The sequence below is a fragment of the Eleutherodactylus coqui genome, chromosome 3, assembly GCF_035609145.1.
Source record: "Eleutherodactylus coqui strain aEleCoq1 chromosome 3, aEleCoq1.hap1, whole genome shotgun sequence".
In the NCBI taxonomy this organism is placed as follows: domain Eukaryota; kingdom Metazoa; phylum Chordata; class Amphibia; order Anura; family Eleutherodactylidae; genus Eleutherodactylus; species Eleutherodactylus coqui.
Window position 1 is genome coordinate 207,465,297 of NC_089839.1, and position 71,307 is coordinate 207,536,603.

The 71,307-nt window shown below is 46.3% G+C and overlaps 4 protein-coding genes across 8 annotated transcripts in view; 3 read left to right on the plus strand and 1 right to left on the minus strand.

Moving 5' to 3' along the window:
- The first annotated feature begins 8,180 nt into the window (after positions 1-8,180).
- PARP3 (poly(ADP-ribose) polymerase family member 3) lies at positions 8,181-32,415 on the plus strand. The gene is made up of 11 exons (XM_066596914.1): positions 8,181-8,318; positions 12,021-12,252; positions 12,430-12,564; positions 13,399-13,599; positions 13,879-14,005; positions 15,673-15,896; positions 17,584-17,742; positions 18,624-18,710; positions 18,862-19,039; positions 21,256-21,402; positions 30,792-32,415. The coding sequence occupies exons 2-11, from the start codon at positions 12,028-12,030 to the stop codon at positions 30,959-30,961; spliced, it is 1,653 nt and encodes a 550-aa protein (XP_066453011.1). The 5' UTR covers positions 8,181-8,318; positions 12,021-12,027; the 3' UTR covers positions 30,962-32,415.
- A 2,164-nt stretch (positions 32,416-34,579) lies between these two features.
- Positions 34,580-45,141, minus strand: ABHD14B (abhydrolase domain containing 14B). 2 transcript variants are annotated; one of them, XM_066596917.1, is made up of 4 exons: positions 45,070-45,141; positions 42,482-42,701; positions 38,268-38,509; positions 34,580-34,891 (listed from the first exon to the last, which is right to left on the minus strand). In XM_066596917.1, exons 2-4 carry the CDS (start codon positions 42,687-42,689, stop codon positions 34,709-34,711), a joined length of 633 nt encoding a protein of 210 aa, XP_066453014.1. In that variant the 5' UTR covers positions 42,690-42,701; positions 45,070-45,141; the 3' UTR covers positions 34,580-34,708. The 2 variants fall into 2 exon arrangements, with proteins under 2 accessions (XP_066453014.1, XP_066453015.1); XM_066596918.1 differs by lacking the exon at positions 45,070-45,141 and adding an exon at positions 44,476-44,494.
- Positions 45,142-46,403: 1,262 nt separating this feature from the next.
- Positions 46,404-53,301, plus strand: ABHD14A (abhydrolase domain containing 14A). Its single transcript, XM_066596916.1, has 4 exons — positions 46,404-46,832; positions 47,581-47,696; positions 51,143-51,378; positions 51,562-53,301. Exons 1-4 carry the CDS (start codon positions 46,591-46,593, stop codon positions 51,739-51,741), a joined length of 774 nt encoding a protein of 257 aa, XP_066453013.1. The 5' UTR covers positions 46,404-46,590; the 3' UTR covers positions 51,742-53,301.
- A 10,181-nt stretch (positions 53,302-63,482) lies between these two features.
- ACY1 (aminoacylase 1) overlaps positions 63,483-71,307 on the plus strand; it is a 12,591-nt gene continuing 4,766 nt past the window's right edge. Inside the window, exons 1-10 of one of the 4 annotated variants that reach the window (XM_066596920.1) lie at positions 63,483-63,573; positions 64,099-64,183; positions 65,457-65,521; positions 65,830-65,934; positions 66,025-66,119; positions 66,365-66,441; positions 68,117-68,206; positions 68,332-68,388; positions 70,682-70,755; positions 70,838-70,887. In XM_066596920.1, the coding sequence (XP_066453017.1) occupies positions 64,099-64,183; positions 65,457-65,521; positions 65,830-65,934; positions 66,025-66,119; positions 66,365-66,441; positions 68,117-68,206; positions 68,332-68,388; positions 70,682-70,755; positions 70,838-70,887 (698 nt within the window). In that variant the 5' untranslated portion in view covers positions 63,483-63,573. Of the gene's footprint in view, positions 63,651-64,098; positions 64,184-65,456; positions 65,522-65,829; positions 65,935-66,024; positions 66,120-66,364; positions 66,442-68,116; positions 68,207-68,331; positions 68,389-70,681; positions 70,756-70,837; positions 70,888-71,307 lie in introns of all 4 variants that reach the window. The other 3 variants (XM_066596919.1, XM_066596921.1, XM_066596922.1) reach the window with 3 other exon arrangements.

The window sequence follows — 71,307 nt, forward strand, 5'->3', positions numbered from 1 at the left end:
ATGGCAGAGATGTGTCATGTTATATTGCATATCTATATATGTAGCCCGGGCGTCGAGCCTACATTATTATCCCGCAAAAGGTATTTTGGCAGCAATGTGTTGCCATTGGAATTGGTGATTATTGTGCTTCAAGAATGAAAACTGTATATGATGTTAACGGTTCGTAAAGTCAATGAAAGTTTATTGAACACCAAAAAGTAACAGAATCATAACGGAATGGAATCAGGCTGAAAGCGATTTAGAAGGAAAAAAAGAAAAAACAAACAAACATTGAATTCAATGGGTGAAAAAACAGAAATGCTTTAATTCAGATTGAACTCCATTGTTCTGCTCCAAAGACAGAACAGACAGGAGGAATGCAACTGGAAATCACGAAGGCCTCATTCACACGGGAGCACGCAGGTTTTGGTCCATGAATGTGTAGCAATTACACAGACTGAAACACTGCATATGATTTGGCTCTGCTTGCGCTTTTTAAAATTTTTGCACGTGTGTCAACAGCGGTTTTTATGCACGCACGAAAAATTTAAAAAATGCAAGCCGGTCCATTGATTTCCTGAACTGCGTATTTATGCAATCCCGTTGACTTCAGTGGGCTGTTTCAGTCCAAATTAGGACATGCGGCTTTTTTCACGCATGTAAAGAACACAGGTCTGGACACCCCAATGCAAATCCATAGGGATTCAGTACTGCATATTATGCGCATAATACAGAGTGTATATAAGCCGCTGTGAGTGAGCCCTCATGCTTATGTGAATGAGCCCTAAGGCTGGGTTCACACGGGGCGGATTTGCCGCTGTTTTGCTGCAGTTTTTCTGTTACGGTTTTACCACATAAGAACTGCTTCTGCGACAATTCCGCTTCAAATGTTATTTTTGTCTTGCGTATTTTCCACGCTTTTTTGGCACGGAAAATCCGCAAGTGTTTTTTTCCGTAGCGCTTTTTTACTTTTGCAGAGTATTTTGGTGTGGATTTTGCTGCGTCCTTAGAGGTGTATGGACCAAAAAGCGCTGCGTAAAAATAATTGACATGCTGCGTCTTGAAAAACCACGCCGCAGATGCATTTCCACACTGTGGAAAAAATCCGTCCTGTGAGAACAGCTTTTTGCCCAAACACATTTGCACTGAATACGCAGCGGTTTTGCCACAGTGCAGATATGCAACGGCAAACTGCAGCAAATCCGACCCGTGTGAACCCAGGCTTAGAATACTACCATTAGCATCACGGTATTAGGGTGCGGTCAGACGAGCACATAAACGGCGCGTTTTTGCGACCAAATGTATATACGTGACCATCTGAGGCAATGGTTTCGAATGTATTCGTTCACATGGGCGATTTTACGGCGCGTAAAAACGGCAACCCGAAAAAAAACCCGGAACATATGCGACCGAAATACGCGCCAACGCATATTCGATGGCCGAAAAGACCGTTTGAAAAGTAGGAACAAACGAAAATACGCTTTCTAGCTCTGGTCGGGATCGGTGAAAAACGTTCTCTCGGGCGATTATACGTTGCGCTCGTGCGAACGTAAATACGCCTACGCTCGTCTGCCCGCACCCTTAGTGTATCTTGACACCACCAGGTAGTACTGGTGGAGTCAAGACTGACTGCCTGGTGACACCCCTTTAAGGTGATTGGCTGCAGAAGAAGGCTCGGCAGTAGGTCCTGGCAGGTAAGTATTATTATCCATTAGTCCTCTAGTTGTTTTTTTGCTCCTGCATATTATTTACTTGCGCTGTAATCCCTGTTGCTGCTCTCCCTGGCTGGTAAAACATCTCCCCGCAGCTGTTTCTTTTGTTTTCTTTCCCCAGCCCTGTAATCACTGATTCTGCTGTTACTTACCCGGGCCTGGGTTCCCTGCTGCAGCTGCTTATCTCACCAGTCGGCCTGCTGCAGCTGTTAGGTCTCCAGCGGTGTGTTCCCAGCCACTGCTGCTTCTCATGAACGGTCTGCCTCTCTGTTGTGTCCTGTGCGGCGCTCATGTCTGTGGACTGCCCACATGACATCTTCCATCCCGGCTCACTTTGTTGGCTCCCCGGCCCTTAAATCGGCTTGCCGCTTCTGCTGCTTTGTCCACGGACATTCGCAGCTGCCACCTCCCATCAGCAGTGAGGCTGTCCATTCTCTCCCCTGTGCTGCGGCAGGGGAACAACATCAACGGCACTGCAAGAGGTATTCATGGCTCCTCTAGATATTGATTGTTGCCAGCCATGGCTGGTTAGGGTTAGGGATGACTTTCCTTTTAGCATAACATCATTTGTTCTAAATACTTCCATGTTACAACGTGAAAGTATGTACAACTAACTATGTAAAGCTACAAGGAAAATAATCCGTAACCCTAACCAGCTACGGCTTGAAAACAATCCATATACAGTGTCCTGCTAGGACCTTTCTGACATCAACCAATAGGACGCTAGGGGTGTGACAGGGGCGTTCCTCCTGTCAACCCTCTAGCTTCCTGGTGGCGTCAAGATACACTAATACCAAGCATCACTCTGTTGACTACATAGTACTCCTGATGTTTGCTACAATGTATCAGTGCAGGTATGTTTCCTTCTGGACTGTTTTGCTCATAGAAGATTGTACAGACTGAACACAATTGTAACAACCCCTCAGCTGCTGGAGCAGGACTTTGGTCAGAGGTGGTTGTCCGTCACTGGCTACAAACAAGGATGCCCCCGTTCACTGACAGCAAGCAGAGATCTTCAGAACAGTTGGGAATTGAAACGCAGAGGGAGGAATTTATCAAGGTATTTGCAGTAACATTATAGTGTAAAAAAAAGTTGCAGATTTAGTTTTTTTTAGGTTTTACTCTACACTCAGCAAATTTCCAAATGTGGGTGGGGCTTAGAGGGGTGTGGCTTCTGCAGGCTGCAATATTAGACCATAAATTGGGTGTAAATTATTGTGCAAATCTGGCTTGGGATTTTTGGCGCATGGATGGCTGTAAAATGTGCCAAATTTATTAAGACATGTGCTTCTCAACACTTTCTGTGCACCTTGAGCTGTTTTTATATTTGTGGGTGCGCGTTTCTTGTACCGATATTGCACCATTAACCCTGCGATTTCAGTGCGTGAAAAACGCATATCACATGGCACGTGTTTAAGCTCGTTTTTTCACACGCATAAAGATCACATGCTGTTTCAATAGGAAAAATGTAAGTCTCTTCAGACTTGCACGTACACATGAGTGCGAGGTGATTTTTAACTCGCCTATATGAAATAACTAGCTGATATACCTGGCTTCGCCCGAGTTAATTTGGTACTGGTGTTTATCTGGTGTTCACATGGAAAATCTAATGAAGTCGTGTTTACTTTAGAGATACTGAGGAAAAACATATGTTCACCATTTTGCATAGTTCTCTGCGTTACCCAGGAAACACCACGTGGAGGCAACCATGCGACGTTTCCTGTATATAAAATGACATCAGGAAGTGAGAGAATTAGATTCCGTACATAAAATTTGGACACTAATTCTTTTGCGCTTAGAATTGAATAATCGAGTAGGGACCCATTAACTTTTCATATTTATGACACAATCAATGCTTGTGCCAAATTTCATGTTTCTATGACATTGGGAAGTGAGAGATTTAGATTACGTACGTTAAATTTGGCCGCTAATTCTTTTGCGCATAGAATTGAATAATGGAGTTGAGACCCATTAGCTTTTCCTATTTATGACATAATCAATGCTCGTGCCAAATTTCCCGTTTCTATGACACCGGAAAGTGAGAAAATTACATTCTGCACGTAAAATTTGGACGCTAATTCTTTTGCGCATAGAATTGAATAATGGAGTTGGGACCCATTAGCTTTTCCTATTTATGACATAATCAATGCTCGTGCCAAATTTCCCGTTTCTATGACACCGGAAAGTGAGAAAATTACATTCTGCACGTAAAATTTGGACGCTAATTCTTTTGCGCATAGAATTGAATAATGGAGTTGGGACCCATTAGCTTTTCCTATTTATGACATAATGAATGCTCATGCCAAATTTCCCGTTTCTATGACACCGGAAAGTGAGAAAATTACATTCTGCACGTAAAATTTGGACGCTAATTCTTTTGCGCATAGAATTGAATAATGGAGTTGGGACCCATTAGCTTTTCCTATTTATGACATAATCAATGCTCGTGCCAAATTTCCCGTTTCTATGACACCGGAAAGTGAGAAAATTACATTCTGCACGTAAAATTTGGACGCTAATTCTTTTGCGCATAGAATTGAATAATGGAGTTGGGACCCATTAGCTTTTCCTATTTATGACATAATCAATGCTCATGCCAAATTTCCCGTTTCTATAACACCGGAAAGGGGAAAAAATTACATTCCGCACGTAAAATTTCGACACCAATTCTTTTGCGCTAGAATTGAATAATTGAGTTGGGATCTATGAACTTTTCCTATTTATGACCTAATCAATGCTCGTGCCAAATTTCACGTTTCTATGACACCGGAAAGTGAGAAAATTAGATTCCGTACGTAAAATTTGGACGCTAATTCTTTTGCGCATAGAATTGAATAATGGAGTTGGGACCCATTAGCTTTTACTATTTATGACATAATCAATGCTCGTGCCAAATTTCCTGTTTCTATGACACTGGACAGTGAAGAAATTACATTCTGCACGTAAAATTTGGACGCTAATTCTTTTGCGCATAGAATTGAATAATCGAGTTGGGACCCATTAGCTTTTCCTATTTATGACATAATCAATGCTCATGCCTAATTTCGAGTTTCTATGACACCGGGAAGTGAGAGAATTAGATTCCGTACGTAAAATTTGGACGCCAAGTCTTTTGCGCTAGAATTGAATAATCGAGTTGGGACCCAATTACTTTTCCTATTTTGGAGATAATCTATGCTTGTGCCAAAATTCATATTTCTACGACATCGGGAAGTTGGAGAACTTTTGTCGAGTCAGTCAGTCAGTGAGTGAGTCAGTCAGTGAATGAGTCAGTGAGGGCTTTCGTCTTTATATATATATATATATATATATATATATATATATATATATATAGATGAGCTTTTTGCAAAAAGCTCAGAAAAATAGAAAAGTTGTGGAATGTTCTATCTCGCATCATCTCTAAGAGAAAAATCACACGCGCAAATAAACTCATTTAAAATGATAGGTTTTATTTTAGTGTGAGTTGCGTACGTCTTGCAAATCACAAAACTCACACGGGAAAGTCGGCCATGTAAGTTTAGCCAACGCATTTGGTACCTGTGAATGCAAGGCGTTTTATATAAAAACGCCTCCCGTCACTTCAGTACAGTTGTAGTCCTCCAGCGTGGCTTTTAGCCGAGCCAGACAATCGGCAAGTGTTTGCCATTGTTTTTCGGGGAAACCTCGCATCACACGCTGTGCGATGTGTTTTCCTGCCCCATTGAAGACAATGGGCAAGGCATTCCAAGGAACGCCCCCCAAAAAAGGACATGCTCCTTCAAAAGAATGGGGTTCATATTTGTGCATCTTGCGATTTTCTTGGCTGTGTGAAAGTGGTCTAAGGTCATTCTGACACACATCACTGTTAAAATGCCACGGAATAAGAATGCATTTTCAAATCGCGTTTGACAGCGGTTTTTAACGCATGACAACTGGTAATAGAAGCAAAAGCCAAAAATGGCAACAGCACGCAAAATAAATTTACTATCAGAGGTATACATACCTATAATCAATACTCTAACCACATTAAATAATACAAGGTTCCTGGTATATCATTTGATCTAATTACATTGGCCCATCTACCAGCGTCCAGGTGACCAAGCTCTCAGATGGGTCCTAACACTTATACCAGGTGGTAAATCTCAACCTGGGATAGCTGAGTACCTACCTCTCAGAATGCTCCTCTCTTGGGACTAAGCCTACAAATAAAACCAGGGAAGGTAGGATACCATTTGTATGCTCCAGTAGGAGGGCCAGAAAGTAAATGGGCGGCAGGTGTGCACGACCAGGTGAAGGCAGCCAAAACTTCACAATATTTGTACAAAAAAAGATAAAACAGGTCAGCACTACCCAATGGAAATATATCTCAATAGAAATCTATAGGTGCACCTTAGACCATGGCTGCAACATATAGTAGAAGCAAAATTGAGATATATTTTAGAGATGAGCGAGCGTACTCGCTAAGGGTGGATTCACACGAACGTATATCGGCTCGGTTATCACGGCGAGCCTATATACGGCGTCCTCATGTGCAGGGGGGGAGGATGGAAGAGCCACGAGCAGGAACTGAGCTCCCGCCCCCTCTCTGCCTCCTCTCCACCCCTCTGCACTTATTTGCAATGAAAGGAGGCGGGATGGGGTGGGGCTAAGTTCCACAAATTAGCCCCACCCCCGTCCTGCCTCTCCCCGTTGCAAATAGTGCAGAGGGGCGGAGAGGAGGCAGAGAGGGGGCGGGAGCTCAGTTCCTGCTCCTGGCTCTTTCATCCTCCCTTCCCTGCACATGAGGATGTATATCGGATCGGATCCGTGAGGGGAGGTGAAATTACTTAAATAAGGACACCAGCGATGTCCGCTGACGGAATCCTTATCCGCGGACCTTTCCCCAGTTTTGGCGCATGCGCCCGTCGTGAAAATGGCGGACGCAAGCGCAGAAGATGGGGAGGGCAAGAGGAAATTTGAAGTCTCCTTGCTCCTGGCTACTAAAGGTAGCCAAGAGCTTGGAGATGTCACGGGGGGCCGCGGTGAGCGGATAATGGATATTGGCCATGGATAATGGCGATCACGTAAAAGTAAAGACAGTTAAAGTTTGACGCTCCGTTCAGTTTGGGCCCCGTTGTGCATCCAGACAGAAGATTAGGGCCACAATGGGTATGTTTCTGAACACGGGACAAATGGGGGTATACATTTTGGGGTGAAAGTCTTTATTCCTATGTATGCTGTACAAAAAAAAAAACAATTTTTAAAATGACATAATTGCCAAAAAAACAAAAAATGGGATCATTTGTGGGGGTCCTCCGCGTTTTGGCCGCTCAAGGGCTCTACAAGTGAGCAATGGGGCCTAAAACGCCTTCAAGCAAAATGTCTGATCTGAAAGCCACCAGCTGCTCCTTTTTGGTTTTGGCCCCGTTGTACATACGGACAGAAGAGTAGGGCCACAATGGGTATGTTTCTGAAACGGGGGGATCTATTTTGAGGTGCACATCCTCATTTTTATGTGCACTATAGAAAAAATTCCTGTGTTTAAAATGACGTATTTGCAAAAATATGAAATTTTATTTTTTCTACTCTAAATTGCATTAATTCCTGAAAAGAAACTGTGGGGTCAAAATACTCCTGACCCCCTCAGTGAATACACTAAGGGGTGTAGTTTTTAAAATGGGGTCATTTGTGGGGGTATCTATAATTTTGACACCTATGAGCCTTTGCAATCTTGGCTTGGTGCCGGAAAATAAAGTGTTCCTCAAAATGTTGATAAGTAATGTTAAACTTGTACGTCTCCTAAATGGTTAAAAAAAACGAAAGTTTTTCAAACGTGCGTCCAGAATAAAGTAAACTGATGGAAATATATATCTTAGCAAAAATTTGTACAGTATGTGTGCACATATTTGAGATATTACAGCTGAAAATGTGAAAAAATGAGCATTTTTAAAATTTTTTCCCAATGTTGGCACTTTTAATAAATATACACAAATTCTATGGGTCCATTTTTACTACCTAAATGAAGTACAATATGTGGTGAAAAAACAATGTCAGAATCACTTGGATATGCAAAACCTTTACTGAGTTATGCTATGTTAAGTGACACATGTCAGATTTCCAAAATTTGGCTCCGTCACTAAGGCGCAAACAGGCTTCGTCACTAAGGGGTTAAAATGACTCTATTATAGGACTTGCAGTGTCCGGTGTGTCATGCAGCACAGGGGTAAGGTGTCCGTGTACTGTGCAATGCGAGTTGCGCCTGAGATTCTCGGATGCAAGTTATTATCACCCGTATAAACCCGGCCTCAGGGTATATTAAGACCTACAGAGAAGACTCCTGTCTTAGTAAACCAGGGCCGATGTCTGACAGAAGCCTTCAGTATACGGCGCGCCGCTACATTTACATAAAACCATGAAGCCTCTTTAAGGTCTCCGTATTGACCCTTCATGTGCTGGGGTCTCCTCACATTGTAGGTTTTGCAGGCTCTGTAACTTTAATGTCACATTGATGTAACTGTTGTGCGTCTTCCAGTAGGTGGAGAGCAGCTGTGGGACGGATGACAGCGCAGGAGAGGGGAGGAGGAGTGCTGAGAGCAGGCTCAGACTTGCCCAGCTCATTGCAGTTGTGAGCCGCAGGCCCTGCAGCTGAGACAGCTCACCTAGCAGCAGGTAAGTGGACTTCTAGCGACAGTTAGTCGCACACCTCTCATCTGCCGGATCTCTAAGCTACACATCAGACTGGTTAGAAAAGTTTGAGGTTTCCAAGTCCCAACCTACCCGATCAGCTCTGTGGCCAGGGATGCAGTAGGATAGACATGCTGCTTATGATGACAAGAGAGGTCATCATGGGACTTGTAGTTCTCCACTAGTTATGATATCAGTCTGTAAGACTATCCAGGGGCTGATGTCCTCCCTTTACTCCCCAAAGACCGGTGGTTGGGGGCGATCCCCATCATGCAAGGGGTCAGCCCTTTCGTGCACATGGGCTGAGGTCTCCCTTTACTTCCCCCGAACCCCCAGAGCAGTGGTTGTGGGGATCCCTCATCACTTGAGGGGGTGGTCCTTTTGTGCATATGGGATGAGGTCCTCACTTTAACTCCCCCTGAGCTGTGGTTGTGGGGGCCCCTCATAACACTAAAGGTCACCTTCTCTGTGCACGTGGGGTCCACCCTTTACTCTCCTTGGAGTCCTCAGAGCTGTAGGTATTCCTAATTAAACAAAGGGTCGGCCTCTTTGCATATAAGCTGAGGTCCTCCCTATACTCACCCCAGAGTAGTGGTTGTGGGGATCCCGCGTTCCTCGAGGGGTTTGTGCATATGGGCTGTGGTCCCTTTACTTTCCCGGGAGCGGTGGTTGTGGGGGGTCTTCCAAGATGCGAGACATCAGTTCCTTTCTGCAAATGGGCTGAGGTCCTCCCTTTACTGTCCCCAGAATAGTGGTTGTGGGAATCCCGCGTTCCTCGAGGGGTTTATGCATATGGACTGAGGTCCCTTTACTCCCCCAGAGCAGTGGTTGTGGGGGTCTCCCATCATGCAAGGGATTGGCTCCTACATGCACATGGGCTGAGGTCCGCCCTTTACCCCCCTGAGCTGTGGTTGTAGGGGTCCCCCATCATGTGAGACATCCGTTCCTTTGTGCTGTCCTCTCTTTACTGCCCCCAAAGCAGTGGTTGTGGGGGTCTCCCATGACTCAGAGGGGTTAGTTACTTTATGCAAATGATCCGCAGTCCTCTCTTTACCCTCCCTGAGCTATGATTCTGGGGGATATCACATGAGTTATTGGCCCCTTCGTGCACACAGGCCGAGGTCCTCCGTTTACTTCCCCAGAGCCCCCAGAGCTGTGGTTCCCTCATCATGTGAGGAGTCGGCCCCTTTGTGCACGTGGTCTGAGGTTGTGTGGGGATTTTGAGATTTGCATTCCATTCCGATGACTCGCTGAAGAGTCTCTTATAGATGATATTCCAGTCACTTCTGCTATCCCCTAATATAATACATTTACATGAGTTGTACTAGCAGTGAAGCGTGGCGGTAATTATAGTGTAGCGCCCACCACATCCATGCAGGTGCGACCAGCAGAATGTGGGCGTCACTGGGGAATCCCTATTAATACAGGAAGCGCCTGCAGGCTATAGCATTGTATACACATGACACATCGACAGGTTATGTAACCTAGGCTGACCCCCGCCTTCATCGTTACCACCCTGGGGATATACATAGCTCTGCCTACTATGGTGTCATCACTGTGCGGATAAAGGTGTGTTGGTTGGTCATGTGACAGGTGCGTTGTGAGGCTGTGCTGCCAGCTATCACTGTAGTGGTGGGTGTGCCAGGTCTGGTTTCCTGTAGCAAGTGGTGGAGGGGAGGAGATCACCTGCAGCATTACCAACAGATCACATGACCAGCGAGAGAACGGGTTCCCAGTAGTGGCTCTGGTTATTGGGGCTTATGTTATGACCCCTAGATTGCACATACTTGGGGGCTCCTGGTGCAGTCACTGTTGTCACAAGAAGTGACGTCCTATCTAGTAGATGCCCCCTGACTGCCATTATTGTCATCTCCCTTTTTTGAGTTTCCTCGAAACAGCAACATGACTACCTGCTGTCAGTTAGAAGCCCATCGTGTATACTATGACATTCAGCACAATACACACCTGGAGTATAACTCCCATCATTGTGCAGATTTCTCACAGGCTGGAATACTTGCCATCAGTCGTGATTAGATATCTGTGCAGATTGGGAGCTCATGTGGCCAAACATGCTGGCAAGCATACACTGTGTGTTAGTTAGCAGATGTCATGTCCCAAATCTTCATCATTTGCCATTTTTACTTATTTTGTAGTTTGGTTTTTGTGGAAATAATCTATTGCAGCCTGAAAACCATCATCAAGAAGGTGATCTGCTGTTGATAGACCTCATACACTGACATGGGACAGGAACTAATATGGTGTAGGACCCCCTCTAGCCTGGAAAAGTGCAACAACTAGACATGGCTCCAATTCTACAAGTGGAGGGAAGATGTCTGAAGGGATGTGGAGCCGTCTGGATACCCCCACAGCTCCAGGGTATTTGTAGGTGCAGGACCTTGGGGGTAAACAGACCTCCCCATCACATCCCATAAGTACTAGATCGGGGTCAGGTTGGGTGAACATGCAGGTCACACCGTTCATAGGAACTCTCCAGGATGCTCCTCCAACCAATACTGGACAACCTGAGCCTGATGATACATTGTCCTGCTGGAATATGCCATCATTGTGGGGAACATGAAGACCACCAAGGGCTGCAAATGCTCACCAAGCAGTGAAACGTAGTGGGCATCGGTCAATGATGTGTTTAGGAGGACCAGTTGATCCTAAAACCACCCCCCACACCAGTATGGAGCCCCCACCAGCCTGCACAGTGCCTGGTTGACAACTGAAGTCCATGGCTTCATGGGGTTTGCGCCACACACGAACCCTACCAGCTGCATAAAAAACAATTGGTACCGTGATTCATCGGGCTGCACTACATGTTGCCAGTCTTCTAGGGTCCAGTGAGCCAGCTCACAACCCAGAGAAGGTGCTGTGTCCTGTGTCATGGTAATAAGAAGCACTCTGGAGGGTCTTCTGCTTCTAGATGTCATGGAAGGTAAAGAACGCTGCGCTGACCTGTAGAATATACATGTGGGGTCTCCTGCACTGAATGTTGATGTGATTTCTGCCTGAGTTGCTTGTCTGTTTGTATGGACAATTCTAGCCAGACGCCACCAATCGCGATCATTAAGCACCCCTGGGTGGTAATGCCATCTATGATGTGTTCCCGGTACACACGTGACACTGTGGAGCAAGGAATGAGTAAATACCCGCACAACTTCGACAATGGAATGTCCTGTCTGTCTGGCGCCCACTATCACACCTCACCCGATAATTATAATTCACATTGGCTTACCATGAGCATGCTGACCAGTGTTCAACCTCGCTCACAACTATACAGATGTGGGCGCTCCACTTCATCATCATGTACATGCTGCTATACCGGGACTGTGGTGCGTCAGTGTATCATTCCTAGGCCCCTGCAGCTCTGATTTAACAAACCTTAACTATTTAGTCTTTCACCCCATTTACAGCAGGACACCACTGCTCAGAGCATTAAATACAGGCACCAAATAAGAACCATTGGTCAGTCAACAGCAGCTTACTGATGGTTTCCAAGTAGTAACAGATTGCTTTTCTTTAACACTGCATACAAACTGTAAAAAAGTGATGATGATGATATATTACCAAGATGCTGATGACATACTTGCTGACTAAAGATGATGATGCTACTTAAAGGGGAAACTAAACTTTAAATGTGATTACAAGTTATAATCAGTGTAATCTATCAGGCTTTTCTTATAGCCACAGAATGGCTCCAAAGAGAAGAGCCGCAGCAGCAGCTCCAGCCAAAGGCTCCAGCAAAGGAAAGAAAGCCAAGGTGAAGGAAGAGATTAAGGAGGAGGAGAAGGAAGAGGCCATTCAGGCTCCAGACCGTTTCCAGAGCGCTGCCCAGGCTCTTAAGGCTGCAACGAAGAAGAAGGCAAAAGCAAAAATAGACGGGGCCTGCTCATTTAGTGGACAGGACAATGTGGAGGTGGGTAATGGGTGGCTGCATGTGACGGTGTATTATCTGTAGTGTCGGTCTAAGGAGGTGACAGTTGGAGTGCTATTCTGGGTACAGTTGAGTGAGTGATGCAGGTACATATATTGGGATACAGGAAATGGACCCCAACATTTTTCTGCCGCCATCTTATTGTCTTCATGTTTTCAGGTCTACGAGGATTATGACTGTATGCTAAACCAGACGAATATTGGAAACAACAACAACAAGTTCTACATCATCCAACTCCTACACAGCACTGACAAGAAGAAAACGTTCTACTGCTGGAACCGTTGGGGCCGGGTGGTAAGAAAACATCACATTCCATCTCTCCACAATGCAGCATCACTTCTGGAGCTGTAATTACAATTCTGCTGCTTTCCTGTTAGCTCTCAGGCTGCAGATCACAGCTTTCCCTTGTGGTGCAATGTCTGTAAAGGGATAGCAAAATTGTACTTGCGCTGTCTTCAGTTACAGAATGTCTTCTCTTCTAGTTACATCCAGAGCTGAATTTACAATTCTTGTTTTCTGTTAGCTCTCAGGCTTTCGACTCTTGTTGTTCACTGTCTGTAAAGAGCTGAACATTTTTGCTTATTCTGTCTTGAGTTACATAATCTCTTCTCCTTGCTTTCCTGTTAACTCTCAGACGGAAGATCTTCACATATCGCAGATTTTGCTTCTCCTTCAGTGTCTGTAAAGATCCAAAAAACATTTCTTTTCTTATGTTGTCTTCAGTTATATATTGTTTTATCCAGAGCTGCAATTACAATTTTGCTGGTTTCCTGTTAGCTCTCAGGATGCAGATCTTCACAGCTCGCTGCTTTCCTCTACAGTACAGTGTCTGTAAAGAGCTAGAAGACTTTCCTTACTTATACCATCTTGAGTTTCGTAATGTCTTCTCAAGTTACACCCATAGCTGCATTAACAATTCTACTGTTTTTCTGTTAGCTCTCAGTCTGCATGTTTTCACATATTACAGCGTCTGTACAGAGCTGAAAAACTTTCCTTTACGTATAATGTCTTCACTTACATAATGACTTCTCCCCAGAGCTGCATTTACAATTCTGCTGCTTTCCTGTTAGCTTTCAGGCTTGCTGCTTTCATCTACCTTTTTTTTTCTTCTAACTTTGTGTCCTGCAGGGAGAAGCTGGTCAGTCCAAGTTAACCAATTTCTCAGATGTGAACGCTGCTAAGAAAGATTACGAGAAGAAGTTTAAGGATAAAACAAAGAACAACTGGTCAGACAGAGAGAACTTCACTCCACATCCAGGAAAGTACACATTGATTGAGGTGGAGCGTGATGACGAGAATGAAGAAGAAACCGGTGAGGCCATGGTCAAGGTGAGTGATGAAACAAAACCCAATAGTTTTCAATGGTCGTCTGAAAGGACAGCTCGAACCACAGGTTTAAAGTCCCGGTTTGGGTGCAAATTGCAGAGCTCTCCACCCCTAAATTCTAACTTCTCCATAGATGCATCTTCTGAGATCTCTCCTTCCTCCTCAGGTATTGCCTTGATATAGGCATTGAAAGGGTCGTGGAGGGGTCCTGGAGCCCTTTTCTTTAGAAGCCAATGATCAGATCATGAATATTCATGAGCGCTTCCTCTTTATCCTCCACAGGTGGATGCCGTAGATGGAGTATGTAAAAAGGTCTTGCCCTGCACTCTGGACAAACCCACCCAAAACCTGGTGTCTCTGATATTCAGCACTGACATGTTTAAGGACGCTATGCAGACCATGAACCTAGGTATTTATAAATGACTGGAGAAGGGGTCATAAAGGACATGTTCTAGTGTAAGCATGTAAGAAGTGGTTGAGAGTTAGTTTCCCCTTTTAAACAAATGATCACATTGCTAGAACAAATTGCATTACAGTACGGTGGTATAAAACACTTGATGGTTACAGTGCACATTACATACACGGCACATCTACATAATGGCAACGTTCCAGGGCCAACAGGCAAATTTCCACAGTATCGTATGCAGTGCATGAGTTGTACTCCTACTTCTCATTCTTCCACACCAATCTCCGTTAGAGCTGCTGCAACCATTTTACCAACATGTCTCTCTGCAGGTATAGCATCTTTCACAGACTTCTCTGAGGTTCCCTGTTTGTCAGATTACATCCTTGGGGACGGCTACATGCCTCCAATCTACTTCTTTCCTGTCATCCGTATAGAAGAGCTTTACCTGCCGTGTGGCTTCAGCCATACGCTGACTCACTACCTACTAACAGCTCAGTATATAAGGTGTCTACAACAACGGTGACCTCTAGTGACCACACTTCATATTGCAGCATTAACACATACATTGAATTACATGAACTATGACTGCATTAGGAATGTGATCGGTAAAACGGTACCACATGATAGTTACATCACAGTCTGTTCTCTAATATGTTGACTTCTCCCCTGTGCAGCAGAAGACTAAGTTTGGGTAAATGTAGTGACTTGAAGGCCATTGACCGCGGGCAGATTGTTGGTGCCCAGAGGTGTGGTGCCACTATTTTTTTGAAAGTCGCACTTGTTGACTGTTCCTGAACGCCAGTATCCAAAATATATAACTGCAGTATACAAAAATTGGTTGAACCATAGATATACGTCCAACAGAAGATTACACAGTGGCAGACCATGTGTGGTTGATCTTAGAGGCGAGCGTCAGTTTGCATGTCTGGTATCTTATGACTCCATGTCATCATCATCATCAACGTGTTGCGTGGGCCCAGGGAAGAAGTTAATGGATACATGGCATAAGGTCATCTGCAGCGATGACTCCTGTTTTCTGCTGAGCCATACAAATGGCCGTGTCCACATCTGTTGTAAGCAGCATGAGGCTGTATCCCATGGGTGTACTGTTGGGGTTCAGCAGGCCAGTGGTGGTGGGGTCATGGTCTAGGGAGCGTTTTAATGACAGGGCCTAGGACCGTTAGTCAACATACCACAATCCTTAAATGGTGAACAGTGCAGGGACCTGTTAGCTGACCATCTGCATCCATATCTCCAGGAAGTCTTCCCTGACCGCAGTGCCATCTTTCAACACAATAATGCTCCATGTCATGGAGCTCAGATCCCTGGGGAGTAAAATAGTATGTTAGGCTAAAAGAAGACAATGTCCATCTAGTTCAGCCTGTTTCCACCCCCGTTTTGATCTAGAGGAAGCAAGTCGAGTACGGAGGATGTTTACCACATTGTGGAATCTGTTCCCTAAAGTCTGAAAGCTGTGATGGCCCAAAAAGGTGGAGCAAATCAATATTGTGTAGGTGTTCCTAATGCAGTGATTGTTCAATGTATAGACCATTATTAAAGACTTAGGCAAGAAGTAACTTCAGTAAGGGGCAGTACAAGTAGTGCTGTAGAGGGTGTGACTGCCTTTATTGGTGATCTTCAGCTTCATATCAGATCCTTTTGTATTTCAGACATAAAGAAGATGCCATTAGGGAAGTTGAGTAAAGCACAAATAGCCAAGGGGTTTGACGCTTTAGAAGAACTTCAGGCTGCTCTGGATAGGAAGGCGAACAAGAAGGAGCTCAGCGAACTGTCCTCTCGGTTCTACACTATCATCCCCCACAACTTTGGACGCCAGATACCCCCCGTCATCGACACCCTAGATGTATTACAAGCCAAGAAGGACATGTTACTGGTACCGATCATCATTACTGTTCTGTGCTCGCTTACCCAGCACAATTTCCTCCTTATAAAATGAGCCCCAGTCTATTTCCCAACTTTTCAATTAGCAGATCCTTCAGTGCCAAGCTGATCTATGCTGTGGCCCTACTAGCTGAGGTCATACGTTAGAGACCATCGTCCCCCTCCTTTCACCTCCATATAATGTAATGGGCTGAATGGAAAGGGGTTATCCAAGGCCTTGACTCCACTTATATAAACTATAGTTGGAAAGTTTACAGACCCTTTCACTTTTATTTTACATGTTGTTAGGTTGAGGTCTTGTATTTCCCCATCATTATGCACTCAATACCCCAAAGTGATAAAGTGACAACAGAATTTTAGAAATCTTTGTACATTTAAAAAAAAATAAGCATTCATAGCCTTCAGTATGACCCTTGATATTTACCTCTGAAGATCTGGAGAAGGCTACGAAAACATTTCTGCTGCACTGAAAGTTCACAAGAACCCAACGGTCTCCGTAATTCTCACAGGGAAGAAGTTCAGGACAACCTGGACTCTTCCTGGAGCTCCAGGCCCACCAAACTAAGTAATCGGGAGAAAAGGGACTTAGTAAGAGAGGTGACCAAGAACCCAATAGTCACTCTGGCTCCAGAGATCCTATGAGTAGATGGGAGAAAATTCCAGAAGGTCAACCATCAAGGCAGCCTCCAACAATCTGGGCTTTATAGCACAGTGGCCAGAAAGAAGCCTATTTTCAATAAAATACACATTGAAGCCGCCTGAAGTTTACCAAAAAGCACCTCAAGGGCCCCCAGACTGCGAAAAACAAGATTCTCTGCTCTGATGACACCAAGATGGAACTTTTTGTCCTCCATTCTAAGCGTTGTGTCTGGAGGAAACCAGGCACCGCTCATCACCTGCCCAATACCATCCCTACAGTGAAGCCTGATGGTGGCAGCATCTTGCGGGGGACAGGGAGACCAATCAGGGCTGATGGAAAGCTGAGTGGAGCAAAGTACAGAGAATGAAAACCTGATCCAGAACCCAAGAAACCTCAGACTGGGCAGAAGGGTCACCTTCCAACAAGACAATGACGCCAAGTACACAGCCCAGACAACACAGGACAGGCTTAGGGATAACTCTGTGAATGTCCTTGAGTGGCCCAGCCAGAGCCCTGACTTAAACCCAGTCCAATACCTCTGGAGAGACCTGAAAATGGCCGTCCCCAGACAGCCCCCATCCATCCTGACTGAGAGCAGAAAATCCCCAAATCCAGGTGTGTAATTCTACCCAAGAAGACTGGAGGCTGGGGTCACTGCCAAAGGTGCTTCAACTAAGTACTGAATGCAGGGTGTGAATACTTATGTCAACACAAAAAAGTAGTTTCTCTTTTTTTTTTTTTAAAGATTTCTACCATTCTGTTGTCACTTTGTCATTACGGGGTACTGAGTGTAGGATGAGGGGGAAAAACTTTCAATTTTTAATTTGCACAGGGCCACACCATAACAATGTAAGAAAAGTGAAAGGGCATGAAGACTTTCCAAATGCAGTGTATTTTCTGACGTGTTGCTTGGTATTCCTGGCTCGACGAAGAGGAGAGGGGACATCCTGCTGATTTTATCATGCTCCTGTACTTCTGTATAACTGCGCAACCCCTCCAGTGCGGAGTGTAAGTGTTATGTTCTGGTTTCTTTCAACAGGTCCTTGCAGATATTGAACTAGCTCAGACCCTCAAAGCCGACAAACTTAAGCAGGAGCAAGAGGAAGAGCTGACTGATGTCCCACACCCCCTGGATGTAGATTATGAGCTCCTTAAGTGTCAACTCAACCTTCTGGACGCAAAGACTGACGAATACAAGGTAATCCTGAGACAACCCGGCTGGGTAACTGAGACACCCAAAAATGACTAATGGTAATTGTTCCTCTTGCACTGAATGTGACTGACAGTCAATCAGAAGAGATAGCTGCCATGTAAAGCATAAGGAAGGATGAAACTGCGCAAGAAAATGGGGAATATTTACTTAGAGCAGCGTTTCATGCGCCAATCTAAGTAAAGTATGCACTTGGATAAATGCGACAAATGTATTAACAGGTGTAAGCTTCTAATACATTTCTCACATCTGACAGCGCTTGCATACACCAACACAAAATCTATGCCTTTGCATAGAGCATCTGCTATAAATTAAAGTAAATCTGATGTCTTGCGCATAGTCCTGCCCCTTTTTATCCAGCTCCTCCCACTTTTAGAAAAAGAGCAAAAAGTTACAAATTATGACATGCGCTATAATTTGCAAATTTTTTTACCCCAGAAATATGTTGTAGCCACAATGTATATGCCCCAATGTATATAAATTGGGGTCTCTGATCAATGGTTTCCTAAAAGGAGGACCATTTAGACGGGACGGCAATCATCTAAATGACTGCATGAGCCTTGACGTCACTGCTAGGTTTTTAGCGCTCGTGCAGATCACTACTGGCTTCTCGCTCACTGAGGAGCATTTACACTCAGCGAGAAGTCAGCGATCCAGCGTTGGTTTTCATGCTGGTTGAAAGCGAGCGACCAACAAACTGTAAACAATAGCGCACGATGGTGTGTCTTTAGCCGCGATTATTATCACACAAATCCCGTTCTTTTAGATGAATTTTGCGCAATAATCATCCTGTGTAAATGGCCCTTTAATGTAAAGCAGTTGACTTTTCAAGTGTTTTATTTCGGGATCATCTTTAACGTGTATTGCAGGTAATTGACACATATGTGAAGAACACGGGTCCCACCTACCGTAAGCTGAAAATCCTGAATGTGTGGAAAGTGGACCGAGAAACTGAGGTCAGTGATGTCCTGATGCTACATAGCAGATGGCCTTTAGTTGGCGGTCACACATGGATATAATGTGTTAATGATGTACCCCACATTGCAGCATTTACCTGTTCCTCCTTGTAGTCAGATGTGCTGCATTGACCTTTATCTCCTGTCCCAGGAACTACGACTCAGCACCCATAAGGATATTGAGAACCGCCGCTTGTTGTGGCATGGAACCAATGTGGCTGTGGTGGCTGCAATTTTGAAAAGTGGTCTGCGCATAATGCCTCATTCAGGAGGACGTGTGGGCAGAGGGATATATTTCGCTTCTGAGAACAGCAAATCGGCTGGATATGGTAAGAGGACAGACAACAAGATTGTCACAACTGTAGATTATAACGACGATAATACTGCCTGCTATGTACAAGAATATAACTACTATAATACTGCCTACTATGTATGAGAATATAACTACTATAATACTGCCTCCTATGTACAAGAATATAACTACTATAATACTGCCTCCTATGTACAAAAATATAACTGCTATAATACTGCCTCCTATGTACAAAAATATAACTACTATAATACTGCCTCCTATGTACAATAATATAACTACTATAATACTGCCTCCTATGTACAATAATATAACTACTATAATACTGCCCCCTATATACAAGAATATAACTACTATAATACTGCCTACTATGTTTGAGAATATAACTACTATAATACTGCCTCCTATGTACAAAAATATAACTAGTATAATACTGCCTCCTATGTACAAGAATATAACTGCTATAATACTGCCCCCTATGTACAAGAATATAACTGCTATAATACTGCCCCCTATGTACAAGAATATAACTGCTATAATACTGCCCCCTATGTACAAGAATATAACTGCTATAATACTGCCCCCTATGTACAAGAATATAACTACTATAATACTACCCCCTATGTGCAAGAATATAACTACTATAATACTGCCCCCTATGTACAAGAATATAACTACTATAATACTGCCCCCTATATACAAGAATATAACTACTATAATACTGCCTACTATGTTTGAGAATATAACTACTATAATACTGCCTCCTATGTACAAAAATATAACTAGTATAATACTGCCTCCTATGTACAAGAATATAACTGCTATAATACTGCCCCCTATGTACAAGAATATAACTGCTATAATACTGCCCCCTATGTACAAGAATATAACTGCTATAATACTGCCCCCTATGTACAAGAATATAACTGCTATAATACTGCCCCCTATGTACAAGAATATAACTACTATAATACTACCCCCTATGTGCAAGAATATAACTACTATAATACTGCCCCCTATGTACAAGAATATAACTACTATAATACTGCCCCCTATGTACAAGAATATAACTACTATAATACTGCCTACTATGTTTGAGAATATAACTATTATAATACTGCCTCCTATGTACAAAAATATAACTAGTATAATACTGCCTCCTATGTACAAGAATATAACTACTATAATACTGCTCCTATGTACAAGAATATAACTACTATAATACTGCCTACTATGTTTGAGAATATAACTACTATAATACTGCCCCCTATGTACAAGAATATAACTACTATAATACTGCCCCCTATGTACAAGAATATAACTACTATAATACTGCCTCCTATGTACAAAAATATAACTAGTATAATACTGCCCCCTATGTACAAGAATATAACTACTATAATACTGCCTCCTATGTACAAAAATATAACTAGTATAATACTGCCTCCTATGTACAAGAATATAACTACTATAATACTGCCCCCTATGTACAAGAATATAATTACTATAATACTACCCCCTATGTGCAAGAATATAACTACTATAATACTGCTCCTATGTACAAGAATATAACTACTATAATACTGCCCCCTATGTACAAGAATATAACTACTATAATACTACCCCCTATGTGCAAGAATATAACTACTATAATACTGCCTCCTATGTACAAGAATATAACTACTATAATACTGCCCCCTATGTACAAGAATATAACTACTATAATACTGCCCCCTATGTACAAGAATATAACTGCTATAATACTGCCCCCTATGTACAAGAATATAACTACTATAATACTGCCCCCTATGTACAAGAATATAACTACTATAATCCTGCCCCCTATGTACAAGAATATAACTGCTATAATACTGCCCCCTATGTACAAGAATATAACTACTATAATACTGCCTACTATGTTTGAGAATATAACTACTATAATACTACCCCCAATGTACAAGAATATAACTACTATAATACTGCCCCCTATGTACAAGAATATAACTGCTATAATACTGCCCCCTATATACAAGAATATAACTGCTATAATACTGCCCCCTATGTACAAGACTATAACTACTGTAATATTGCCCCCTATGTACAAGAATATAACTACTGTAATACTGCCCCCTATGTACAAGAATATAACTACTGTAATACTGCCCCCTATGTACAAGGAGAAACATCTGTTTTATACCTACTCCCCTGTATAGATGTCTTTTTGTTTCCTTGCAGTTGGTTGCACCTCTAAGCAACAAGGAATCATGTTCTTAAATGAAGTGGCTTTGGGGAAAGAGCATCACATCGTACGTGACGATTGCTCTTTGAAAATGGCTCCGAAAGGCTGTGACAGCGTAGTGGCACGTGGACTTACTGAACCAGGTTAGGTGTGCACGTCATAAACCACACATTATTCACTAATACATCCAGATGGACAGTTTTAAATACAATTGCATAATTTTCCAACTGCCTGTATTATACTCCAGAGCTGCCCTCACTATTCTGCTGATGGAGTCACTGTGTACATACATTACTTATCCTGAGTTACATGCTGTATTATACTCCAGAGCTGCACTCACTATTCTGCTAGGGGAGTCACTGTGTATGTACATTAGTCATCCTGTATTATATTCCAGAGCTGCACTCGCTATTCTGCTAGGGGAGTCACGGTATACATACATTACTTATCCTGGGTTACATACTGTATTATACTCCAGAGCCGCACTCCCTATTCTGCTGGTGGAGTCACTGTGTACATACATTACTTATCCTGTACTGATCCTGAGTTACATCCTGTAGATCTTTTTATTATAAAAGTGAAAAACATAACAATAAACAGAACATAAATATCGCTCACTTGGCATAAACATAAAACCAAAACAAATGATCACTTATATTAACTGTACTTTGCCTTACTTCAGGACAAAGGAACAAAAGCAAAGGGTCCATCTGGTCCAAATAATATATACAGCACACTACACCAACCTGCACTCCAAAACTACACTCACTCATCCTCACCAATACATATATACTACATATAACAATAAACCCACATGTAAGAAAACATCCCTAGCTCACAGGATCCAGCCTGAAATCCCAAAAGAAGAAAGAAAATATGACTAATAACCGAAGCAATGATATAATAACAATAATGCAAACAACAACAAAAGTAATAATAACAATAAGAACAACCCAATACCTTTTTTTTTCTTTCTTTTTTTTTAAATGCCCACCACCTAAAGAATAAAACCTTACATAATCCTAAACTAACCCTATACCCAGACCAAACCACCACACACCCCAAACAACCCCCTACGGTGCAGCCTGGGAGCCACGCCTGCATCCCAAGTCCGTGCTCAATGTCTATGTCCAGGACGAGCCGAGCTGCACCGCATACACACACCCTGCCCGCCGCAGCCTGAGGGCCACGCCCGCACCAACAGTCCGTGCCCAGTGTTCATTGTCCGGGACGTGTCAAGCTACGGCTGAGGCATAAATCCCCCCCCCCCTCCCCCCAATAAACCCCCACCCAACCTATCTATAACCCCTAACCCTATATACAAAACAAAACATAACATATAACATCTCTTATACTACACAACTACAAACCAACACTACATATTAATACCCGAAAGCCTAAGGTTCAGTTACCTGCAGCCGTACATACTTTATCTTTGACCGAAAACAAAAACTCTACTAGTGTCACACACAGCCCTCCACAAGGACTGGATATGATAAGCCGGGCACCGACCAAATAGAAAAACTATCCCTATAGTTAATCTGTCCCTACAATGTCCCTACTCCTTCCCTAAAACTTACCCTCAGAGAAACTGTCCCTACCTCTCCCTATTCTGTCCCTACAAAGACCCTAACAATAAGAAGACTGTCCCTAACGAAATACAAACCCTCTCCATAGGAGAGAGGCCTTAGTCGTGCCCAACCTCTCATAATCCAGAGAACGCACCTTCACCAGGTCACCAAGGATGTTTCTATTCACCTCATCCGCGGGGAGGATTTTCTCTTCCGTCGAAACTAAACACCGTGCGTTCCAAATGTGAAACCTGACTACTAGGCTGACTAAGAATAAAGTGCACCGGTCCCTGCCACCAAGGTCCCCGAATGCCCCATAGACCCATTTCGCATACGAGAGGCGTGCCAACCTGGGCCAACCAATGGAGGCTCCCACCCGTTTGTACACCTCTGTATTAAAGGGACACTGAAGCAGGAAATGCTCCATGCTTTCCAGTACGTTGCTGCACTCCTGGCGGGGGCAACCCCTATCCACCAGAGGCCTGCTCTTCAAGTTGCCCCTTACATACAGTCTCCCGTGGAAACAGCGCCAAGTCAAGTCCCAAAACTTCAAGGGGATCCTGTCAGAATTCAATAAACGTAACCCTCCCTCCAGGTCCCGACTTGGGCAGTCCTTGAGCGCCAGGGGCTTCTGGAAATGGGTCAACAGAACCCTCTTATCGAGGAGTTTCCTCGACAGAGTTCTGATCTCCCACATCCCCAGACCCCACCGACGTATCATCTTCAGAACCACGGTAGCGTAAGCCGGAAGATGCCCGTGCGGCGTGCGAAGATCCTTCACTCGCCCTCCAGTCTCCCATTCCTGGAAGAAAGGCCGAAGCCATCCCCAACAGGAGAATACCCACGGAGGAGCCCTCTCTTGCCAGAGGTTGCCTATATTGATCTTAACAAAGGTGTTTACGAGAAACACCACGGGGTTGACCATAGATAACCCCCCTAGTCTCCTCGTGCGATATGTGACATCTCTCCTAATTAGGTTCAACCTGTTCCCCCACAACATTAGGAAGAACAGGTTGTAGACCCGGGTCCAGAGAGGCTCTGGCAAAATGCATACGCTGCCCAGGTAGATGAATAAAGGGAGCAGGTATGTTTTGATCAGGTTAACCCTTTCCCGAAGGGTCAAAGACCAACCCTTCCACTGGGCCACCTTCTGAGTGGCACCATCGAGCCTGACCACCCAATTTTGCATGGGGTAATCTCCCCGGCCAAATTTGATGCCGAGAACTTTAGCCGAGTCCTGGGGCACTGGAAGGGTGTCCGGGAGACTAAATGTAGGATCTCCCCTTCCTAACCAGAGACTTTCGCACTTATCCCAGTTGATGCCGGACCCGGATGCTTCCGAGTAGCGATCCACCTCTGCCATCACGTACTCTGCCTCCCCCCTCGAGGACACAAAGACGGTGACGTCATCAGCGTACGCTGCCACCCTGAGGGTGGCTTCCGGCACCGCCCGATCCATCCCGACCCCCGCCATAGGCCCACCATCAATCATCCTAAGGAAAGGATCAATGGCAAACACGTACAGCAAGGGGCTCAGAGGACAACCCTGACGGACGCCAGACCCAACCTCAAATGGGTGGCCGACCCAACCGTTCACTAGCGGGAAAGCCTCAGCCCCCGCGTACAATGTCTTGAGCCAATTGACAAACCCCACTGGCAGGCCATACCTCAGAAGAACAGACCAGAGGTACTCGTGATTAACCCGATCAAACGCTTTGGCCTGATCCAATGACAGCAGGTACCCCTCCCAGTGACCAGCCCTACCCTGCTCCACTGCCTCCCGGACACCTAGAACAGCACTAAAGGTGCTACGGCCTGGAACAGAGCAATGCTGGGCGCCCGAGAGGAGCCGGGGTGCAAACTTGACCAGCCGATTAAACAGCACTTTTGCCAGAACCTTCCTGTCTGTATTGAGAAGCGCTATGGGACGCCAGTTCTCAATACGGCTCGAGTCTTTACCCTTTGACAGAAGGATCAAAGCCGACCTCCTCATTGACTTTGGGAGAGTGTCCGAGGAAAGACACTCATTGAAAACCTCAGTCAAGAGGGGACTCAAGAGGTCCTTAAAGGTCTTATAGTACTCAGATGTTAAACCATCCGGTCCTGGTGATTTTTTTGAGCGCAAGCCCATCAATCACCAGTTTAACTTCCTCTATGTTGATCTCCTCTGTCAAAACATTAAGGGAGATGTCATCCCCTGGCTCAGGAACAGCTTCAGCCAGGAAAGCCGACATCACATCTCGATCTAGATCCCTCTTTCTCAAAAGGTGCGAGTAGAAGGATCTGACGACTTCCAGAATCCCTGATCTGGACCTGTTCAGAGATCCCGTACCGTCGATCAGTCCAGTGACAACTTTACGATTCACTGACATCTTGCAGTTTCTGTAAGGGTCAGGTGAGTGGTACTTCCCGAAGTCCCTCTCAAAAACCAAAGATGCGTGCCTATTATACTGGCACCCTTTGAGCAAAGACTTCACTCTGGAGATCTCCTCGCGGCTACCTCCAGTCGAGACGAGATGTTCGAGTTTCCTCCTCAGGCCCTGGTAAAGACGGTACTTACTCAGGCTCCTGAGGCTAGAGAGCTGGCGGAAGAACCTCGCCGCCCTGATCTTGAACATCTCCCACCACTCTGACTTACTGCTACAAAGATCCAGTAATGGTACCTGGCTCTGCAGAAAATCCTCAAAGGACTGTCTTATCTCTGCTTCCTCCAGGAGTGATGAATTCAGCCTCCATAAGCCTCTACCCATCGGGGGGGTCTCTGCAACATTCAGGGAAAACAAAATCAGACAGTGGTCGGAGAATTCCACCTCAACAACAGATACTGGTGAAGAGATGGCTTCCTCCTTCAAATAAAACCTGTCTATTCTAGACCTGCTCTGACCTCTATAATAGGTGAACCCCTCGTGGCCTGGGGTGTGCCGGATGTGGACATCCACCAGGCGAGCTTCGCTAGCGCGACGCTATCATAAGTCAGCTTGCCTAGGGAGCCTCCCCTGTCACGGGTCCTCGTGACTGCGTTAAAGTCACCCCCAAAGATCACCTGCCGACTGGTAAAAAGGTACGGCTTGATCCTCATAAAGAGATCCTTGCGGTCCCGCTTGGTTTGGGGACCGTAGATGTTGATTAGCCGAAGCTCTTGTCCCTTCATGAGAACATCCAGGATCAGGCACCTCCCTATTTCTAACTCGATAACCCGTCGGCATTCAACCGCTGCGGTAAAAAGTACCGCCACTCCGCTATATGGCTCGGCCGCAAGAGACCAGTAAGATGGACCAGACCTCCATTCCCTCCTTGCCTTATGCACAGCTGCCAGATTTGGCAGCCTGGTCTCTTGCAAAAACAAAATGTCGGCTTCAACGCGGCCGAGAAAATCAAAGGCCGCAAATCTAGCCATATCAGATTTAATGCTGGCAACATTAATGGATGCCAGCGTCAACGGAGTGGGTGCCGCCATCATTGGTGATCGAGTTAGATGGCTTTCTTCTTCCCACCCCCCTTCTCATCAGGGTCTGAGGATGACCCCTTGCCACGTTTCTTGGACACTGAAAGGTCCATGGCAAGGGGCTCCTCAACCTCGTCCTCCTTGCCACTGGGCTCTGGGCCAGCCCTCCCCCTGGAGGTCACCAAACCCCCACAAGAGGAAGGCTCAGCACCCCCTGTAGGCCCCACGCTTGTCCTGGATACCTCTGCCTCCTCCGAGGACGAGAGAGCTTGGTACCTGTTGGAGAGCCCAACAAGAGGAGAGTTTGGATTGCCTTCCTGCACCTGGCCCATTGCAGGGGAAGATTTCCCTTCCCTTTTTTTCATTTTCTTGGAGCCCTGCTTGCGCTTTTTCTTTTGCCACTCATCCTTGCCCTCACCCACACTTTCATAGTGGGAAGAATCTGAATAAGTGGCAGCCTCCTCCCTTTGGATCCTCCTGACCTCCTCATCCAGCTCCCTGTCCCCTGGAGCCTCAGCCACATGATTTGCGTCCGGAGCAGGGGCCAGCATTGACCCACCTGCCACCTGGGTTTCCACCAGCTCCCTGCCCCTTCCGCGCTTCTCTTGGCGCCTTAGCTTGGCTGCCCCAGCATGTTTGTTCTTCCTTGGCTCCTGGGCTCCATCGCCTCTGCTGGTCCCCTCCCCTGCAGAAGCAACCTCACGGCTCTCCTCCGCTGGGGCCATGACCGCATTGGCGAAAGAGAGCGGACAGCGACTGAATGGGTGACCGAGGTCACCACACAGGTGACACCTAATCTCTGTACAAGATGCCGCAAGATGACCTACCTCGCCACACAGAGCGCACTTGATGATGTTACAGGCTGCACTCAAATGTGTGGGGTCGCCGCACTTGTGACAGAGCTTCGGCTGCCCCTGGTAGAAGGCCAAGATACGATCCCTGCCAAGGAAGGCCGTGGATGGTATGTGGGCCACCGAATTCCCTGAACGCTTAAGTTTTACCATAAACGTCCAGGCTCCGGACCAGATGCCGTGTTCGTCCCGGTTCTTATTGGGCATATCCACCACCTCTCCGTACCGACTTATCCAAGTCATGATATCGTAACAAGAGAGGGACTCGTTACGAGTCAAAACGGTCACTCTCTTGACTCCAGTCTGGCGGGTTACCACTTGTGCAGCGAAACCGCGCCAGCCGGGCTCGTCCTTCATCAGCTTATAATTCCCCCAGAAGAGCTCCAGGCCCTCCGGGCGAGCAAAGCTGATGTCGAACTCAGACGTGCCATAAGGATGGATCAGGGCATAGATGTCATTTGCCCTGAAACCCATCTTCAGCAGAAGCTCCACCACCTTACTCCTGGATGGGCACGCGTCATTGCCTCTCCACTGAAGACGAGCCACATTCCTACGGCCAATGTCCTGCCCGGTTGTTGGCAGGGACCAGACGGTCTCCCCCCTTTGTTCTCGGAAGGCACCAAGACCATGTCTCTCCACCCAGAGAGACAAATCCACAACTCTGCCCCCTACATTCATCGAGCTCTCCCCTCTTCTCAAGGCCTCCAGGAGGCGCTGTTGCAAAACGCCGTCCCCAGAGCCCAAAGACGAGGAGGACGCATCCCCCCTCCCTCCAGCGGCGACACTGGCATAACTTCTACCAGATGTTGTCGCCGCTGGAGGGGCGACTGGATCCTGACCCACCCCCTGACTACTACCCTCCGAAGCCCCACCCACTTGTACACAAGATGACATACTAACTGGGGAACCAGGGACACCTGGAGTTCCCAGGGTCCTTGCAGGAACAGGGGAAACAGGGACAGGGGCAGCAGGGGTACCAACAGCCACATCCATTACCTCAATCGCCTCTCCATTAGCTGCTGGACCAGGACCCTTATTATTTTTACCCTCTTTTTTCCCTTTTTGCCCAGAGGGCAAGTCCATGGCACCTCCAGTGGGTGGTTGGAGATGCACTTCAGCGGATTCAGTGTCTGGCCTTTTTACATTTTTCTTTACTTTAGTTGCTGTAGCTCCGCCCACCTTAGCCACTCTGGGAGTTGTAGTTCCTTCAACTTCCCTTCCAGGAACAGGAGCATATTTACCATGGGTGGGAGGATCGGTAGACCTGGCCACCACCCACTGCGCCCCCTCTGCACCTGAAAGGCGCTTTAGGGACACAGGCTGGACAGCCAGGCCACCACAGGTGGGACCTGGTGCCGGATCACGCCCCCCTCCCACTGGGACATGACCGACAGCACCAGCACCTCTGGACTGGCCGCGACCCTTTGCTTTCCCGACACTCTTTTCTACCTCCTTTACTCCTCCATTCCCACTACTGGCACAAGCGGACTTGGAGTTTTGGGCCGCATTAACCCTCTCTTCCCCAGTCCCCTGCACCGGACCCACTGCAGAGCCCGGGACTAGGAGCTCAGGGTTACCACCCTGGTCTGACTTTGCGGCCAAACCAGAGTGGTTGGTGACATAAACAAATTTTTCTTGTATATATTTTTTTTCCTTTTTCCTCCTCTTTTTGCTTGAGGTGTCTGGGGGCAAATCATTCCCAAAATGGAAGGACTGCAGCCTCTCTGGGGACTCTTGCAGCTGAATCTGACGCATAATCAGTGCCCCCTCTCCACTGCTGCTGCAGCTGTCATCACTGTCCTCCAGGTCAGATTCACCCGACGTGAGGGGCAGGCTCACCTGTTCAGCTGGGATGCTGGGCCCAGTAGTCCCACCTGGCAGCGAAGATTGCTGCTCACCAGAGCACGCAGCTCGCCCATCCTGAGCACCGTCAGATTCGCCCGTGCTGCTGCTTGAGTGCCTGGCAGAGCGCTCTTTAATGCCACCGCTGCTCACCAATGCCATTTTGCTAAACCTCTCATCATTTAGCAGTTTCTCTTTGAAAGGCCCACTTCTTTCCAGAATCCTTTCCCTCTCCTCCTCATAAAAGTCTATAGCGTCCTCACAGGCTTCAATCTGCCGTGATATGGCCAGTTTTCTGGTACGGGATCTGGCCCGCTCCGCATCATAGTGGGCAACGCGCAGCTCCTGCCTATATTTAGTCAGCTGCCTCCCGACATGCCCAAAGTCTTTCATGTATTTGGCAATACGGCTTGCCACATCAGTCACCGACTCGCCCTCCTTGCGATCGGCCCAATTTGCCTGCATATTTTGTTTTTCAGCATGATCCTCCACTCTCTTACTCTGGCTGCGAGTCCTCTTGGGCTCCTCCAGGGGAGTCAGGGTGACATTGCTGCCACTCTGACCAGGTGTTCTCCCCTCCTGGGGTGCAGTCCTCCCTCCCCCCGGCCGAAGCCGGAGGGAGGAGGTCCGGGACTCCATGGCTGAAGCAAGCCCAGCACCTGTAGCCTTTGCTGGGTAACGTTCCTCTCACTGCTGACCACACCCTGGATCCTGCAGAGCTCTCACACACCCAACCTTCTCCAGAGTTGCACTCACTATTCTGCTGATGGAGTCACTGTGTACATACAATACTTATCCTGAGTTACATGCTGTATTATACTCCAGAGCTGCACTCACTATTCTGCTAGGGGAGTCACTGTGTATGTACATTAGTCATCCTGTATTATATTCCAGAGCTGCACTCGCTATTCTGCTAGGGGAGTCACGGTGTACATACATTACATGCTGTATTATACTCCAGAGCCGCACTCCCTATTCTGCTGGTGGAGTCACTGTGTACATACATTACTTATCCTGTACTGATCCTGAGTTACATCCTGTATTATACTCCAGAGCTGCACTCCCTATTCTGCTGGTGGAGTCACTATGTACATACATTACTTATCCTGTACTGATCCTGAGTTCCATCCTGTATTATACTCCAGAGCTGCACTTACTATTCTGCTGGTGGAGTCACTGTGTACATACATTACTTATCCTGTACTGATCCTGAGTTACATCATGTATTATACTCCAGAGCTGCACTCACTATTCTGTTGGTGGAGTCACTGTGTACATACATTACTTATCCTGTACTGATCCTGAGTTACATCCTGTATTATACTCCAGAGCTGCACTCACTATTCTGTTGGTGGAGTCACTGTGTACATACATTACTTATCCTGTACGGATCCTGAGTTACATCCTGTATTATACTCCAGAGCTGCACTCACTATTCTGTTGGTGGAGTCACTGTGTACATACATTACTTATCCTGTACTGATCCTGAGTTCCATCCTGTATTATACTCCAGAGCTGCACTTACTATTCTGCTGGTGGAGTCACTGTGTACATACATTACGAATCCTGAGTTACATCCTAAAAAGTATAAAACAAAAATACCAAACGGTAACAATTACATAACTGTATTCAGCAAGATTAGGCCCTCACCCCTGGTCCATGAGCCACAAACAAAAGTAAAAATCAGTTTATACCCATGTTCGGAGTATGTTGAGTTACATCCCATATTATACTCCAGAGCTGAAATCCTCTGGCGAGGGGTTCGCTCTCGGGCTGATCCTGCGCTGCAGCTGATCGCTCCCGGTTTGCTTTTCTCTCCGCAGATCCCTCCCTGGATCGGGAACTGATACTGGACGGAAGGAAGATTATTGTGCCGCAAGGTAAACCAGTCAATGTGTCCAAGTACAAGGACACGCACTTCGGTCAGAGCGAGTACCTAGTGTACAAGGAGAGCCAAGCACGGTTGCGCTACCTGCTGTTACTGCAGTTCTAGGCTCCTCCCTCTCATCACCCCCTCTCCAGGCTCCGCCCTCACCGCACAGGTTACAGTTATATCTATTCAATGAACTAACATATCTTGGCTAAGGAAGTAATGGCTGCACCTGCAGCCAACACAGGACAATCATGGGGCTGCAACCAACCTACTGCATTCACAATACATATCAGTGAGGCATCAGATGTGAGCAGCCTCCAATGTAAAGTGTAATCCTAGAGTAAAGCTGTGTACACACTCCGAGAACGTGTCCTGTATTATATTGCTACTATCCCTATGTAACAGCTATACATCTATTACTGCTGATAACCTGCCTGTATATCATGTCTGAGAGGTAGTCACAGCCTACCCCCTGGTGATGACAATCAGCCTGTATATCATGTATGAAGCATGGCTAACCGCCAAGTTACATGGCTGCTCTTTCTTGAGCTCCTGCTGTACAATCCGGTGCTTTCAGCTGTCAACCTTCCACCTGTAGCCATCAGAAACCGCTCCTGGATTTCCCCCAGTACTGTTTATAACCCTCTGGTGGGCTTTGCTGGTAACCATCCCTGCTGCTGTAGTTGCAGCCCACCTAAGTCTACCTCCCAAGACCTCCACGTGGAGCTATTCTCGGGGTCCGCAATCTCTACCCCAGGCACATATACAATGCACTTATCTAGACCGCAAGCCCAGGGCAAGTAGCAGAATAGGGAAAGAAGAGCGGCAGCCTCCAGTCTGCCAGAACCTGATGAAGATCCATAACACGGATCCTGTGAAGCATGGCCTCGAGTGGCTGAGCAGTTACAATCCACCCTGAGATTGCCATCTGCTTCAGAGGATGTCAGCACCTGGGAAGGAGGTGGGAGTTGACGCTAGCAGACCTGCGGTGAGCCCTACCTATATTGCTGACACCTGAGCAGAGGAGTCCGTTCAGAGCATGGCGTGCCAGACCATCTTCGTACAGACTGGTCGGCTATTTGCCAAACTTGTTCTGCCTGCAGTTCCACCTTGATGCTACAGCATCCTGCCTGTACATTTTTTTCAGGACATAACCTTAATTTTTCTGGACCTCCATTTTTGATGTCTGCTTCAATCATTCTGACAGCCTTCCAGATTTAGCCCAAGTATTTGTTTCACTAAAGGGGACTGAGATTTTATTAAGTGGATCATCTCCTTAAAGGGACCAGCCGTGCAGCATCCTCCACTCTGCCGTAAAGGCTCCCCTTCAATGTACAGCCACCTTTCCTTGTGGCACGATAGCCCCTTGGGACCACCTTAGAGCCTCATACAGCAAGCAACCTGTTTGTGTATTTACAAGTCATTCTCTAGTGGATGTGGAGTAACATGATGCGGTTTTCGGCTTTTCTACTGATGTGTTCAATGTAGAATTATTTCCCTTTCAGCCTCCACCTATGATATTAAATAAGCTCCAGCCTACTATTACGCTTGCTCCTCTCTATGGGCTGCCCTAATCAGTGTGTGTGTGTGTTTTTTTAATGCCTACATGGCGCCGACTAAATTCACTAATAAGCTGCAGCAATTTGCATGGTCCAATGCCATGGCAGACCCTCAGCCTACTACCTTCTCTAGTGAGTCTTGGGTCCCCTTCTGGGTCTACTACAACATCTCCTTCTGCAGCTAGCCCGATCATTATGGATGTCATCAAAGCCAGAACAGAGCGCCGATCCCTGATTTCCAAAAAGATCAACACGCTGCAGTCTGACTTGGACAACCTCTCTGGCATCTTGCACCTGACAGGTCTTGCCATGTAAAAAAGCACCCTTCACACCAGAGTATGTGCATTTGTGCGGGCGAGTGTATTTTACTGTACTTTTTGCGCCCGCAAGACATGTTGATTTGCGTACGGAAAACAAAGACCAATTAAAATGGTTAATTAGTCTTAATGATTTCCAAAGTTGTTCTTTTTCCAGCGGAATTGCAGTGTTTCTTGCATCTCCTTGTGCATTGCGCACAAATTTGTGCGCCCATCGACTTTAATGAGCAGGAAAATCATACGTGCTGAGTTTTCTTTATGTAACCAAAATGTGCAGGAAACCTTTTGTGCGTATTGTGCGTGCAAGAACAGCCTTGATAATTGTCGCATCTAACTCCACAGCCACTGCGCGTTATTCATTTCGTTTGTTGATTGCTCACTTTCAACCAGCATGAAAATCATCGTGGGAGCGTCGGCTTCTCGCTCTGCACTTCACATGGTGATCTGCCTGTGTAAACGCTCCGCACAAGCTCTAACAACCTAGCGGTGATGTCAGCGCTCGTGCAGGCATTTACCTAAGGCCTCATGTCCACAGGGAAAATCAGGCCCGCTACGGATTCTTCATGTAGAATCCCACAGCGGGTCCCTCCTGCCCCGCGGACATGAGGGCTGAAAATAAGAATAAACTCACCTGCTGCGGGCCGTGCGTGTCTTCCCTTCTTCGCGGCCGGATCTTCTTTCTTCGGCCGGGCGGATGTGCTCTGCACGCCGGCTGCGTGCAGCGCTCATGCGCCGGGCATGTCCGCCGGGCCGAAGAAAGAAGATCCGGCCGCAAAGGAAGGAAGACACGCGTCGCCTGGAGCAGGTGAGTTTAATTCAGACGCGGGTCTCCTGCGGATCCGGACGGCTTCCATAGGCTTCAATAGAAGCCTGCGGGAGCCGTCCCCGTGGGAGTCCCGCACCTAAGTGGAGCATGGTCCATTTTTTTTTCATGCTCCGGATTTTTTTTTATTCACTTTTATTGACCATCCGCGGGTATTTATCTACCCGCGGGTGGTCAATGCATCCCTATGGGGTGCGGATCCGCGTGCGGGTGATCCACTGCAGATTCTAATTGTTCTTTTGCTCGTGGACATTAGGCCTAACTCTCGGCCCATTTAAATGGGCCATAAGGCTGTATTGGCCTGATATAATGTAACTTTTGTTTATCGTGTCTGAGAGGTAGATTTTATTCTATTCCTCTCCAGCCATTTATTTTAGGCAGAAGAAGCCTTTACCAGTTTATTCTAATATAATGTGTCCACTGTAGTCTGGTTATAACTTCTGCGCCATTGTTACAATGTTCAAAATAAAAAACCTGTAATGATGAAAATTTAAAGGGCCAGTGCTCTTTTATTAATGGTTGTATTATAGAAGGTTAGCTCATCCTACTCACACATCTGCTGGCCCGGATAATGCAGCTCATGGTCACCAATATATTCTGGTTGATGTTCACCGGTCACCATGTTACCTCCATACCAATCTTGCCGTTTACCAGTGGACTGAGCTATCACACCCCTCCGCCTGAAAATGAGCTCTACATTGTTGTAACACTATATTTAATTTCACTTCTGCTCAGCTGAAGTTAAGCTGATGGGATGCCACAGCACAGCCAACAGCTCAGATGCTGCACGATCGAAGGGGACGCCATGGCCATATCGCAGCTCCTGTGTCGGGCACTGCCCAGCGGGGGGGGGGGGGGGAGCCACAGGACAGCCCTCAGCTGGAGCACTGCCCAACGAGAGGGGAAGCTAAGGCCTTATCACAGCCCAGAGCTGGGGCATCGTCATCTACTGCTAAAATATAATAAACCTGAGACACCTACACAAATGCCCCAAAGCACTGATCACCCCGCGATATTCACGTCACGCGGGAACACCGAATTGTGTAAATCTCTTTTATTTCGCTCTTCATCAGCGCTTGTAGTGATTGGTGTGGTGGGATCGGATGAGCGACTCCATATGGCTGGGCGCTGTACATCCTGATAGACTATAAGGACCAGTCGATTCTTCTTATTTCAGGCTGCCCAGGAACTCCAGGAGGCGGCTGTGCCAAGAGTCTGGGTCATCCAGGTAACAGGCGTGGCCTGCCCCCTTCATGCAGAACACTTGGCTGTTAGGCAGGTTCTTCAGATTGTTCAGCGAGACTTCTCCTAACTGTTCATCACCGTCACCGTAAACTATCAAGGCGGGAAACTGTAGAGGAAAAGGAGGCAACATGAGACTGTTAGTGCTTTGGACCCCTTGTCAACCCCTTAGTGACACGGCCTATTTTGGATCTAAGGATATGACGATTTTCTTGGAATTTTCATCTCCACTGTTCAAAAGCCATAACTTTTTTTTTTACATGGCCATATGAGGGCTGTTTTTTTTTGCGTAGCGAGCTGTAGCATTGGACACCATGTTTTGGGTACAGACAGTGCATATAAAAAGTCTACACAACCCTGTTGTAATGTCACGTTTTTTGTCATGATAACAATTCTAGCAAAGATGAATCATTCCAAGTTTATTTCCACCTGCGATGTGACCCGTTATCTGTGCCATTCCATTGAAAAACAAATTAAAATCTTTTAGGGCGAAAAATACCCTAAAGTGTGGTTATATAAGTCTGCACACCCTGAAAGTAATATTTTGTTGATGTACCCTTTGACTTTATGACAATATTTTTGGGTAGGGGGTCTATCAGCATGGCACATCTTGACTTGGCAATCTTTGCCCACTCTTTCTTGCAGAAGCGCTCCAAATCTGTCAGATTGTGAGGGCATCTCGTGTGTACCGCCCTCTTCAGGTCATCCAATAACTTCAGTGGGATTCAGGTCTGGGATCTAGTTGGACCACTCGCAAACATCGGTTTTTTTTTAGCAAAGCCTTTCTTTGTTGATTTGGAGGTCTGCTTTGAGTTGTTGTGCTGAAAGGTGAAATTCCTCCTCATCTTCAGGTTTTAAGCAGAGACCTGGAGGTTTTGTGCCATAATGACTGATATTTGGAACTGTCCATTATTCCCTCTACCTTGACTAAAGCCCCAGTTCCAGCAGCAGATAAACACACGCACTACACAACCCGTACTTGCCAAAAACTCCTGCAGCTCCTTTAATATTGCTGTCGGTCTCTTGGAAGCCTCCTGGCCCAATTTTTTAAAATATTTTCATCAATTTTTGAGAAGTGTCCGCTTCTTGGTAATACAGTGATCCCTCTCTATATCGCGGTTCAATGATTGCGGCTTCAGTGCATCAAGGATTTTAGATAGACCAAATATAATTCTGTTTTTGCAGAGTTTTTCACTATATCGCGGAATTTGCAGTACATACAGGAAATACAGTACGCCACTACCGCTTGCCAACGTGAGATTGTACACGGCACAGTATTGGCTGATGGAATGTGTTCTGTATCGGGTGCTGATTGGCTCACCGATCATAGCATCGCTCTGTTTGTTCACTTTTGCAATTGTTTATTGTTTGGCATTCATCCGACAGATTCATTTGTGTAAATATAACGCCGCTACTTCACTGATTTTCATGTATTGCGGGGGTCTCTGGAACGTAACCCACCGCAATAGACGAGGGATCACTATCACGGTTGTGCCAAATGTAATCCCCTTCTTGTTGACTGTCTTCACTGTGCTCCATGGTATATGTAATGCCTTGGAGATGTTTTGGTCCCTTCTACTGGCTGATACCTTCCAACAATCGGATCCCTGTGATGTGCTGTAAGCCTTTTACCGACCAACTAAGAATATGTCAGGAAAATCCTCCTAGGAGAGCTGAACTTTATATCCGGATTATATAGGATTCTTTAACGTGACAAAAAAATGGCATTTTAACAGGGGTGTGTAGACTTTTGATATCCACTTTATAACATATGACTTTTAGGCCGCCTGCACACGGCAGAGCTGGACTCTGCATGCGGGAGCCCGCAGCGGAATCCGACCCTGACCGTAGGCTGCGTCCGCGCATACCTGTATTTGTGCTTCTTCATCTGTACTGCAAATGGACCAGGCGGCTTGCTGTCGGACATGCACAGTACGGATTTTTTTCAAATGTTTATTTGTCCTGCTCCGCTGCTAGGCGATGAAGCAGAATCTACGACCTGTCCGCAATGTCAATTGTAGACAGGCCACGGATCGGACGGCTTTCATTGACTTCAATGGAAGCCGTCTGTGCAGACACCGTACAAAAATGGAGCATGCTGCGATATTTTATTTTATTTTTTTCTCCCTCTGCTCGCGGAAACCACAATTGGTTTCCGTGAGTGTGCAGGAAAAAGTGTTTTTTTCATAGCATGCTATGGACGGTATTTGCTGCGGAACTGCAGTTCGGAAGCCGACCACGGATTCTGCAATGCAAATGCGCCCGTGTGCAGGTGGCATTATTATTTTTTTGCAGAGGGCAGGGAGAAAAACACGTCAATTCAGCCATTGGTTTTTACAGTATTAATCCTGCAGCATAAATGACAATCTTGTTCTGCGAGTTGGTACAGTTACCACAATAGCTAAATTATATATATTTAAGTTTTTCCACTTTTGCACAATAAAACGTTTTTTCTTGTTCATCACTGCATTTAAAGTCCCATAACCTCTTATCTTTCCATGCATAGAGCTCTGTGCAGGCCTGTTTTTTGCGTGACTAGCTGTAGCTTGGGGACAGAAGGCTTTTTTGCTCATTTTTATAGCTTTTTTCGGAGGTGAAATGAACAAAAAAAATAAGCATTTCGCCTTCGTTTTTCTTTGCTGTGTAAGGTAAAAAGTGGGTTCAGTTTATTGTATGGGTCTATTATAGATGTGACAATACCAAATGTGGCTTTTTTTTTTAACTACACAGGAAAGTGCACAAAAAGGATTTTTTTAAACTATTATTTTATGGGTTTTTTTCCGCATTTTTTAGAACCTGCGATTCTATGATTGCACTGATAATACTTCTGTACTGCAATGCATTATTGCTATTCATAGTAGTCACAGGCCATAACAGACCTGGATGCCATTCACAGCCAGATCCCGCTGCGGACACTGTGCTGTCTGTTGCAGGAACTCCTTCCCAGCTAGGATGTGAACTTATGTACTGGTGCGGGAAGGAGTTAAAGGGACAGGGTTAGTTCTGGATTACTGGAGGTTGGCTCGTTCCTCTGTCATGCATTGTAGATGTAGTACATACACCAAGCACTCTCCCACTAAGCAAAGCAGCAAAATGCTGAGCATAATGGGAGATCCACGAAGCACAATACTGATAGAGAGAAAAGTTACACTCTAGTCACAGCCAAAGCTGTATTTATGAAATAAGATAAGTAAGACTGCATTCACACAGGTGTATGATGAGTACATTTTTTATCTGTATTATAGACAAGTGTCCCGTCTCAACTGTGAGCCTACTGACCCGAACTTGGTAGTAAGCTGGGGCCATAGCGCACCCTGCGGGCTGCAACACTCGTCAGTAATATGGACACAAAAATGGCCCATACTGCACTTGGATGAAGCAAATTCTACCTCCATCTATGGATTCCCTATAACTGCTATGAGTCTGACAACCCGCCGACGACTCATCTCGCTGCACGGATAGTTGTCATGTTTGCGCTTTCTTACCTGAACTCTGCTGTAATCCTGCACCGTAAACTTGTCTGTACAGATCGGGGCGACTGGTACATACGCAGCGACGTTCTGCGGGTTGTTGAGGATGAAGGGAAGCGAGTACATGCCGCTGAGAGACGGGCTGATGATGGCGGCTGGGACCATATTCAAAGAGTCCAAGACGTCCTGTATGAAGCTGGGAGGGGCCGGAACCCCGATCTGGCTCGGGGCCTGAGCGTTGGCTGAGCATCCCAGACCTAGAAGATAATGAGAGGGGGGATAAGAGGCACCAGAGAGAAGCGGCAACAACAAGCGCTGGAGTCGTAAATAAAGCTGAAAGGGAATCTCCACCTATCATCTTTAGGTCCAACATTCGGCCCCAATTACTGTCTCTATAGAAGATGGATCTGTTTTCCTAATACAGGGCTCCAAATCCAATGCTCAGGAGCTTACTGATTGAGGTCATTCTATAGATAGATAGTGAGCTCCCCCTAGTGGTGGCTGTATATATCTACATACAGGGAGCTCCCGCTAGTGGTGCCTGTATATATCTACATACAGGGAGCTCCCCCTAGTGGTGGCTGTATATATCTAAATACAGGGAGCTCCCCCTAGTGGTGGCTGTATATATCTAAATAAAGGGAGCTCCCCCTAGTGGTGGCTGCACACAGAATGTTATATCAAACTGAGAACTGGTCTGCTGTAACAAGTGCTGTTCACGACTTTATGGGGACAAATACTCTTTAGTTTCCATCATCGGTCATCTGTACCGCTTTCTGTTCACATGGGGAGACGTGCAGTTAATCAGTGAACATTTTAAGGCTGGGTTCTCACGGGACAGAAATCTCGTGGTGTGGCCGCACTGATAAAACGTGAGATTCCCGCTGGAGAGCCACAGCTTCAAAACCCGCAGGTTTTCGAGCGGTTCGGCAGTTGAAATTCCGCTGCGGCTTTCCCTCTCCATAGAGAGGAGTGAGGCTGCAGCAGACAAAAAAAAAAAATTGGCATGCCGCGGAATTAAATTCCGCGCTGCATCCCGGTTTCTGCTCGGCTTGGCCGCCCCGTGTGGACTAAATTTTTGCAAAATCTCGTCCACATGGCTGGCTAATGCCCGTATTAGGAGCACAGGCGGAATGGTCGCATGGAAATTCCATGGCAATTCCGTCCCGTGTAAACCCAGCCTTATACTCACACAGACAACCTGATAGACAAGAAAATAGACCTGTTTATCAGCTGATGTTCTGTACAGATAGGGGTCATTCACGTCACGTTTTAGCTCTCTGTCGAGCGTATACATTGTATTACTAAATAAACAACTAAAATGTATTACGTAGATTAATCAGTCAATGGATTATAGAAGGTGATGAAATTGGATTTTATTCCTATTTTTCAGTCCGGTGTTGGACCGCCTTTGGCCTCAATGACTGCAGTAACCCTCCTAGGTTACTTTCCTCCAAATTCCCATAGATGTGTGAAGGGATTTACATCCATTCCTGGAGAGCTTCAGATAGTGATGTGGGGGATGATGGGCATGTAAGGATACGGCGTTCTAGTTCGTCCCGCTCGATGGGATTGAGATCCAGACTTTGGGCTGGCCAATGAAGCCTGCAGACGTTCTGCTCCTCTACACTGCGTGCTCTATGACATGGGGCTCGGTCATGGTGGTAGAGGCACGGAACTGTATCCAAGCATTACCACATGTCTCTGTACCCATTGGCTTTGAGGGTGGATATCAGTATAGCCAATAGCCCTAGTCCTTCCCAGCAGGAACCCCCCCCATAACAGAACCTCCTCTAAACTTCACTGTTGGGACGGTGCCGTCACGTAGAAACCGCTCTCCAAGCAACCGCCACACCCAAGTGCGCGCATCAGATCGGAAGATGGCGTACTGTGATTCAGCCGTCCACAACACTTGCTTCCACTCATTTGCGGTCCGACGCTCCAAGCACCATCGCAGGCGCCGCTGTGCATTCCCTGCTGTGATGCGGTGTACAGCCGCTCGTCCATGGTAACCCTTCACATGCAGTTCCTACGGATGGTTTTGATGCTAATGGATGTTCCAATGTCCTGTGAGACCTCCAGACGAGGGCAGACGATGTGTGTGATGCCCTCACAGCTGGTACAAGGCTTCAATGTCCACGTTCTGTCAGTCTACCAGGTCTCCCTGAACGTGGCTGCACCGCACACACCAGAGGGCTTCCATTTCCCAATAACTTGGCCAACAGTGGACTCTGGAAAGTCCATAAGTGCTACGATGTCCCGTAGTGATTGGTTGGCGACATCCCACCACCAGACCCCATTGTCGGCTCTACACCTGTGGGCATCTGATGGTTTCTGTACTGGGATATGATGTGTGATCCTCTCCTTTATACCTAAGGCTCACACATCACCGGACAGCACAGGACTGGTGGGGGGCCAATACTTATGCCAACATGGTGCACATTTATTGTATAGAATAGTGTAGTGATTGTACTTTTCTGTCCCACAAAAACATATGCTGGATGTCTTATTTTTACATTACAGCTTAAGGAGTTTCCTGAGACTTGATGAGAGTTAAAATGGCTTAAAATAAATAAAATGGAATATTCATCTCTCCTGCTACTCTCCGTCCAGCGCTGCAGCCCCGATGCCTGCTGCATAGAAGCCGGAAGAAGCAGCTGGTGGTCACATGCTGTACATTGTTGCAGTAAGCAGACAGCTCCATACATTGTGCCCAGGTTGGTTTTACTGCTGGAATCTTATTCACTTCAGTAAGACTGCTTCCCACAGTACCAACCCTGGTCACTGTGTAATACACAGAGCAATCTGCTTCCTGCAGTATTAGCCCAGGCCACCGCACAATGTACAGAGCTGTGTGCTTCCTGCAGTACCAGACCAGGCCACCGCACAATGTACAGAGCTGTGTGCTTCCTGCAGTACCAGACCAGGCCACCGCACAATGTACAGAGCTGTGTGCTTCCTGCAGTACCAGACCAGGCCACCGCACAATGTACAGAGCTGTGTGCTTCCTGCAGTACTAGACCAGGCCACCGCACAATGTACAGAGCTGTGTGCTTCCTGCAGTACTAGACCAGGCCACCGCACAATGTACAGAGCTGTGTGCTTCCTGCAGTACTAGACCAGGCCACCGCACAATGTACAGAGCTGTGTGCTTCCTGCAGTACTAGACCAGGCCACCGCACAATGTACAGAGCTGTGTGCTTCCTGCAGTACCAACCCTGGCCACTGTGCAATATATGGAGCGGTGTGCTTCCTGCACTACCAGCCCAGGCCACCGCACAATGTATGGAGCGGTGTGCTTTGTGCCATACCATCCTGGGCTAGTGCACAATATACACAGCTGTGTGCTTCCCGCAGTAGCATCTCGGTCCACCCCCATTGTAAAGATTTATGTGCTTCCTCAAGTACAATCCCAGGCCACCGGATAATGTATGCATCTGTCTATTTCCTACAGTACCATCCTCGGCCACTGCACAGTGTATGGAGCTGTCTGCTTCCTGTAGCAAAACAGCTAGAAGTGGGAAGACCTGCATCACATAACAGGATCCGACCACTATAGAGAGGAGTCAGAATCTGGACTATTTATATCAGTGTAGGAGGTGGAGAACCCGATCATTCTACAAGAAGTTCTGCAGCTTTGTAATAAACCTTATAGTTTACATTTCTTAACATTTTCAACTCATCTGCTTGCTGTCAGTGAAGAGAACATTTTTGTGTACACCCATGGGCTGAAAACTGTCCACAGAAGATTTTACAGACTGGATACACTGTAACAAATCTTCAGCTGTAAAGGGAACAGTCCTTTATGAGACAAAGCCATGGGCTCAGCTTGTTACCACCCTCCCGCTTCCTTATACAAGTATGTGCATAAGGCCGCCTGCACATGGCAGCGGAATCCGACCCTGCGCCTGGCCGGTGACCCCTGCATACCTGTCCACAGTAGTCTTTTCTGCAGATGTGCCAGCGGCGCGCCAGCACACATGCACTGTACAGAAGATGCTGTGCCGTCACTAGGCAATGACATGGAATCCGTGACCCTACCACAGCCACGGATCGGACGGCTTCCATTGACTTCAATGGATGCCATCCGCACTGGAATGGCACATGCAATGATTTTCTATCCACGAGGAGAAAATCACAATTGACTTCCGCTCGTGGACATGGAAAAGTGATTTTCCATAGCATGGGCAGTATTTGCTGCAAAATCCGGAGGCGGAAGCGGTTCTTACCAGGTAGGTCAATAGCGACAGCACGATGTCCGGCAGCCGCCAACTTGTGCAGAGTCCCCAATTTCAGCCAGGTCTCGGAGGAAAATCTGATGCCATGCAGCAGGAGGACAGGCGGCTGCAATGAATTCTGCGCGGGGACCGCCTCACGGAAGAATAACGTCTGTCCGGAAACACTAATGGTGCCATTTTGCACTTGAGGCTCCGCCATGCCTGCCGCCACCTGGGAAATAACAGTATTACAGTACAAATTTCAGTACCGCGTCCTTTTATCACCTATTGGTAGTCGCCATTACGGAGCTCACAGCTTCCCAGACACCCTGAGCGGCAGGCACATTCAATTGTTATGTAGTTCTGCACCCTTATGTGTCAGTCTTTACTGTAGTTCTAGCATTCCATTCATGAAGGCAGATGTTCAGAATGGACAGAACTATAGTAATATATACTGTATATATCTATATAGTAGCAATTGGTGGCCAGAAGGAATGGCGGTGTGCACGGCGCCTTGTGTATGCTTTATTAAATACTAGATAAAAACTAACAAAACATGAGGGAACACCCAAGGATCGGACATGCTGCAATTTTTTCCCCGTACTGCGATGCGGGAAAAAAATTGCTCATGTATATGACCCTATTCAAAAGAATGGGGTTCATATTTATATGAGATTTGTGCGTCTCGCAATGCACAAATCTCGCACGATTTTCTGAGCTGTGTGAAAACGGCCTCACACTGAGCCGATTCCAGCACAAGTCGATAAGCTCAATGAAACCAAACATCCCATAAACAGCAAGTTAGCAGCCATTACCCGCACAGGACTAACTGTGCCGACTGCGATTGGATTTACACGAGTGTATTTGCACACGAAAAAATTTTCGAGAAAATAGAACCCATTTAATTTCAGTGGGTTTGTTCGCATGCACAATTTGGTCACGCAAAAAAAAAAAAAAAACCTGCAGTATGCCATTGTGGTTCAGGGCCATCGGGGTGTGTGGCTAGCATGGAGGCGCCATCCTGGTTTGAGGCTACAGTGTAGGGGCCATAGTGGTATGGGGCTATAGTGGAGGGGTCATAGTGGTTTGGGCCAGCTTTGCTCCTCAGGCATGAATATCTTGTCATCACCGAAGGAAGAATGAATTTGTAGGTGGTTGAGAACATCTTAAAGAAGGATGTAGGGGCCGTGCAGGACCTCAAGCTGGAGACATTGAGTGATGTGACAAGAGAATGACTCAAAGCCCACATGTAATCACCTAAAGAATAGTGGAGAAAGAGGAAGATTTGAGTCCTGACTGTAACCCTATGTAGACGCTGTGGCATGACCTGAACAGGACTGTGCACAAAAGGCATCCCAGAAATACTGATGAACTTAATGAAACACACATGCAGGGAGGACCAAGCCAAAATTTATCTTTTGTGTTGTAGAGCTACGGGAAACTTTCAGTGGAGGTGCTTGCTGCCAGAAAAAAAAGGTGTGGAGGGCAACTACAGTTTATTAAATACAAGGGTTCACTTAGGCCCCCTGTCCACGACCGTGTAAATCTCCGGTGAATCACGCAGGCTGAAGCAGGCTAAAGCTTTCCATAGCGTTGCTATGGAAAGCGCCAGCCCCGTGTCCACAAGCGGAGAATCATTACGATTCTCCACTCGCGGCAGGCAATTCGCAGTACGCTGCGAATTGCCCTGATTCTTCGCGGTCAGCCTATTAGATTAGGCGGACCGGCGGAGATTAGTCTGCGGCTCCAGCTCCTACGGCGGAGATCTTCTGCGGGACTTCACAACGCCCGTGGACAGCCGGCCTTACTCTGTGAGTTATTAGTTACATTGTGTTTGTCTACAATTGTATCTTAGATATAATCAGATTGTATTAGTAATCAATGCAGAAATCCAGGGCATTCCAAAGGGTTCAGGGTTGCAACAATACATCTCGCCATACCTGTGTATTGTATATATAGCTCTCTGTGTATAATGTATGCGAGATGTCAGGGACTAGATAACAAACCTTTTACCTGGAGTCAGACACCCAACAGGGAAACAAATAGGCGTGACTGGGTGAAAAGTCACCAGGAAGGCGGAGCAAGTGGCAGGACTGCGGCAGAACACGCCTCTGTATGTACATTATATACGCTCCCGCCTCCTGCAGCGTTATCAGCTCCATCCTAATGTACGAGACCTGAACCCTTTAAGAATAAGACAATCGCATAAAGAGCAAATCCTTCGTCTTCACCTTACGGAGCGGAGGACGCAGCTCAGTCCCCCGCTCTGCTGCAGAACAGTTGCACTGCTCCCTCTATACAGTCACATGCTGGGATTAAGCGCAGACTTCCATAAACAGTAGAGCATCCTCTAGTGCAGCAAATGTAACCAGCAACTGTGGGACTACAAGTCCCAGAGTGCATGCTGAGGGTTTTAGTTCCACTGCAGCCGCCTCTGTCTGCCCCTTTCTGCTGCAGAGCTTTGCAGTACTTAGAACAGATGAAGCAATTTACAGTGAGCAGAGCAGATAGTATACAGAGGGGACAGGCAGCAGAGCTGACACTCTACTCACTCCAGCATGTGATTACTAATCAGAGAGAGAAGGAGCTCTGGCTCTTACCTGAGTCCTGAGGACAAAAAGTGCAAACAGGAAGAAAAAAGTTTTTAAGAAAAATCTACAGCTGCTCAACACTGCCCCTAGAGGACACAAGAGGTAATGACACAGTAAGGAATAAGAGGAGGTACAAGAGGTGGGGCAAGGGTAAGAGCACTGACCATAGGAGCTTATAATTATACTGTACGACCTCTTTATGAGACCCCCATCTAGTAGCGCGTTGGACCTCCATTGACTTTGAGCAATGCCCTGTGGTGTTGATTCCACTGGGTGATGAAATCATCCTGCAGGAATATTGGCCCCTGCGGACAGGAAGCTTTTTGCAGTTTCTGCAGATTAGATGGATGTGCTGACCTGTTCTGTCCAGCTGACAGGAAGGGGTCATCAATTCATGCTGCTTGTACCAAATTCTGACCTCCATCAGAACGGAGCAACAGAAATCTTGATCCATCTGACCAAGAGATGTTCTTAGAATGCTCAGTAATACAATTTTTGCGCTCTTTTGGCCGCTGCAGTCCCGCCCTTCTGTTTCTTTTAGACCAGTGTCACACGAACATATTTGCGCAGCATTTTGTGTGCGCAAAATTTGCATGCGTAATATGCAGTGGGTGGGTTTGTTCACATAAGAGTATTTAGTGATCGCATTTCATTCACGCAACACAAAATACGTATTTTGTGCACGAAAATAGCACATACTGGGCTAAATAACTTAATTGTCCATGTCAATAAATGGGAGCATGGTTCTGTACTTTTTTGCATGCAGCATTTGCGTGTGCAAGAAATACAATAGAACACGCAACAAGGCAAATGCATGCATAAATGCACTTACACCCGCGAGACATCAGCCTTAGGGCTCATTCACATGGGTGTATGCGTACAACACTGCGGGTCTCCCACAGCATTGTACACATTACAGCCCATACGCTGATCTGGCAGAGACCGCGTATGGGCTGCGTATGGAACTGCATGCCTACGACTTACGCCATGACAGACGTGCAGTGCGATTTTTTTTTTCCTGAAACGCTACTCAATGCATGTATGGGTTGCATTTGATACGCATAGAAATAGAGCATGCCGCGGTTTATTTCTCCTGCGTATCGATACGCAGTGCCCACTCCGAGGTGTGCATGGAAAAATGACAGTCTATTCTGTCATTGCCCCCATTCACTGCGCGTTACGCACAAGAAAAATGTGTGCGTAATACGCGGTGACAATACGCCCGAGCTCTTAGACACAATGGCGCTGGAACTGTTATAGCCGTCCATGCTGAGGAATGGCAAGTTGTACGTTCAGGCACATTAGCTGGATCTCCAGGAAGACTGAGGTGGTGCAGAGCAGCCCTCCCGTCCCGGATCCGTCACCAGTCACATGGGGAGGCTTGTTGTCCTGATGATGTGCTGGAGGAGGAGGAGACGCTGGAGGGTATAGAGACGGACGGGAGGAGACGGAGACTGCAGCTGGAGGCAGCCCTGGGCGCTCTTATCCTGCCCTATATGCATATGTAATGCCTCCCTGCAGACAAGCACCATGGGGTTAGGCCGCCACAAGCTCGTCGTCTTGGTCCTGATCTTGTCTGTTTCTGTTCTGCTCTACCTGCTTCTCCCATCGGCGAGGCCTGAACGAGACGAGCCCAAAGCTGAGGTCCCCCGGGCAGAACCGCAGGACAGCATGAACTTCACCGTGCGGACGGCAACCCTAAACGGCGACTGGCCCACCTTCTACAGGGAAGCCGCCCCACGGAGCAGCCCGGAGGGAGCAGCAGCTGAGAGGTAGGACATCTGGGGGTACGTGGTTTTCGACTACTGTCCGTAATACGTAATGTCCGTGGTGCTCGGTTGTAGGCGGTCAGCGTGGCAGGTATCATTCACGATTGCTCTTGCGCCATTTCTATCTGCAACATACACAAAATGGAACCTGCACCTTTATATCAACATGACATCTCTGTGAGATACGTGGCGGCGCAGCTGTACGCCTTTTAGGCGCTTTTGACATGTGTCTCAGTGTTCTCCTTCAACCTGATGTGACAGTAACTGAAGGGAGACGCAGCAGGAAACGTTCGGCCGCGTTCACACCTTCTCTGGTAGAATTTCCTTTATTCAGCTCCGACGTCGGAGCCCAACAACGAAAATACCGGAAGTGTCGGATCCAGAATAGGCTGGATTCGACAGCACCTGGTGGATCCCGTTGACTATCATTGGGTCCATCGGGCTTGCAGCACACCACCCGGCATTTTCGCGAACTAAATAGCACAGGGATTATGTACCAGATCTGCGCAAATCTGAACGTGGCCTTAATGGTAAACATTGTGAGGTGCAATCCTATTTAAGATGTGATCATAGCGCCGCATCTGCCAAGTGCAGATCTTCCTCCCTGATTGTATGAAAATACCGCAGGTCACATGACTGATGTCTAGAGTTTATATTCGGGCAGTATCTACTGACACTTCACAGTCCAGGAAGGTGGGAGGAGCCTATGGCGGTGACATGCTGTAAAGGATTCTTCGTATTGATTTTTCAGGTTCCCGGTGTTGTTGTTACACGGTCGCTCGTTCACTTCTAAGACCTGGGAAGAACTGGGGACGTTGCAGATCCTGTCAGAGCACGGATATCGGGCGGTGGCCATCGACTTACCAGGTAATGCTACATAACTAAACGTGTGCCGGACTACAGAGAGTCCCTATATGTCCAGGGCCTGATGTTATGGGAGGTTGTGGCTTCTTTTGTGGGATACGGGGAGGCGCGCCACTTGGCCCGCAAGATACGGGGAGGCGCGCCCCTTGGCCCACAGGATACGGGGAGGCGCGCCCCTTGGCCCACAGGATACGGGGAGGCGCGCCCCTTGGCCCACAGGATACGGGGAGACGCGCGCTCAATGTAATACAAGGAGTGTGCATGCCCACATCCTGACGCTCCTTGTACCGTCCTGCACGATGTGGTAATGTGCTACTTGTCTTGCAGGATTCGAGAATGCCCGCTCCCTGCTGTGTAGGATGTGTAAATATGCGCTTGTTGTCCTGCAGAATATGGAGGTGCCTGCGCCTAAGGCGTCTTTCACATGGGCTACAAAATCATCACTACAAAACGCATGTATGTGAGGCTGTATCTGCATGGGCGATTTTGTTGCGCAATTCTGTAGCAATGGGACAATGCTACAAATCGCATGTATGTAGAGCCCATGCTTTTCTATGGGTTCATTCACACGAGCAATGTTTTGTAGTCTACTACATTGCGAGACTACAAAATCGCAGCATGCTCTAAAGGCCTCGTTCCCAGGGGCGACAAAGTCGCATGATTTTGTAGCATTGCTACAAATCACGTGTATGAGAAGCCCATGCTTTCCTACGGGTTACTTCACACATGTGATACTTTGAAGCATGCGACAACCCAGCACAAAAACCTCGCGGGTCCAGTGATATGCACGAATCTCCTGAAGTTTTGTAGCCCATGTTTCCCTATGGAGCCTTCCTCTCTGTTGCATCGCACGAAAACGCGGTTTTCATGCGGTGTGATGCAACTTTGACAGTAGGAAATCCTGTTGTCAAAGCTATAATCTAAGGCCCAGCTGCAGGGAAAAATAAAAAAATACACATACATCGCCTTACAAGCGCTCTCCGACGCCTCAGCAGCTTCTCGAGGGTTCCAGCACTGTTTCTCTTCACCATCTTCTGGCCGGGGATTGAAAAATCCCCGCCTTCTGGAAGCGCTGGCTCTGATTGGCTGATGCTTAGCCAAACACAGCTAGTCCTTCCAGGAGGCGGGGATTTTTCGATCCCCGGCCAGAAGATGGTGAAGAGAAACAGTGCCGGGACCCCGGGAGAAACTGCAGTGGCGCCCCAGACAGTGCAGGAGAGGAGATGTATACTTATTTTTTCCTTCAGCTACGGCTTATTTTTGGGGTAGGGCTTGTATTTCAGGGCCCCTTCCCTGAAAATCATTGCATGTGGTGCTACAAAGTCACGCGTCTTTGTAGCAACAAATGTGACTTTTTAGCGCTACAATGTCATGGTATCACCGTGAGAGACCGCAGCGATGTCGCACGGACCAGCAATGTGATATCGCTGCGAGCCGCGATTTGCTATTTTTTGTAGCCCGTGTTTCCCTATGGAGGCTGCTACTTTCTCGCATCGCACAAACTTGTGATTTTTATGTTATGCGATTTTAACATTAGAAACTCCTATTAACCTTCTCGCTCCAAAATAAAATTGCGGGCAGCAGCGACACGATGGGCCATTTTTCCCAAGAAAAAAGCATCACTGACGCTACAAAATAATGTGTAGGTAGCCGTGATATCGCTGTCGCCCGTGCGGATACAGCCTGGTTCTTTCATAGCGATGGTTTACAATTGGTTCTTTCATAGCGATGATTTTGTAGCCCGTGTGAACAAAGCCTCAGGCCTCATGCCCACTTGCACGCATGCTGAATCCCACAGTAGAATCCGTGCGTGCCTGCGGACATGGAGAGGGAAAATACATTATACTTACCTCTCCGGACGCTGCGGGGCTCTCCTCTTTGCAGGCCGGAACTTCTTTCTTCCGGCTGGCGGATGTGCTCGGCATACGTGCAGCTTTTTTTAAACTCCTGTTCTCCCTTGTATCCGCGGCAGAGCATAAAAACAGCTGTGGCTGTGCTGCGGATACGGACGGCTTCCATAGGCTAAGATGGAAGCCATGGTAGCCGTCCTTACAGGAGACCCGCAGGAAAATGGAGCATGCTGGGATTTCTTCCCGTGCGTGCGACCCGCAGGCCGGGAAGAAATCCTGTCTGCATGCTTTTAGCTGCCCTACAGATGCTAATGCATCCCTATGGGCAGTAAGACGCACGGATCTCCCGTGTGAGGGCCACACACGGATTTTATAAATAAAATCCGCATGTGGACATTGGGCTTACTGTGCAGGATATGGGGACATGCACTCCTTACTTGCAGGATATGGAGAGGCATGCTCATGGGGTTGTATCGGCATGGGCTACAAAATCTCACTACAAAATCATTGCTACAAAGTGAAGCCCGTGGTTTCCAATGGGTTCTTTCACATAAGCGATGTTTTGTAGCGAGATTGCAGCCTTACTGTGCAGGATATGGGGCCGCGTGCTCCTTAAGGTGCAGGATATAGGGGGCCGGGTGCTCCTAACTGTGCAGGATATGGGGCCGGGTGCTCCTAACTGTGCAGGATATGGGGCCGGGTGCTCCTAACTGTGCAGGATATGGGGCCGGGTGCTCCTAACTGTGCAGGATATGGGGCCGGGTGCTCCTTACTGTGCAGGATATAGGAGCGCATGCTCCTTACTGTGCAGAATATGGGTGTGCGTGCTCCTTTCTGTGCAAAATATAGGGGTGCATGCTCCTTACTGTGCAGGATATGTGGGGGCGCTCCTTGCCCCGCCAGGTGTGGGGGCGCATGCTCCTTATTGTGTAGGATATGGAGGCGCACACTCCTTACTGTGCAGGATATGTGGGGGCGCTCCTTGCCCCGCCAGGTGTGGAGGCGCATGCTCCTTATTGTGTAGGATATGGAGGCGCACACTCCTTACTGTGCAGGATATGGCAGAGCGTGCTCCTTACTGTGCAGGGTGTGGGGGCGTGTCCTCCTTGCCCCGCTGGGTGTGGGGGCGCACACTGCTTTCTGTGTAGGATATGTGGGCGCACACTCCTTATTGTGCAGGATATGGGGGCGCACGCTCCTTATTGTGCAGGACATGGGGGCGCGTGCTCCTTGTCCTGCCGGGTGTGGGGGCACACGCTCCTTATAGTACAGGGTGTGGGGGCGCACGCTCCTTACTGTGCAAGGTGTAAAGGCGCGCGCTACTTGTCCTGCAGGGTGTGGGAGCGCGTGGTCCTTGCCCTGCAGGGTGTGGGAGCGCGTGCTCCTTGCTCTGCAAGGAGTGGGGGCGCGCATTCCTTGCCCTGCAGAGGGTGGGGGCGCGCATTCCTTGTCCTGCAGAGGATGGGGGCGCCCATTCCTTGCCCTGCAGAGGATGGGGGCGCACGTTCCTTGCCCTGCAGGGTGTGGGGGTGCGCGCTCCTTGCCCTGCCTCATATCTTGTAATTCTGCATCTTCAATCCCTGGGTCCTAATTTTGTAGGATATGGCGAGTCCCTACAAGCTCAGCCGATGTCTTCAGAGAAGGGCCGCACCGAGTATCTGCTGCACGTCCTGGAAGCGCTGGGCATGCGTCAGCCGGTCATCATCAGTCCATCCCTGAGTGGCCTCTTCTCCTTACCACTCCTCCTGCAGCACCCCGACCGCCTCAGGGGGTTTGTTCCAGTGGCTCCTGTGGGGACAAAGAGCTTCAAACCAGAGCAGTACCAGCAGATCCAGGTGTGTAGCGCCAGGTGCGGGCAGCACTGCAGGTGGAGGGGCCCTAACAGTCCTTTAGTAGTGGGTGGCAGGACTGTAGCATGGCTATAATATCACACTGGTTCCTCATTGGCGCTGTAAACATAGCATCACAGAACCGCCGGCCCACCTCAATAATCTGCATCTGTATATTCTTCCCCGCAGGTCCCCACCCTCGTCGTATACGGCACTGAGGACATGAACCTGGGCAGCCAGTCATTGGAGAGCCTGCAGCACCTGCCCAACCACACCCTGAGCCCCCTGAAAGGAGCCGGACACGCATGTTACATGGATCGACCAGAGGAGTTCCACACGGCTCTGCTCATGTTCCTCAGCAAACTATAACTCCTATCAGATAAGAGGAGCCCGAGATGAGAGGTGGACAGATCTCGCCGTGTGATGGCATGGCGCCCGCTGTGACCAGGGCGATGAATATGTAACCACTGGAGCAAGAGGAGTGAGACGGGGGTAACTGAGAATATAGGGGGAGGGCATATCACACAGAACTTACCACATATCATCAAGAGGACCGGAACCCCCAACAATGGCCAAAGTCAATAAAGGCAAAAACGGCAGAGAATCCTTCTAATTGTTCACCTTCTAACTCCGTCGTACGGAAGTCCAAAACTCCGTGTAAATGAATTCCATAGAACATCATGTAGAGCGCATAGCTGTTTGCCTGATACAAAGCACCAAATTCCCTGCTGTCATAGAGATACAGGCTGCCTGCAGACACCACTAGGGGGAGCTCACTATATACTGTATATACACTGTACTCAATAATAGCACAGTGTGCAATAACATCCTGTCCCCCCCCCCCTCCCCTATCTGTATGTAGTCAGCTCCACCTAGTGACAGCTGTATACATCTATATGTACTGAGCTCCCTCTAGTAGTGGCTGTATAAATTTACATACAATGAGCTTCCCCTAGTGGTGGCTGTATATATCTGTCTAAAGTAAGCTCTCGTTAGTGGTGGCTGTGTATATCTATATACTATGAGCTCCCTCTAGTGGTGGATGTATAATCTGTATGCAGTGAACTCTCCCTACTGTTGCCTGTATAAATCTGTATGTAGTAAACTCCCTGTAGTGGTGGCTGCATAAAAATGTATACAGTAAACTCCCTCTAGGGGTGGCTGTAAATATCAATACACAGGGGGCTCCCTTTAGTGGTGGCTGTATGTATGTGTGTGTGTATGTATATGTATATATATATATATATATATATATCATACATACAGTGAACACCCTCTAGTGATGACTGTATAAATCTGTGTGCGGGGAGCTCCCTCTAGTGGTGGCAATACAAATTTATATACATTGTGCTCCCTTTAGTGGTTGTTGTATATATTTTTATACAGTGAGCTCCCCCTAGTGGTGGGTGTACATAAATCATTATGTACTCCCTAGTGGTGGCTGCAGGCAGGGCGGATCTTACCGTGTAACTCTGTCTTTACATGGGATTTGGAGCTTGGTGTCAGAAAAACAAAGCTTTGTGTTCATAGTGATATAATGGAATTAATCAGCACATAATTTTTAACTTATTTAGATAAAACAAGATGGCGATCATGTACGGTCCCCTCGCTGCCGCACTACTTTGCACCATTTTCCGTGTCTGTGGACGGTCTGTGATGTCCGGTTGTTCCGATTCTTCACTGCCTGTATATGAGAGACAAGTAACTGTGGCCGCTGGGACTCGGCGCTCCGAGAAACGTCCTGGAGAGTCAGAAAGGACGGTCGTTCATCAGGATGTAGCCATGGAGGACGGGTCAGAGGTGCCTGGAGGTGGGGGTGTAGCGTTCTGATGTCCTGTATATAGCGTATACTCGCCCAGCACCCACTGTTGGGATTTTATGTCAAGGATCTGAGAAGCTACTAATAAAGTTCTGTTCCGTCCATCATCATATATTGAACGTTGTGCAATACATCACATTTCAGCATGTCACTCGGTATTGTCACATAGGGGCTATCCTGCTCCTCAGCTGAGGGTTTGTTACAGTGTGTCAGTGTAGGTTGTGCTCTGTGTGCTAAACACGGCAGCAGAGATCTTAGGCCTAAGCCAAGGGTGTAGATATAGGGGTGCAGAATGTAATGAGAATATCTTCCTGTCCCATATGAGGAGTCTAGTACCATAAAGGATGTGATGGTGTGGGGCCCCTCTTACAGTTATCTGCACTGGGGCCCCAGAGCTGAAGGATTTAGTGCTGATGGCTTTTATCTGCGCTGATACATTGCAACAAACCTCCAGCTGTGTAAGAAGTACCAAAGCACATTGGACCATAGTTACTATAGTGCAGTGTTTTATATGCCAGTCCAAGTAAATATGAGTCAGTGTAAGTGCGACAAACTTATTCAGAGGTGGCATCTGGTGGCACCTCTGTACGCCAGACTGAAACCTATGCCAGCTCTGAGCTGCTGTAGGTTTCGGCTATATTGTATACCAGTTTCTGGCGCACATTATAGTATATCTGATGGGCTTGCATGGCCACGCCCCTAATGCTAGGCCCCACCCACTTAAACAAAAAAGTGCCATAAAAGCCAGAGAAGTGGAAATTTTGGCCCATGCACCAAAATTAGAAGTTTTGTACACTAGAAAACTGGTGTACAAACATCAAAGGGGTATTCCAGGCACCTAACTCCTTGTAATATTGATGACCTATTCTCAGAATAGGTCATCAATAGTTGATTGGCCCGGGTCCACTGCTCAGGACCCCTGGCAATCAGCTGATCTCAGCGCCCACACTCACGGCAGCATGGTCGGATGTCAATGGGAGTGAAGCCTTCTATTGCACCTCCAGCTCCAACCCCAGTGCAGACGGAGCTGTCAACAGCCGGCCTGCTGCAGTGAATGTGGGGGCTGATATCAGCTGATTGCTGGAGGTCCTGAATGGCGGACCTCAACTATTGAAGACCTATCGTGAGGATAAGTCATCGATACTGTAAGGGGTTAAATGTCTAGAATATCCCTTTTAATAGATATGCCCAGAGTCTGTTAAAAAGTTGCAAAATGCTCATACAATGATTCAAGGGGTTGCACCAAGATGGCCTCCCCTGTTCAAATGTCCTATTAGAACATATGAACATCAAAGAGAAGAGTCCCCCACACAGGTCGCCCCTCTATGCCTCAGTAGGAGCAGCTCCTGTCCTGGCAGACCTTCTACTATCCTGGTATTACAGGGCGGCTATTCATGTAAATTGTCGTGTAATACTGCATTTTTCCTGCAGTGTGCGCTGTACCACTGTACAACCATCCTGGGAGGCCTGAAAAAGTGTCCCAATCTTAAAGGGGTTGTTTGGCACTTTTACTATTCATTACCTCTCCTCAGGATAGGTTATCAATAGTTGATCGTCGGTGATCCGCCACTTGGGTTCCCCAATAATCAGCCAATCCTTGAGCCTTCTGTTGCTGTTGGAGGCAGATAGCGCTGTCCATATTGCAATGGCCTGGGTTGGTTCTGCAGGCACAGCTCTCATTTTAATCAACGGGAGCCGTTCCTGCAGTACCAACACGTGCCGCTGCAATGTTGATAGCACTATCGACTTCCAGCGCTGTCCGTACTAACAACGGGTCTGAGAATCAGCTGATCAGTGTGGATCAATAATAAAATTCTCTAAATGTCCTGGTCAACCTCTTTAACCTCTTAATACTACAAAACGTAAGTTTACATCCTGTCAGGGGGGTACTAGACACAACAGGTCATAAACTTACCTTCTCTGGATGAAGCGGGATCAGAAATGACCCCATGCCTTCCCGCAGTGGAAGCCAGCTGTTACCGATAGCTGGCCTCCCACTGCAACAGCAGGGATCAATGCTCACATCAATCCCCGCTGTTAGGCTGCATTCACAGGAACGTATATCGGCTCGGTTTTCACGCCGAGCCGATATACGTCGTTCTCATCTGCAGGGGGGGGGGAGGATGGAAGAGCCAGGAGCAGGAACTGAGCTCCCGCCCCCTCTCTGCACTATTTGCAATGGGGAGAGGCGGGATGGGGGCAGGGCTAATTTGTGGGACTTAGCCCCACCCCTGTCCCGCCTCCTTTCATTGCAAATAGTGAAGAGGGGCGGAGAGGAGGCAGAGAGGGGGCGGGAGCTCAGTTCCTGCTCCTGGCTCTTCCAGCCTCCTCCCCCTGCAGATGAGGACGACGTATATCGGCTCGGCGTGAAAACCGAGCCGATATACGTTCGTGTGAATGCAGCCTCAACCTATACATGCTGCGACCAATGTACATCGCGGCATGTAAAGCGTTTACTGAGGGAGCGTGCTCCCTCTGTTACATCATTGGCACTCCTCAATGTAAACACAGAGGGTCGATGGGTTGCCACGGCAAATAGATGCCAAACAATGGCATCCGGGCCTGCCATGGCCTGTGATCATTATTGTAAGCAGCAAGGCATTGCAATACAGAAGTACTGCAATGTATTATCATGGCGATCAAAGCTTTTATGGTCCCATGCAAAAAAAAAAGGAACCAAAAAACCCTCTTTTTGCGCAGTTACCTGTTTGTATAAGATAAAAAAAATTTGGTATCATCGTATCCATAACGACCTATAAGCCTCGTGTCCACGGGCAGGAGCCCACAGTGGAATCCCGCCCTGCCCACGGCAAGAGGACATTACTAACCCGTCCGGATCCTCTACAATGGCTGTGTGGGTCTTTCATCTCCTCCACTGCGGATGAAGGTGGGTGAGCAGGCAATTTTGTAAAAATCTCCTGCTTACCCGTGGGATCCGCGGCCCGTCTGCAGTCAGCTGTGGGCGGGCTGCAGATCAGACTGCTTCCATTGACTTCAATGGAAGCCGTCCGTGCGGGACCCGCAGCAAAATGGAGCATGCTGCGATTTGTTTTCCAGGCCAAAAGGTCCACAAATCAAACTCACATGCTTAAATTCAACCGTGGTCGCCCATAATTGTCTTTGGGTGTCTTGAACTGCGGATCGTCTGCGCAAATTCCGCAATTCAATTCCGCCCGTGGACATTGGGCCGTAGAATAAATTGAATACAGTATTTTTCCTGCTGGCAAAATTCATAAAAAACACAACATTGTTTTCATAATAAAAAACAGACAAAATGCTTAGTACCTCCCAATAAACGCAAATTAAGGTGATCAAAAAGCCACATACACCCCAAAATGGTACCAATAAAAACCATAGCTCGTTACAAAAAAAAAAAACAAAACATACTCTCACAAAGCTCCGCCCATGAAAAAATAAAAAGGTTATGGGACTTTGAATACAACGATGTGAAAAAAAATTATTTAAAAAGAAATGGTAAAACTTAAAATAATATATGTATTTTGGTATTGTTGTGATCGTACCAACCGATAGAAAAAAATGATCATGTCATTTATGCTGCATGATTAACGCTGAAAAAGAAACAATGGCAGAATTGATCTGCTTTCTCTTCCTGCCCTCCAAAAAAACCCATAAAGTTTTACATTATATGCACCCAAAAATGGTCCCAATAAAAACTATAACTCCCTATGCAAAAAAAACCCCTCATACGGCCGTGTCAAAGGAAAACTAAAAAAGTTAGGGCTTTTGAAAAGTGGAGATAAAAATCCCGCAAAGATCGTTGCATCCGTATGGACAAAATAGGGAGTGTGCTTAAGGGGTTAAGTATCTCTGTGTCTTCAGGGGCTGCACATAGGGGAGGGGTGTTTGGAGCCAGGCTGTCGCCTGCAGCAGTGAGGGTAAAGTTTGTCTTCCACCGACTGGAGTGTATCTATGTATTCACACACCTCTGTATCCTGAACTGGAGCTCTTGCCTACATTGTAACAAACCCTCAGCTGTTTGAGCAGGACAAGGTCTGAATGGATCCTACATTAAACCGATTACGTGATGAAATTACGTTCGTGTGAATGAGCCCATAGTGACGCTATGATTTTTGGGGATTTTCATCTTCACTTTTTAAAAACCATCATTTTTTTATTTTTCCGTCAACATGGCGGTATGAGGGTTTATTTTTTGCGTGGCGAGCTGTAGTTTTTAATGCCACCATTTTTGGTTACATATAATGTATTGTAAATCTTTTATTTTATTTCTTTGGAGAGTAGGGAGATAAACACCTGCATTCCGCCATTGTATTTTGGGTCTTTTTTACAGTGCTAATCATGCAGCATGAGGGCTTATTCACACTTACGTATATCAGCCGGCTTTTCACGCCCGGCCGATGCACGGTGTCCCTTTCTGCAGGGGAGGAGGCGGGCGGGCCTGGCTGGGAGCAGTGCACTGAGCTCCCACCCCCTCTCCGCCCCTCGCCACTATTTGCAATGGGAGGGGGCGAGACGGAGCAGAACTTAGCTCCACCCCCCCCCACCCCCCACACCATTGCAAACAGTGCCGAGGGCCGGAGAGGGAGCTCAGTGCACTGCTCCCAGCCAGGCCCGCCCGCCTCCTCCCCTGCAGAAAGGGACACCGTATATAGGCCGGGCGTGAAAACCCAGCCAATATACAGACGTGTGAATAAGCCCTGAATGACATGAACATTTTTTCTGCGGGTCGGTGCGATTACAATAATACCAAAATTTTATATCTTTTTTGGGGGGGCTTTTCCACATTGCACAATAAAAGCCTTTTTGGGGGAATTTTTTATTTTGCATTGTCGCATTCAAAGTCCCATAACACTTTACTTTTCCATGGACGGAGCTCTGTGAGGGCTTGTTTTTTGTGTGACGGGCTGTAGCTTTTATTGGTACCATATTTAGTTACATATGGCGGTTTTCATTTTATTGCATGTTTTGAGGAGGCAGAAAAGCATGTTGGCTCAGTCTTTTATTTATTTATTTTTTTAACCGTGTTTGCCATGAGGGACAAAAAGTGTGTTCTATTTATTGTACGGGTCATTGTGGAGGCAAGGATACTAAACGTGAATTAAAAATTTTTTTTTAACAAAAGAAAATGGTAAATGCGTAAAAAGGGGTGTTTTTGTACTATTATTTTATGTGTGTGTGTGTTTTATATTCCTGTAGGGGATTTGAATCAGAGAGGCTCTGATCATACTGAAAATACATTGCACTACTTCTATACTGCAATGTATTATTACTAATAATAGCCTCTAGAAGGAGTTGTTGTTTTGCTGCAAAACTCGTCCTGCAGTTCCATCTCGGGCAGATATTCAAATGACTAGAGTTGTGGTGATTAGATGAACAGTCTTGTCACCGGAGGCCCTAAAAGTGGTTCCCCCCTTGGCCTATTAAAGGCTCTCAGAGGCTCCTTGTGTGTAGTGACCTCTTCTTCCGCTTGTGTAGAGCTTGTTGGCCACTAGACGCCTCTACGACGGAGAGAAGAGATGTCACCCTGTTACCAGAGGGGGGCGCATTATTGGGATGTGAGAAGCTGTTGCGGAATATTCCATTCTGTGTGAAACATCCCCTAGGCTGGCTTCACAAGGACATATTTGCGCAGAGAATACTACCCATTGCTTTCAATGGGTTTACTTACATTTCCGTACTTTGCGTGTGCATTTCAGTCACACAAATAAAATAGAACATGCTCTATCTATGTACCATAAGTCCCCGTAAAAGTCAGTGGGAGGTGCGCATATGCATATTGCGCGAGCAATACGAAAAGACAAGTGAGAAAACACTGCATAATTCAGCTGGAAAAAGGAACACATCTGGAACTCATTAGCCATCTCAATTGGTACGTTTGTTTGCCGCGCGTAAATTAACATGCCTTGTGGTGCAAAAAGTTAACTAAAACTTGCTGATGCTTGCGCAAAAAAGCGTCATTCCTTTCACAAATACAGGCGTGCGCACATACGCTTACGCTCATGTGAAGCCGGTCTTAGAGCTCTTTACATTAACGTGTGTAATGCGCAGTGAATAGAACCCATTGATTTCAACGGGTTCATTCACAGTTGCTTACTTTTCATGTGACTTTTGGTTGCTTGAAAAAAACCCGCAGCATGTTCTATCTTGGTACGTGCCATACACCAACATAGCCCATTGAAAGCGACGGGCATTCGTAAATACGCAGGAAACCTGCATATTTACTGTGCATTTAAGCACAAAGTCAATTGGATTTTGAGCATTTTTTTACATACGTTTTACATACGCTGCACGCATAAAAAAACTGCCGCCGGTGAGAAGCAGGCAGGGAATCAGAGTATTTCGGTTTGAGAATACGCTGCATATTCACGGACTGAAATACACAATACAACCGTTTGAAAGAGCCTTTACATGAGCGTGTCCGTGCTGTGCCTGTAAAAAAAGCCACAATGGGCACTCTCCCCCGGAAAGTGGACCAGAATAGCGCAGGTCGGTCCATGTGAAAAAACATATGTGAATAGCGCCGGTGACTATTGCGTTTCCCAGTGACATCCGCTGGATACACAGTGCAAGGATGTGAATGATATCCGTGAGAATAAGGCCCTAGCAGATCTTCAGGGCAACAACACCGTCATGTAATCATAAGGACAATCTGCAGTCGCTACACGTGAGCCGTTATCAGGCCAGGATGTAACGATTAACCGCCATGGACTACGGACTCTGACCATAGAGACAGACGTTACAGCCGATCACATGGGAAAGAGTTACTATACTGTAACTGGAGAAGAAGAAAGAAAGTAACAGGATGACATATTATCACATCTCCAGCTCCTGTGATGATGTCACAGCGCTCCTGCTTATATCATTACCTCTTATAGATTATATTCCCCCTGTGGCAGGGCATGGGATGGCCCACCAACACCCAGAAGGACATTTACATACAAACGTCCACATAGCAGCATTTTATAAAATATCTTTTGATACGACTCAATAAGCGAATACACAAAGGCCACAGCTGTGTGAGGGCGGATACAGTGCGGATGGTTACACCAATTACATTGCTGACCGTAGGTCAAAGTTACACTTCTACTCTGTTGTTACAAATCTCAATTACACTTTGAGGCCTTAGTCAGACGGGCGTTTTTTCGCGCGATTTGCGCATGCGTCCGGCGATTTTTTAAAACCATTGCTTTGCAATGGTATCGGACACATGAGCGCTTTTTGTGCGCTCGTCCGATAAATTATAGAACAGAAATCGCAGATCGCACCTATCTGCGATCTGCGATTCCTGTTCTCTTCTCTATATGCGCTCAATGGGGCCGGCGGCAGCAGTGCCGACCCCATTGAGAACATATAGAAGACAAATCATTCTTCTCTGCCACAGTCTCACTTCAGTAACTGGAAACATATTTGAGGGGTTTATGAGAGACGCCATCCTAGGAAAACAACAGTATAACTCCTCACCAGCATGGGTTCATGAGAGGTTGATCATGTCAGAGAAATGTGATCAATTTCTATGAAGAAGTAAGTTCTAGGCAGGACCTGGGAGAATCTATTGATCTTGCATATCTGGATTTCTCTGAAGCATGTGACACCGTGACGCATAATAGATTGATATATAAAATGAAGCAGCTCGGATTGGGTGAAAACGTGTATCTGGGTAAAGAACTGGCTCAGAGATAGAAAGCAGAGGGTGGTAATAAATGGTTCATACTCTAATTGGGCAACCGCTGCTAGTGGAGTCCATAGGGTTCAGTATTGGGCCTCATTCTGTTTAATATATTTATTAACGACCTGATAGAGGGGCTGCACAGTAAAATATCAATATTTGCAGATGATACAAAATTATACAAGACTAGCTGATATATCCGGCTTCTCCCGAGTTAATTTGGTACTGGTGTTTATCTGGTGTTCACACGGAAAATCTTATGAAGTAGTTGTTACTTTAGAGATACCGAGGAAAAAAATATGTTCACCATTTTGCATGGTTCTTTGCGTTACCCAGGAAACACCACGTGGAGGTAACCATGCGACATTTTGTTTATATAAAATGACATCAGGAAGTGAGAGAATTAGATTACGTACATGAAATTTGGACGCTTAGAATTGAATAATCGAGTTTGGACCCATTAACTTTTCCTATTTATGACTTAATGAATGCTCGTGCCAAATTTCAAGTTTCTATGACAGCAGGAAGTGAGAGAATTAGATTAGGTACATAAAATTTGGACGCTAATTCTTTTGCGCTTAGAATTGAATAATTGAGTTGGGACCCATTAACTTTTCCTATTCATGGCATAATCAATGCTCGTGAAAAAAATTTCACATTTCTATGACATCGGGAAGTGAGAGAATTAGATTACGTACATAAAATTTGGACGCTAGTTCTTTTGCACTAGAATTGAATAAACGAGTTGGGACCCTTTTACTTTTCCTATTTTGGACATAATCTATGCACGTGCCAAATTTCATGTTTCTACGACATCGGGAAGTTGGAGAATTAGTGGCGAGTCAGTCAGTCAGTCAGTGAGATAATTAATACAATGAAGGACAAGGTACGGCTACAAACGAACCTAGATAAGCTGCGGGCTTGGGTAGAAAAATGAAGTTCAATGTTGATAAATGTAGGGTTATGCACATGGGCAGCAGAAACGGATGTTACCAATACACACTAAATGGGGTACTGCTAGGGAAAAGGGATATGGAAAAAGACTTGTCAGGCCTCACATGGAATACTGTGTATAGTTCTGGACACCGGGGCTCAGAAAGATGTTGCAGTGCTTGAGGGGGTTCAAAGAAGGGCAACTAAATTATTAAACAGAATGGAGGACTGGTATACCCAGAGAGGCTAACAAAATTGGGATTATTCACCCTGGAGAAAAGACGGCTAAAGGGCGATCAAATAACCATGTATAAATACATGAGAGGACAATACAAGGATCTCTCCAAAGATCTGTTTATACCAAGGACAGCAACGGTAACAAGAGGGCATCCGCTACGTTTAGAGGAAAGCAGGTTTCATCACCAACACAGAAGGGGATTCTTTACTGTAAGGCCACCTGCAGATGGGCGGGTTGGATCCGGCGGCGAGGATTCTCGCAGTGGGACCCGACCCGAGCGCCTGCAGGGACCAGCGCGTACTCATCCGCACCCGCCGGCTCTGGCTGTTTGATGTGCCAGCTCGCCGCACAGCCGGCGCATGCGCAGACCGGAGCCGGCGGCGGGTGAGTGACATTTCTGTGCGGAGCTCTGCGAGCCCCGCACGAAATAGAGCATGCCGCAATTAGTTTGCCGCGCGGTATTTCGTGCGGCCAAATCGCGGCCATCTGCACAGGATTGCATTTGTTAACGCAATCCTATGCAGGCTTCCAGCGGCGGGAAATCCCGCCGTGGAATTTCCGCTCGTGTGCAGGCGGCCTAAGAGCAATGAGACTGTGGAACTCTCTGCCTGAGGATGTGGTAATGGCAAAGTCGATAGAGGAGTTTAAGACGGGACTAGATGTCTTTCTAGAGCATTATGATATTACAGGATATAGACATTAGGTGACTAGTGGGTTGTTGATCTCAAATGTTGATCCAGGGATTACCCTGGCTGTCATAATGTAGTCAGGAAGGAATTTTTCCTCCCATGAGCTAAATGGCTGCTTGGGTTTTTTTGCCTTCCTCGGGACCAACAAGGGTGGGGGTTGAAACAGGCTGAACTAGAGGGGCATTGTCTTCATTCAGCCTAACATACTATGTTACTATCTTGAAACCCCAGTCTCCTGTGAAATCTTCACCTGTGTCTTGTTGCTGTGCTCAGTCTTGCCATAGTGTATGACCTGTGACATGAAACTGTCTTCCATAACCTCACCTTTGTAGCAAAGTTTGGCTGTTTCTCACTTGGTTTCAAGCCTACTACAGCTGTTTCTGGCTAATGACTGTGTTTCTACCTACACATGATGGTCATTATCACCTATTTGATATGATTGGTTAATCATACACCAGACTATAATCCTACAAAATCCCTGACGTGTGCAAGTGTACCTAGAAGTATCAATGCTGTTGTGAAGATAAAGGACAGTCACACCAAATACTGATGTGATCACATTTCTCTTTCGTTCATTCATTTTGTGAATTGTCAAAAAATAAACTATTAAACCTTATATTTCTGGAATCATTATTACTCATCAGCACTTTTTCCGCACCTGTGTAAAACTTTTGCACACAACTGTATATAATATACAGAAAGTTCTTATGATATTAGAACTACCGGCTGCTCTCTGGTTGGATTGCTCTGTGTTCATCCTTGTTTTGCACTTGGGCTGATTGCTCAGGGATGGATTGCTTCAGCCTGGCTACAAGGCTGTTATATATAAACATATCCACCTCCCTAAGCTCAACTCTACTGCACAAGCTGCAAGAGGGTAAAGAGATCTGCAGAGCGCGGATGCAGGGATCAGCGGTACAAAGGGTAGCCGGGTACAGAGCAGGGGTTTATTAGGTTATTATTGACTCCCTATTGCTGCTCTGACAATACTGGGATTTGCCGCTGTCTCCTGTCAGACGAGAGCGGCTGCAGAGCTGTGCTCAGAGCGCTGGCAGCGTTGCACCAGCTGAGAAGTAAAGGGTAACACTGGGAGGAAGTGATATAGATACATTGTTGCAAAACAAAAAGTAGCAAATGTTGGAAAGAATCGGTGAAGTGAAGGGTTACGGAGGAGTAAGATCTGTGTTTGCAGCGTTGCAATGATATTAAGCAACCACTAGCTTCTTTGCTGTAGGAGTACAAGTCTCAGCATGCCTGTCAGCGGCTACATGTTGAATATTTTCTATTATGGCAGTGAAATGGTTAATCGGGAAATATTCAGCTGCGATTATTTTTGCCCACCTTCCAGGGCAGGACGCTGTGATTTGGCACAGGTTATACACGTGGTGTTCTTCTTGTGCAGATGGATTCAGCGGCTGAGAACCCGTCTACCACGCGATTCCGTGAATATCTGAGGATCCAGAGCGTGCAGCCAGAGCCGGACTATGGTAACCGCATAACCCCCGCACCTCCCACAACCCTAAGCAACGGCAGTTGTGTTATGTACAGAAGGGTGCACTGGCCCTTGAAGTCAGTGATATGTATTGACCTGAGTGATATCCACTGCGGGTCACCCCTACGAGTGGCTGTGTGTTGTCTATCACTGCAGGTCCACTTCTAATTGCCAATAACCCGTTACACTGTTCCAGCTTTATTACTTCGCTGCGGAGGTGCTATGGCCGTCCATAGGGTAGAACTGAGGGCACGTTCATTGAGCCAACAGGTATCGTCTTCCATGTTTTGCTGTTACCTCTTGGTGTCAGCCATGTTAATGTCATGTGCCACGCGTGCGTGGATATTTGTAGACTCACTGTCCCAGTTCTGTGTTAGCGCATGATCATGAAGCTGCTAAGGCTGGGTTTACATGGACCAGTGATAAGATTAATTGCTACTTTTCCCTATAATGGGGAAGGAGGGTGACAAAGGTATAGCTACAGGGGGCACAATGGTTGAGGCAGTACCTGGTCCTTAGAGGAAGATGTAGAAGAGGACAGCTTTGCCCTAAGGGGGTTCTCTCGGACCCAACAAACTGCAGTAACAGGTACAAATGAGACGTTGTGCCTAGCTAAACCATGATGGGGATGCCATGGCAGCAGGAGCGCCACAACTCCCTTTTTGTGTTGATTAGTGCGGTTTACAGGGGTCAGACCCTGCCTGTCAATCATTGATGGCCTATCCTAAAGGGTTTGCCCAGTTGTAAACTATTGATGTCCTAACTTCAGGATGGGTCATCAATATTAGATCGGTGAGGTCTACTGCTTGGGATCCCCACCGATCAGCTGCTTTCTGGGTCTGTGCTCTTGTGCACTGAGCCATTTTCTGCAGGAAGCAGACAGTTCCGTTCCTTCTGATATGGTCAGCTACTTGGCGAACTCTCGGTATAACCCAGCCTTACAGAGTGAATCTTATACCCTCTCCCTCCACTGTTCAGGTTCCTCTGTGTGAATGAACCACAATCATCACATGTTTAGACACCTTCCCAGACAATTGGAGCGAAAAATAAAAAGTCATAATACGGTAATGACTTAGCCACGTCCTTTTAAAGTTTTTCGCTGTAAAATGGCGCAACCAATTAGTAAACCTGCCATTTCGAGCTCTTTTCACAATGATTTATCTGCTGTGTGTTTTCATCATATACAAACTAATGCCACATCCCTTATGACACCTTGCAGTCCCTGTAAACTGTTTATTAACTTTTCATGCCCTATTTGTGTATTGCAGATGGAATCGTGCGATTCCTTTTCAAGATGGCAGATGAGATTGGACTGGAGAAGAAGACACTGGAGGTAAAATGGCAGGAAGAGTAGAAGTAATGCCTCCCATTAAAAAAAATAAAAGGGCACCGCAACGGGTCCCCTGATACGCCTAAGGTCTGGATCTCTTTGGTTAATAGTCCAGGTGTCATCCTTGTGTAGTTCTTCTCTGTTGGGCCACTCAGGTGACAACAAATCACATCATCACAACAGTAACTCACCTATACCGTAATTGTGTATGTTGCTACATAAGCCGTCAGCTTTGCTATTCCGGTCTACAACACAAAGACTTTTGTTTTGCTCTTTAACACTATAGCCATGTTTTTCCCTTCCTATTCTAGTGTGCTCCTGGTCGGCCGATAGTCATCCTCACGTGGAGGGGAACACAGCCGCAACTGAAGTCTGTTGTTCTAAACTCCCATACAGATGTGGTCCCGGTGTTTGAGGTGTGGAGGGTCAAGGCAGCTGTAGGATATAGGGGAAGGGTGGGAGGTGGTTCACAGGACTGTTGTCAATAAAGCTTTGTTGCATTCCAGGAGTTCTGGACTTATCCACCATTTGCTGCTCATAAAGACAAAGGCGGAAATATCTATGCAAGAGGAACGCAGGATATGAAATCTGTTACTATCCAGTAAGTTCACATGGAAATCCTTCTTTCTATTCTGTTGACATGTCTCTTAGGATCTGTTTTCTGTGAACCCTGGGTATCAACCAATATGGCAGATGTTCCGGCTCTCCTAAACTCATAAATTGCAAATCTGCCTGTATTGAGCACAGTCGACCTATGGCTTTGGCTTTTGGGTGACGATTTTGTGGACTTGCTCTATTGGATGGATCTCCATGGTCCTTGTGGTCACTATGGCTCTTGTAATGCAGGTATATAGAAGCTATCCGTCAAATGAAATCTGAAGGGCGCCAGTTCCCACGCACCATACACCTCACCATGGTTCCAGGTAAGATGTGACTCAAGTGTGTCTTCAATATTTTGCTATTGCTTTGCTATACTTATCTTAAATTGATCCTGAGCTACAGAATTTCCTCTGCTCTAGCCAGATCTAGAGCTGCAGTCATAGTTCTGCTGACAGCGATTTGGATTTTTTTTTTCCAAACCTCTTTTTTATTTTAAACTTTTGCAAATATTTTTTTTACAATTCAAAAAAGAGAAAAAATAATTTTAATAAAATAATACAGAAATAAAATACAGCTATTTGGAATTTAATAACACTTTAATGACAGATACACTGCATTCGGAAAGTCTTCAGATCCTTTCACTTTTTTTTACATTTTGTCATGTTGTAGCCTTGTTTCCATCATCATTCTGCACTCATAATGATAAATCACATAGTGACAACAGAATGGTAGAAATCTTTGTCATTTTGTTTAAAGGAAAAACTCACATTTTGCATTGACATAAGGTTTTACACTCTGTTATCAGTACTTAGTTGAAGCACCTTTGGCAGTGACTCCAGCCTCCATTCTTCTTGGGTACGATGCCATAAGGTTTGCACATCTGAATTTGGGGGTTTTCTGACCTCTTGTCAGGTTGGATGGGGGCAGTCTGCAGACAGCCATTTTCAGGTCTCTCCAGAGATGTTCCATTGGGTTCAGGCTTCTGGCTAGGCCACTCAGGACATTCACAGTGTTGTCCCTAAGCCCCTCCTGGGTTGTCCTAGCTGTGTGTTTAGGGTCATTGTCTTGTAGGAAGGTGAACCTTTTGCCCAGTCTGAGGTCTCTTGTACTTTGGATCAGGTTCTCATTATCTCTGTTCTTCGATCCACTGAGCTTCCCATCAACCCTGACCGGTCTCCCCTACCCCAGAATGATGCTGCCACCACCAGGCTTCACTGTAGGGATGGTATTGGGCAGGTGATGAGTGGCACCTGGTTTCCTCCAGACAGAAAACTTGGAATTTAGGCCATAAAGTTCCATCTTGGTATAATCAGAGAAGAGAATTTTGTTTCTTGCAGACTGAGTCCTTTAGGTGCTTTTTGGTAATTCAAGGCGTCATTCATGTGTCTTACTAAGGAGAGAACTCTTTCTGGCCGCTCTGCGATAAAGCCCAGATTGGTGGAGGCTGCAGTGATGGTTGACCCTTGACCTTCTGGAAGTTTCTCCCATCTGCACCCGCCTTTGGAGCTAGAGCCAGAGAGAAGACCATTGGGTCACCTCCCTTACCAAGGCCATTCTCCCCCGATGACTTAGTTTGGTGAGTCGACAGCTCGAGGAAGAGTCTTAGTTGTTCTTCCTCCATGTAAGAATTATGGAGGTCACTGGGCTCTTTGGAACTTTCAGGGCAGCAGAAATGTTTTTGTCGTCCTCTCCAGATCTGTGCCTCCACACAATTCTGTCTCTGAGCTCTACAGGCAGTTCTTTCCTCCTCATGGCTTAGTTTTGGCTCTAATACGCATTGTGAGCTGCAAGACCTTATATATAATAAAATGAAAAAAGTGAAAGGGTCTGAATGCAGTGTTCGGTCCACATTCCTATATCGCTGCATTGTAACTACTTCTAGGCAGGTTGTAATCTGATTGTCTATACAGACACTGAACTAGCTTTAATTGTCCATCAGGGTGTAATATTTAGTGTCAGCAGTGGATAACAGCCTAATGTTTTTTTCTTCTGTGATAGATGAGGAAATTGGGGGTCACAAGGGAATGGAGCTCTTTGTAGATCACCCAGAATTTCGTGCACTGAATGCTGGGATTACACTTGATGAAGGTTATGTTGCTGACACGTTTACTCTTTGTTCCTTTATTGTGCAACTTATCTTCGTCCTCCATGTCCCATCGTCTCATGTGCCGCCTCTTCTCTGACCCAATCACTCAAATTTTTTTTTTTTTTAGGTCTTGCGAATGCCTCAGATGAATTCAGTGTTTTCTATGGAGAGAAATGCATCTGGTGTAAGTCCTCATAATATTCTGAGACCCGTAACTTTTTTTTTTTTTGCGGATTGGGCTGTGTGAGGGCTCATTTTTTGTGGTGTGAGCGGCAGCTTTTATGAATACTATTTTGGGGTGCATTCATCTTTTTAATCCCTTTTATTCAAATATTTTGGGTTTCAAAATAAATAAATTGGAATTCTAACATTGCACTGTTAAGAAAAAAAAATAGGCCTTTACCGTGAGAAATAAATATTGTGATATTTTCATAGTTCGGACGTTTACGTACACGGTGATAGCAAATATGTGTTGTTAGGTTTTTTTGGGGTTTTTTTTTAAAATTGTTTTTGTTATACTTTTTATTTAATCCTTGCAGGAAACTTGAACTTGTGATCATATGATTGCATGTACTATATACTACAATACTTCAGTACTGCAGTATATAGCGATTCTTGATGTTGCCTTCCAGGCATTAATGCGTGGCTATGGGCTGCCATGCTAGCTCATCAGCACCCTCCGATCACATGCGAGGGACTCTGATGGGGAGTGGGAAGGGATCCCTGCTCCTCCTTCCCCCTCCCTTTCCGCTAACTGTTTAGATTTCGCAGGTACCTGCTGCGTTCAAAGCTAACTTGGAAAATCATGTTTCAATAGTAAAAATAAAAAACGCATTTACATATAAGTCCAATGCATTGTTTTTTCTTTTGTTGTTGTTTCCAGCAGCCAATGATATGAGTGAACCATATTGCCCAATAATAGGACCTGTTGTGATTTTAAAATTTTATAATGGGCAAACTACTTAGTATTTTAGCGCTGATAGCGAAGTAATGATGGGGGAAGTAAGTATAAGGGTTCACACCCACTTGCGTTATTTTAACGCTGCCATTATTTTTATATATAATTTTTTTTTTTTTTTACCGCGATTTTGTCAATGGGGCTTTTTTTTTTTTTTTTTTTTTAAACTTGTTTTATTGAAGGTTGAGTAGCATAAAGAACATACAGTCATAGACAGGTGCAGCACGTAAATAAGACACATCAGTGTATAATTAGATTGGTAGGGCGGTTCAGTCATCCAGGTACATCAAAAGTAGCAAATTAATTCTTTAAAGCCTAATCAGATACATAGAAGCCAAATCTCCGAGGCCACGGGTCCCGCTCCAGAACGTGCATCCACTAGGGGGTACGTCTGAGCTCCAGAATAGATGAAGACATTAATTGTGGTGAATATAACGTGAGGGAGGAATCGCACCACTTTATCAAATTTCCCAGGACACTTATGTCCCTTGTAGACTGTAGGATTATATGGCACCACCGAATTGACCAGCTTTCTCCACATAGCAAGTGAAGGGTTCTTACAATCCATCCACTGCAGTGCAATCGTTTTTCTAGCAAGGAACAATGATTCCCTCAGAAAAATCTTTTTATGGTTTTGCCAACTTTCTTCATCTAATAATCCAAATAAACAGATCTCTGGGCTCAGTGGAACAGGGACTCCCACAAATTCAAAGAGGAAACCCGTGACCTTCCCCCAGAAACTTTCAATAGCGGGGCATTCCCACATCATCTGCTAAAAATCAGAATACTCATGCAGTTTGTAGACTGTACTTCAATGGGACTTTTTAATGTTAAAAACACATTTCAAGTTGGTGCTTTGCCATTTTTGTGCAATGCGTTTTTAACATTAGTAAGTCCCATTGACAATCGCGTGAAAAAAATGCAGCGATATCGCGTAAAAAAAACTCTCGAGAAAAACGCACAGGCTACAAAATCTGTCTCATGTGAAAGTACCCATTGGAAACCATGGGCTTCACATTGTAGCGATTATTTTGTAGCCCATGCGGATGCAGCCTTATACATCATTAGACTCTGTGGGTATCCTACTTTCAGCCCATAAGTTTGGCTCGTATCCCACAAAGCAAAAACTCTAAAAAAAAAAACAACTTAAAACTAAGAAGACTGAGCCAAAATGCTTATTTTGTGCATTTCGTCTCCCAAATAAATGCAATAAAAGTGATTAAAAAAGCGATATGTACCCCAATATGGTACAAATGAAAACTGCAACTTGTCACCCCAAAAAATAAGCCCTCGAACGGCCATGCGCACGAAAAATAAAAAACACGTCTTTTCAAAAGTTGTGATGAAAATCCCCCAAAAAATCATTGTCACTAAGGGGTTAAACACCGGAACACCATATCCACCCAGTTCTGCAGTAATCTTGTAGAGGGGAATATGCTACTACATGACACTGAAGGTCCCATGTTGTCCAGGATGCTGTGACTCTTCATGTGAGCGTTGACCTTCTTGTGTCCTTCAGGGATGACTGTTCACTGCCAGGGCGATCCAGGACATGGTTCCCGTTTCATAGAGAATACGGCTGCTGCTAAGTTGGTGAGTTAACCCTTGATCCTCTTACAACTTGTGGGTGTTTAATCTTTTTGTTTCATCCCAATTATCACTTTATTATTTGCAGCACTCGGTAATAACAAGTTTCTTGGACTTCAGAGAAAAGGAAAAGAAGAGGTAAAGCCAATTTAACTGGAACAAGATAGCTGCCATAATCTTTAAAGGGGCAACAAAAAAAATTGTAATGTTGCATGATTCTCATCTCCTTCATGAGCTTGTTCTGGCCCAACTCCCAATCTAGAGGGTATAAACTATATAGGGTCTTCTCAGTGCCAGCTTTAGGTTAGATGGTGCCCCGTGCAGAATTTTTTTTAATGTCTCCCCATAGTAAGAAAAAAAAAAAATATTATATGTATATTGCAGTAATAGGCAGTCTGCTGTATTCTGCTTATGCATAAAGCAGCATGGTAGCAGCTGATCCACACCAGAACAGCTTGGTGAATACATACAGCAGCCGGACCAAGCTCGGTACAGAGATACAGCAGCCGGACCAAGCTCAGTACAGAGATACAGCAGCCGGACCAAGCTCAGTACAGA

Bases quoted from the DNA above. Each gene is read 5' to 3' on its own strand.
- PARP3 (XM_066596914.1), top strand. From the start codon at position 12,028: ATGGCTCCAAAGAGAAGAGCCGCAGCAGCAGCTCCAGCCAAAGGCTCC. The intron at 14,006-15,672 runs GTATTTATAAAT...TTTGTATTTCAG, and splicing joins TATGCAGACCATGAACCTAG to ACATAAAGAAGATGCCATTA. The intron at 21,403-30,791 runs GTTAGGTGTGCA...TTCTCTCCGCAG, and splicing joins ACGTGGACTTACTGAACCAG to ATCCCTCCCTGGATCGGGAA.
- ABHD14B (XM_066596917.1), bottom strand. From the start codon at position 42,689: ATGGCGGAGCCTCAAGTGCAAAATGGCACCATTAGTGTTTCCGGACAG. The intron at 38,510-42,481 runs GTAAGAACCGCT...ATTATCTTCTAG, and splicing joins TGTCGCTATTGACCTACCTG to GTCTGGGATGCTCAGCCAAC. The intron at 34,892-38,267 runs GTAAGAAAGCGC...TTTCCTCTACAG, and splicing joins AGGATTACAGCAGAGTTCAG to TTTCCCGCCTTGATAGTTTA.
- ABHD14A (XM_066596916.1), top strand. From the start codon at position 46,591: ATGGGGTTAGGCCGCCACAAGCTCGTCGTCTTGGTCCTGATCTTGTCT. The intron at 47,697-51,142 runs GTAATGCTACAT...CTAATTTTGTAG, and splicing joins GGTGGCCATCGACTTACCAG to GATATGGCGAGTCCCTACAA. The intron at 51,379-51,561 runs GTGTGTAGCGCC...TCTTCCCCGCAG, and splicing joins AGCAGTACCAGCAGATCCAG to GTCCCCACCCTCGTCGTATA.